General features: G+C 40.8%; 2 protein-coding genes across 2 annotated transcripts; both read right to left on the reverse strand.

Moving 5' to 3' along the window:
* Positions 1-34,992: 34,992 nt before the first annotated feature.
* LOC123257214 lies at positions 34,993-37,671 on the reverse strand. Its single transcript, XM_044715349.1, has 2 exons — positions 36,661-37,671; positions 34,993-35,079 (listed from the first exon to the last, which is right to left on the reverse strand). Exons 1-2 carry the CDS (start codon positions 37,669-37,671, stop codon positions 34,993-34,995), a joined length of 1,098 nt encoding a protein of 365 aa, XP_044571284.1.
* A 41-nt stretch (positions 37,672-37,712) lies between these two features.
* On the reverse strand, positions 37,713-42,091 carry LOC123257215. The gene is made up of 3 exons (XM_044715350.1): positions 40,165-42,091; positions 39,623-40,115; positions 37,713-39,540 (listed from the first exon to the last, which is right to left on the reverse strand). The coding sequence occupies exons 1-3, from the start codon at positions 42,089-42,091 to the stop codon at positions 37,713-37,715; spliced, it is 4,248 nt and encodes a 1,415-aa protein (XP_044571285.1).
* Between the last annotated feature and the right edge of the window lie 29,998 nt (positions 42,092-72,089).

Genomic DNA, 72,089 nt, shown 5'->3' on the forward strand with positions numbered 1-72,089 from the left:
TAGAAGGATGGGAGTTTCAATGGAGGTTCCTCTTTGGGCAAAACAATTTGATATGCCAAATTTCATAAGGATCGGTGAACTATATACGATCCGCTATATATCTAATAATATAAGATTCGTGGCGCCACCTAGCGGACTGCGTCTCAACTGCAAAGGTATATAACGTTAGCTTTCCTTTCTTGTTAAATATAAACTTTTATTGTATATCATTCTTAATATAATATAATGTTTTGTTTTTAATAAACTTTATCTAAAATGTTATTCGGAATCAGAGAGAGACATATCCAGGTGCTTTATTAGAAGCAAACTTAAACTGCCTCAAATAAATTTTGACAATGAAGTTATCAAAGGGTCGGAAGAAACTAATAAGGCATTTAACACATCCATGATATTTCTCCTCCAATTTTTTCTTGTCCTTGTCCTTGTCGGGCTTCCTCGGACATCATACCAATGGAAGGCAAAAATAGCTTATTATGTCTGCTCCATGAATTCTAAATTCTAAGAAAAGACGATGGCACAAAAAGACAGGGATATAATGTATTAAATCATAGCTTACTCCTTTTATACGAGCAGCCGAATTTGGTTGTTCGAAAATCCTCCTTGCAGTTTTTCTGTTGTTTGTACTACCATCAGTAGCAATTGGTATATCTACCAGCAAATGCATTTATTCACTCAACTTCTGCTGAATAATTCTTTTATTTTCTTCAGCAACATCATCTTTGTCAACACCACGAGCTTGCCACTTTTGTATCGGAATTCTATATGCAGCGTGCAAAACGCACTAAAAAACTTGTTCTAAGCGTGAAGACTTGATAAGTCATATGGATTCAAAGAGGTTTTCATTAATAAACAAGATCTTTACCAAATTCAGATCGTTGATATTCCTTTGAGATGCGTTACAGCTTTCGCATGTTTGCGAAGAAGATTTCGATATGAATCTGAACGTTTTGCCATCAAGCATGGTCATATTGGTGGCCAATTCTAAAGCCACTCACTAATGTTGGTAAAATATTTAATATTTGACTTTTAATATTTTGACTTTCTCTGCGAATTAAGTCTGCTAACATGTGTGGAAAGTCCCAACTATCTATCTTAAAAATCACCAAGGTCTTTTTAAACATTATGGGTCGGAGCGCATCCAGCTAATAGTACGCTAGAAGCAAATTAAACATTGCCAACGGGGAACGGTCAGGGTCAAATTCTGAGGTCCTCAGCAGAACCTTAAATAAATATTGTTTCCACCTATCGTAAGATTACCGTGACAAGCTAATGCAAGATACAAGTTGGTAAGCAGCACGTCATCCGTACCTACGGAAACTGAAGTAGCTATCATTGGTTCAGATTTTTTGTCTCAATTCTATCTCCTCGTCAACGACAAGGAGCCAAGGTGTACCCAAATACCAAAACTTGTTACAAGATATTTTAGATGTCACTGTACCAGAAAAAGGAACAAATCGATATGATGCACAACGCTACATTGAAACAACCCATATCTGATCGCCCACGATTTTTATCAGGTGATAAGCTTTTAACTGCAAAAGCAGAAATTAACTTCTACAAATACACGGAAAGAAGATATTTTGGTAATAGCTTATTATCAGATTCCTATTCCGGAATGCGACATTTCGAAAACCGCTGATTGCACACCATTTGGCTTTATTGGGTTCCTCTACATGCCATTTGGTTTGAACGACGCAACACAAATTTTTCAAAGATTCATCCACAACATTTTTCGAGGTATATTGGCAGGATTAAGGTTGGTTACTGGCAGACACTTGGTATTTTCCCAAAAAACTGACCGACACAAGTATTTTAAATTATATAAAGACATCAAATACTTCCAACATGGCTTGAAGGTCGACCATTTTACATTAAAACGGATCACAAGCCTCTCGCCTATGCTTTTAAGCAGCGGCTAGAAAAGGCGTCACGAGTGACATCGTTCATGTTCAAGGATCTGACCATGTAATAGCAGATGCATTTACAAGGATATGTGGAATCATTGTGCCCGTGTCCGTGAGTCTACAGCAAAACGAGGAAGCAAAGGCATCTGATTCTGAGGTTTCAAACCTACTGGAAGAAACCACTTCGCTTCAACTGCAACGAATCCGCTACAATGACAATATCATAATCGAGTGGTGCAGAACCTGCCTTTCTTTTCAAGGTGCCAAAATAAGCCGCCAAAATAAGCCAAAATAATCATTTAACTCCACTTAACTCCAAAGAAGATTACTTTTTCCAATGACAGATTCAGCCACGTTCACCTGGACATTATCATGCCATTCCATCACAATTCTTGGTACTGTTTTACCATTCACAGATGCAATTTGTCTCACAAATATGACAGAAAGCTAAAACAGAGGCTAAAGCCTTTTGGTCACAATGGGTGGCGCATTTTGGGACACGCAAAACTATAACCACAAATCAAGGTAGTCAGTTTGAATCTGCGCAGTTCAAAGAGCTGGCTCAACTTATGGGTAGTGAACACATCGACACCAGCTTCTCACCCACAATCAATCGAATTTTTCGAAGACATCGATAAAAACGTAGATTCTGCCGTTTTCGAAATTTAATATGGAAAATACGTCCGACTCTGTCGGCGCTCCGCAGCATCCAAAAAAACTTTATCGTCTAAAAGGAATAGTCAATTGCTCCCACGCATTTGTGTGGAGATTGCCAAACGAATTTTTCACAGACATCGATACAAACGTGGATCCTGCCGTTTTTCTAGGTCATTTTCGAAATCTAATGCGGAAAATACGTCCGACTCTTCCGGCGCACCATAGCAACCAAAGAATGTATCGTCTAAATGAAATACACAATTGCTTCTACGCAAATAGCCATTAGAGTTATAACATTACCAACATATTAGTCGCCGCCAGTTACTCGGGCCCGTTTTAAATCATTTATTGCAACAACGATAGAGTATTTACCTTAGTAGCAAGAAAAAAGCTATATCTGTCGATAGGATTAAATCTGCCTATGTGGTCCAAAATGATGAAGGAAGATTAACTGCGTTTTCAGTTCAACATAATAGTAACGGTCCAACAACTCTCGTTTATCTTCTACGACATCAAGCTGCCCATTAATCTTAGTATATCAAATAAAGTGTAATTCGTAAAACCTGACACTAAACAGACATATACGTTAGTAACTAAATAGTGTTTTTTCCGCCATCTAACAGTTTAGTTTTAATGTATTTGCAATGAAAATTTAAAATATTTTCATGAATTAGTTAATGAGTGGCACTTTTATAAAGCCCGCTTTTGGGTCAATCTAGTCAATATTAGGCAATACTAAGTAATAGACAATATTAGCTATCAATTAAAAAACCATGCACAAATGAACCCGCTCATTGAATCTGTAAGAGCTGCTGTTTCTGGCAGGTGCCAGTTTTTAAGCAAGAGTGCGATTGTTTTCTTTTAGGACTCGAAAGGGTTGAAGGCCTGGGTATTCGCCGCGAACTGGTTCTTTAGGTAATTAACACATATGTGGGTGTATAATATACACTGTATATGCCTTATGCACTTAATTTATTTTTATCTTTATAATTATCTTTTAAGCTGTCATTATAATGAATTTAAAAATATACTGATGGCTTATGTATATTTTATATTCTGTAGCAAAAAACAAAAAAGGATGCAAAAAAAGTTTCGAACTCCGATGAAGATCTTCCAGATGACATATATGATAGTCAAAGTGGTGTAATGTCTGTAACAAATGATTGGTGGCGACGATTTCTAACTAAAAAAGACCTTGATACCATAATTCCAAGTAATAAGCTCCGTGTTATGTTTTCTATTTTGCGAATGTGTGAAGAAAAAGGCGAAAAGTGGTAAGTTATCATATAATTAAATTAATTAAATAACATTTAAATCAAATTGAGGTTTTTAGATTCCTTTTTGCCCATAATATTTAAAAAAGAGTCCTACCAGAGAAGAGATGCTGCCGCATAATGTTTGATCACAGGGCAGGTCGAGTTGATAAAATATGTTATGAGAAAGATAAAGATATTATTGAAGAATAGTTGTTTTTAAATTTAAAGGAGATGAAGACGTTTAGCATATAATACAACAACTGCAATATAATGGCTAAGGAATAAAAGATTAACATTATTCATCCTATTAAAATCATTAAAATTTTCATTTCCCATTTCCTTTCCCGTATTTGCCGTATGTGTGAGGTATCGCTATAATTTTTTTTTGTATAAAAGATATATCCTCTAGCTTCCTCCTCCTTAATATCTCAACCACCTAAAAACGCACACGAACACGCAGACTTGTATATTGTGGTACTTCCAAAAACATTTTTTTTTATACCCTTGCAGAGGGTATTATAATTTTGGTCAAAAGAGTCAAACGCAGTGAAGGAGACATCTCCGACCCTATAAAGTATATATATTCTTGATCAGGATCACCTCCTGAGTCGATATAAGCATGTTCGTCTGTCCGTCTGACCGTCTGTACGTCTGTCTGTCTGTTCTACGCAAACTAATCTCTCAGTTTTAAAGCTATCGAGTTGAAACTTTGCACACACCCTTCCTTTGTTTGCAGGCAGTATATAAGTCGGAACGGCCGAAATCGATCGACTATATCCAATAGGTGCTGTCGTCGCTAGGGTGTGAGTTGCCTACAACATACGGCGGCGATACGGCAACCCGCCTTCAATACACAAGCCACTAGTGTATATTCCACGCAAACCGCATAAATGTATGAGCGTGCGTATGTATGGTATGTTTTATTCTAGTGGGGAATACAAGTTTAAAAGAAGTACTCCTAATACAAAAGATAGCGAGACCGCAGTATAACCTCCCACTCTCCATGGCTTTTGACGAAAACTCACCACGAGCGCGCCATAGTTATCTATCTAGAATGCCCGATCTCTTCATGAAGGTACAATACCGAAATTCCTATACTAAATACTAAACTACCCCTCACTCAAATCCAAAGCCGCCAACTTTGAAGCGGGGCGCATTAACCAGCGAGTCCGACCTCCATCCATGATTCTAACGTGGGCTCGTCTGACCTCACCATCCATTCCAGCAAAGGCCTCCTCCACGTCGCGCTTCCGCCGGTCTCGACCCAGCACGGATGGATCAGAAACGAAGACGATATCTCCTCGACGAATCTGCTTCTCTCTGCGGGACCACTTCTCCCTCCGTGTAAGCGTGTTCAGGTTCTCCAAGACCCACCACTTCCAGAAACGGTTCCGTAAGAGAGGCTTCCTAGTCCGCACTCACTGGCAGATGGGTGAGCGGACGCGTATTAACAATATTCTCCGCCTCTATTAGGAAACTCTCCAAGACGTGCTCCTTCGGCGCCACCTCTTTCACTGTGTAACCCAGCACCCTCTATACGCACTGCACCATTAACTCCCAGACTCCGCCCTCTGACGGGTTCGCTGGGCAATTAAAGATCCATTCAATGCCCTTACTTGACAGTTCCGACTGAGGATCCAGTTTGGGTTCGAAAATCTCTTGTCCTCTCTGTCCGCTCCAACGAAGTTCTAGCCGTTGTCGCTGCGCAGTCTATGTACTGTCCCTCGACGCCAGATGAAATTCCTGATCACAATTATGCTGGAATCCGTGGACAGGTCGTGCGCCAGTTCCAAATGAATCGCCCTGGTCGGCACGTAAACAGGGCCACCCACCGTTTCAAAGTAGTCGAGGCCCGTGTTCTTAAACGGCCAACCACTGGCCTCCAGACGATCCTCTGACAGGGATCCCATAATCGGCGGCATCGGCCGCGCTCTGTGCAGTTTACACTCGCTGCATCCCGAGATGCACACACACACTGCGAAGCACTCTCCACAGTCTCGTAATGCAGAACCTGGTGCGGATCTCCGTCATCGTAGCATCCATGTTTTGATGCTTCATCCTCACGTGGGCATCGAGCACAATCATCTCCGTGAGATTGTGCCGGTGCGAAAGGATCACTGGCCTCCTGGCGCTGAACGGTATACATAGCGCCGCATCAATCCTGCCGTACACTCGCACGACTCCATTGCCATCTAAGTATGGCGCCAGTCCACATATGTCGCTTCTTTTAGCAATGTCCAAGCCATTCTCTGCGTCCGGCATCTCGTCGGGGAACGCCTCCTGTTGTGCTTTAAGGACCTTTTCTTTTGTGGCAATTCTCTTCCCATCGGACACGATTGGGGCAACTTTATGGTACTTCACTCGGCACCTGAAGTCGTCCGTGGCTGGCTGCCACCCAAAATCTTCTGCTCGGTCTCACCCCATCCAATATTCTGGGCATGATCGCTGGGCCCGAGCATCATCTCTACTGTGAGCGAACTAGACGAGAACTTGCACAACTGTAAACCGCCTTCTGCATGTATCTCCTTCACTCATACTTCGATAGCATCGCTCTCTGGGGCGAAGTTATCCACATAGTCGTCCACGTAGTGGTAGTCCACGATGGCCTTGACTGCTCGGGGATCCGAATCCAGGAATCGCTGGGCATTCTCTGTCTTAACATGATGCGCCGTGCTCGGTGACGTCCAAACGTCATCACGCACATCTCATAAACCTCGGGGTCCCGGTGGTCATCCCTATTTCTCCACAGAAACCGTTGCGCACATCTATCTTCGGATCGGATCAGCACCTGGTGAAACATATCCTTGATGCAACTGCAGACTGCGATAGCACCTTCCCTGAAATGGAAGAGAATAGATGCCAAGGGCTTATAGTGTTGTGGCCCCTCGCTCAGCGCAGAATTCAACGACACTTCTCCAACTCGTGCCGCTGCATCGAATACCAATCGTAACTTCCCCGGCTTGTTGGGATTCTCCACTCCAAAATGTGGCAAGTACCATGTCTTATCGCTTCCCGTAGCGTTCTCCTGTCGTTCCAAGCGCTTAGTATACCTTGACGACATAATTCTTCATAATCCTTGAATATTCCTGGGCGAACTGCCCGTCTCGCTTTATTTTCTTCTCGATATTGACCTATTGTACGCCATATCATAACTACGTGGCAGCACAATGTTATCCTTCTTCCACAATAATCCCGTCTAGTATCGGCGGTTAACTCGCACCGTAGTGTCCTTCAAGATCTGCTGAGCCCTCACGACGTCGCTGGCTGCGAAGTAGTCCTCGACCATCCGTTTCACGTTGTCATCCAAAGACGTGGCTAGCAAGCAAGTCCTCGGTGATGGCGTATCTCTACGTCCTTCTACGGGTTCAAAAACAACCCATCCTAAGAGGGGCCGCGTGCAGTTGCTATCTGGCAAACCTTCATGTTCTCAATGACAATACTAAATGCCCATGGTCCAATCCGATAAACAGCTTCGATACTGCATTTTCGTAGGGCTTCACGGTAATCGAACGTCTTTGTTCACGCTCCTGACATCTCGTCTGTGCAGGCTCTGCATCGGCAAACTCAAATTCGAAACGGCATACACGTTTCTCAGGACATGTCGGGAGCATTTTCCTGCTCCACTAATCTGTAGACGTACCACGTTAGTAGGCTCTCTTGTGGCCCTACCTCTAAACCATTATATATTCAGCTGACGACGTACTCCTTGTACGCCTAGCTTTGCAACTAGCTCGTTTTTAACCGTCGTCACCGAAGAACATTCATTCACCTGCTTCCCACCTCCGCATACTGTCACTGGCAATACACGCAACAGTAGTCTTTCTCGGTCCTCGTCGACACAGCTCAAATTCCTTTGCGGCGTCGCCGGAGCATCCACGGATGACTATGCTTCTTTATTCACCCGGACGCCTTCCCTCGACTCAACTGCCTGTCGGATCCGGCTGCTGCTTTTCCAATTGCTGCATCGCTGTGGCGAGCCCACCTTGCCTACTCCACTCGTTTACTTATCGGGAGCTTGGCCACAAGGTCTTTCATGAGGGTAGGATTACCTAGATGCTGCTCTTTTGGCCAAAGAAATCGATTGCTAAAAATTTGGTATCGATATTTATTATGCCTTTCTTTTACAGACTTAAATAAGAAAATAGTGGAAAACTTAAGTTTTTCGACTGAATGATTCGATTAGAATGATTATACAGATGTAAATAGATGTAAATAATCAGTTAGAAATTAGAGCAAGTTTTTTACCACCTAACGCTCGTGTCGCCTGAAAAGCTCCTCATTCGGGGGGAAAAATAAGCTGCACATTTTTTTTGTATTTCTATTTGTTGGGACTTGTGCCAGCATCAAATATCATATTTATTACTAATGAACGCTCTCAGTGCAACTAGCCTAAACCTTGTAAAGGAAAACTTGTTGCTGTTGTTTCCATTACATTGCACCTTGCACGAAAACTTAAATAATGGAGTCTGGAGACGTAGCTAGTGCCTTGGTTCCTGCAAGCAGGGAAAGGCTTTTGCGTACACTCGTCTCGACGGCACCATGATCCCACTGCTCCGTCAATGACAAAACCAACCATTGCGGCTATAAAGGTGCAAAATGGTCTGTTGGAAAATCGTCGCTCATGCAGTCAGGCTTCCCCGCTGGACCGCGACATCCAATCGGGTTCTCGTGAGTTGAAATTAGAACGAAACGTGAACACTGATCACGGTAGCCAGGACGTAGCCAATTGAATCTCATCAATGCCCTTGCTATCCACCGCTCCCCCGGTCGCTATTTCCACGTCGCGTCTGGCAGTTGTCTGCGGTGGATTTTCGAAAGCTGCTGTTCTTAATCCCTCATCTGGCCCGGGATTTGGTTTATTGACTCCGCTGCCGATTAAACCAGTGCCCAGGATTGACTCTATTATGGACCCTAACCCGCACCCTTCCAATGGGGGGAGGTCGCCCGCTTCGTGCTGCCGCCGTCTGTAGCTGCCAAGATGGCTGCTGCTCCACCCGTTAAGGCTCCCGATCCTGCAATCAAAAGGTGCGCCTACGCGCAATCTCGGGAAGAAGTTTCCCTCCACTCTCCCCACTCTAGTGGCGCCTGGCTCGAGCGCTCTCTGGGTCTGGATGGAGACGACAGCCTGCAACCAAAAATTATAGACCTTGCGATCAGCAATATTATGTGATGAAGCTGTCCCATGCCCCAACTTCACCCGAGTGTTGCTTCCGTGAAACGGTCCACAGGTAGACCCCGCGTTACCCAACCTACTTTGCGTGTTGCTCCCGTGAAACGGACCACAAGGAGGCAAACCAGCGTGAAACGGACCACAAGGAGAACCCGCGGCATACCAGTCTACTTCGAGTGTTGCTCCCGTGTAACGGACCACAAGTAGACCCGGCGTTACCCAACCTACTTCGAGTGTTGCTCCCGTGAAACCGAACCACAGCCGAACCACCACAGGAGGCAAACCAGCGCAGGACTTCAAGTACCCCATATCCACTCCAGCCTGATCACAGCAAGCACCTGGTCAACCCGATCAGTCCCTTGCAGAATCCAGGTACCTTTATTCAGAACCTTTATAAGTTCTTTTGACTACGACTCCGGGATCTACGGGTTTGCCCGCGAGTACAAATTCGACGTAGTGGCCGCATAACGCTCTACGAACGAACAGGACATTTAATAAATACAGTTACGCTATAAGTATCTTTTAAAAAAATCCTAAAAATGGTTGTTTTTGAATCGTTCTAACCTGAAACAACTCCCTGTACATTAAGTATACTGGCAGTAAAGTTAAATATTGTATAGTTACTAATACCCTCATTAACTATTATTAATTAAAAGTGGTGCTGTAAAACGTGTACTAATTTGTATAGTTTTCTGTTTTTGTATGCATTCATTCAGATGTCTAGTGTGGAACATGCAAAAGAATATGCTTACATATTTCAAATTTAAATAAAAAAAATTATTTTTGTTTTGTGGATTCTTCTTTAATTGTGATGTATTTTCAGTTTAATATTTTCAGCATTTGTAGCTGTACTTAACGTGGTTGAATACTTTTTACAAAAAATTTCGGAATCTGACACTGAGCTAGTTCATCTGGGCCGTAAGTAAAAGTTTCTGCATTAACTAATCATTGTATTAATTTATTATTAGGTAAATCATTTTTATACCCTTGCAGAGGGTATTATAACTTTGGTCAAAAGTGTGAAACGCAGGGAAGGAGACATCTTCGACCCTATAAAGCATATATATTCTTAACCAGGATCACGTCCCAAGTCGATATTTTAAAACTGTGAGACTAGTTTTCGTAGAAACAGACAGAAGGACATGCTATTATCGACTCAGGAGGTGATCCTCATCAAGAATATATATACTTTATAGGTTCGGAGATGTCTCCTTCACTGCGTTTCACACTTTTGACCAAAATTAAAATACCCTCTGCAAGGGTAGAAAAACATCTGGTGAATTTAAGCTTTGAATTCAAAACAATTCCGGAAATACATATGCATTAATACCACAGGCCGACAATTTTCAATTTTTTTTCCTCCACGCTAAATTTCAAATGTTCCATAACCTTTAGGCTCTACTGAACCAAGGACCAGATCAAACATAGGTTCCATCACCTACAGTTTCCGCGGTACACCTTGAGAAGAAATTGATCAAATTTTACAATATAACATATTGAATTATGTAGGCCGTCTAATGATGTTGACCATCATTGTTTTTAGTACATTTAATTTTTGAAATTTATGTGTACCAACTCCAATAAAACAAGAAAGAAAAGCTAACTTCGGGCGGAGCCGAAGTTGATATACCCTTGCAGTTATGTAGCAGCCTTTATAATTATATATATATCGGATCGTATATAGTTGGCCGATCCTTATGAGAATTCCATATTCAAAAAAAATTTTCAAAAAAAAATGTTTAAAACCAGCCCAAGCATTGTTAAAAATAGCAAGGTTATGCCATTTCTGAACGTTTAATTATATGGAAGCTATAAGATATGGTCGGCCAATCTTTATGAAATTTGGCAGATCGGATTAAGTTGCTCAAAATGGAATTCGTACCAAGTCCCATCTTTCTAACTTATAAAACACCAAAGTTGTCCCAATTCCGATCTTCCTATGACAGCAATAGGATATAGTCGGCAGATCCTTATGAAATTAGACAGGCAGATCCTGTAGATAAGATATCTTGGCCAAATATAACATGTGTGGAAAGTCCCAAACTTCTAACTTGGAAAACACCAAAGTTATGGAATTTCCGATCAGTCAGTTATATGGCAGCTATAGGATATAGACAACCGATCCCGGCCGTTCCGACTTATGCTAAGAAAGGAAAGCTAACTTTGGGCGGAGCCGAAGTTGATATACCCTTGCAGTTCAGTCGCAGTCCGCTAGGTGGCGCCACGCATCTTATATTATTAGATATATAGCGGATCGTATATAGTCGGCCGATCCTTATTGGCAGATCAGATTGTTTTTCCCAAAGTAGAATCTGTACCAAATCCCATCTTTCTATCTTAAAAAACACCAAAGTTATGCCAATTTCGATCGTTCTATGACAGCTATAGGATATAGTCGGCCGATCCTTATGAAATTTTGTACATAAGATATTTTGGTCCAACATAACATGTGTGTAAAGTCCCAAACTTCTAACTTAAAAAACACCAAAGTTATGGCATTTCCGATCAATCAGTTATATGGCAGCTATAGGATATAGTCGACCGATCCCGGCCGTTCCGACTTATATACTGCCTGCAAAGAAAAGAAGGGTGTGTGCAAAGTTTCAACTCGATAGCTCGAAAACTGAGAGACTAGTTTGCGTAGAAACAGACAGACAGACAGGCGGACAGACGGACATGCTCATATCGACTCAAGAGGTGATCCTGATCAAGAATATATAAGTTAACAATAGTCAACCGGCTATTATTTACTGACTTCTTAAAGTAGTGTCATTTCGAGGTATGCGTAGATGCTTCTCTGGTGAATTAGAGCATCATCGCTACGAATCATACGATTGATAGTTTTTGCCTAGGCTAGCGGTCGTTCTTGCCGATAAGCTCCAACGGCACCCGAGCTGAAGTTCAAAAGAGAATTGGTTTTTTTTGTCTGAAGCGTGGACCAAGGGTACAGTAGGATAGTTTTAGGATAGAGATAAGCGGTCAATCGAGACGCACTAAAATAAAGAAGCATACGACTATATTCTTTGACTGACTTCTAATCCACGTGGGATAAGTTTCGAGTGGGAAACTTCCAGGCTATTGATCGAGACTCCGTCGAGTCTCCTCAAGCAACTATACGCATATTGCCGCTGGCCTTCGCCACAGCACGCGTAAAAGGAGTGCAACCGGGATCCCGGTTGTCTGCATCTTTGGAAGCCTCGTCCACTACGCTGGAACCCGCAGGAATCTTAATTGGCGCCCAACTAAATCTAGGACCCTTACTGGTTGCTGTAACAATATAAACCCGCAGTCTCAACATTGAACATAAAATTATCATCACACCAGAGTGGAACGCTCTGGGCAGCGAAGGAACGCATTTACCCTAGTACAAAAGACAGTAGCACCCGGGAGGGATTAAACATAAGTGAACTAAAAATAAAGCATGTAAGTGGAAGTTTTTTCAATATCGCCAAATTGAACTGAAAACTAAAAAGTGGGAATACGGCAATAACCCAAGTTAACAGCATAATAGATTGAGTTGACAGTTTCGCTTTTGATTAGTTAACTTTTGACCGACGACTTTATTGATATTCTAAGACTCTAATATCCGGAGTTTTTTACTCTAATGTCCGGAGCTGATTCGGACGATTTAATTGAGCGATTTAATAGACTAGTTCTAAAGAAGAAGAGGGCTGACCGTGAGCGACTAGGCGTCAGTACGATGGACCCACAACACTTACAAGCAATTATAAGTGCTGCGGTCACGGCTGCACTGCAAGCACAGAAGGAAGATTTCGAAGAGAAGCTGAAACAGGCCACAGACAAGTTTAAGGCGGCAACACTATCTATCCCTGAAGTATGTTAAAACCGCACGAGCCAGTAAAGATCGTAAGCGGGGTGGAGTGTAATGAGGGTCTAGATGCCGTAAAGTCTCTGCCAGATTTTCTTGGTTCGGAAGAAGAATATATCTCCTGGCGGCAAGCAGCACTGGCTGCGTATGAAACATTCAGACCCTACGACGGCAGCTCAAGGCACCACCAAGCCGTCTTAATAATTCGAAATCGTATTAAAGGAGCTGCAAACCGTGCCTTATCTTCCTTTAATTCTGTTCTAAATTTTGATGCGATCATTAGCCGCCTTGATTTTACATATTCAGATAAGCGTCCTTTGCACCTTCTTGAAAGGGAGTTATCCACATTAAGACAGGGCCCAATGTCAATTGTCCAGTTCTACGAGGAGGTGGAAAAAAAACTAACCCTTATTATCAATAAAACAACCATGACACATGAGCCTCAGCAGGCTTGCCTGCGCGTATTCATTTCCGGCTTAAAGAAAAACCTCACAGACATTCTATTTGCAACCCAACCCAGAGATTTGCCATCAGCACTTGCGCTGGCACAGGAACTCCAGTCCAACCATGAACGGTATGCATTCGCGTCGCAATATGCTAATTCCATTGAGGAAAGAAGCTTCAGGCAGCCCCATCAACAAGGACGTGTTGGCCAGGGGTGGTCTCAGGGCAATTCTGATCAGCCAGCTAGGCATGGTGGGAAAAGTCCATTTTTCGTCAGAGAGCGGGCACATCATCAAATCAACACAGGTGCACGTGACCCCGTTGAAAGTATGGATGTAGATCCATCGTCTTCAAGACTGAGACAGCCTACCAACTTTCGGCATCCGACAAGCCAAGAAACGCTTCCTCAGGATTCATCTATGCCTCAGGCGTTTGGAAGTAGTCGACATCAGGGGAACTATAAGAGGGTTGCGGTTTCCCAGAGGATGTCGGATCAGAGACGCCAGAGAGTGAATCTCCTTTCTCAGAAACACCAACAACAATCTCTGTCGGATAGGCAGTACAGTGAGGTAGCCGAGGACGCAGCAGAAGATATAGACGAGGGAAAGGAAACGGACTATGAAGATGATGACCTTAATTTTTTAGCGGAGCGTCCCTGCTCCCGTTCGTGTAACGAACTGTAGCAGGGAAAATAAGGAACTTTTTGATAGACACAGGGGCAGCAAAAAGCTATATTAAGGACAATATTGAAGTTCCAAAAACAGTTCCTGTGCAATCTCCCTTTAATGTAAACTCTATTCATGGCTATAACAAAATTGAGAAAAAATGCTACCTGAATATTTTTGGAGTAACTAGCCCATTTTTTCTTCTACCCGGACTTACTATTTTTGATGGAATAATAGGACTTGACCTACTCGCAAAGGTAGGCGCATATATTGACCTCGATAGAAAGCTTATAATCGTTAATGGGGGCTCTGAGAAACTTCAGTTTCACAGGTGCGCGCAAGTTAATTTCACGGACGTCAATGACATAATTGTCCCACCTGAGGTACAGGCGGAGTTTAGGCATATGATATCTTCAAATTTGAATGCCTTTGCTGACCCGAATAAACTTCTGCCGTTTAATACGGAAGTGGTGGCGTATATCCGGACAGAAGACAATCAACCAGTTTATACCAAAATCTATCCATTTCCCATGGGAGCTGCTGAGTTCGTAAATAGGGAGATCAGCGATATGCTCAAGAACGGTATTATTAGACCATCGAGTTCCCCCTATAATAATCCTATATGGGTTGTGGGAAAGAAGGGTACCGATATTTCAGGTTCGCCTAATAAAAGGTTAGTTATTGACTTTAGGAAATTAAATTCGAAAACCATACCCGACAAATACCCAATGCCGAGTATTTCCATGATACTTTCAAATCTAGGAAAGGCAAGTTGTTTCACAACTCTTGACCTAAAGTCTGGGTATCACCAGATTAATCTCGCAGAAGTCGATAGAGAGAAGACATCTTTTTCGGTAAATGGTGGAAAATATGAGTTTTGCCGTCTGCCATTTGGTCTGAAAAACGCATCCAGCATCTTCCAAAGGGCCATAGATGATGTACTTCGTGATAAAATTGGACGTTTCTGCTACGTATACGTAGACGATGTTATAGTATTCTCGATTTCGAACATTCTATTCGATGTTATAGTATATAGAAGTTTGCACGATGCTAACATGAGGGTGTCAAGGGAAAAGTCTCAATTTTTTATGGCAAGTGTCGATTATCTTGGTTTTGTAGTCTCCAAAGAGGGTATCAGAACTAGCTTGGAAAAGGTGAGGGCCATTAAAGAATTCAAAAAACCCGGTAACGTTTATGAGCTAAGGTCTTTCTTGGGGCTTGCGAGCTATTACCGATGTTTTATCAAGGATTTCGCAACGATAGCAAGGCCCTTGACTAATATCCTTAAAGGAGAAGCTGGCAAAGTTAGCAAGTTTCGGTCAAAGAATATGCCTGTTGATTTTGATGATGCCCAAGTCAATGCGTTTGACAGACTCAGGAGTATTCTTGCTTCTGAAGATGTAATTCTACACTACCCAGACTTTTCGCGGTCTTTCGACCTGACTACGGACGCTTCATCTACGGGTATAGGTGCGGTTTTGTCACAAAATAAACGACCGATAACCATGATTTCGAGAACGCTGAAGGACAGGGAAGTAAACTACGCCACAAATGAGAGGGAGCTTTTGGCGATTGTGTGGGCCTTGGACACCCTCCGCCATTACCTGTACGGAAAGAACGACATTACTATCTACACTGACCATCAGCCGCTTACATTTGCAGTCTCGGATAAAAACCCGAACTCTAAGATTAAGCGCTGGAAAGCGCGTATCGAAGAGAGCGGTGCTAAGGTTCTTTATAAGCCGGGAAAGGAGAATTACGTAGCGGACGCCTTGTCGCGCCAGAATGTTTATGCTTTGCAGAATGAGCCAGAGTCTGATGTCGCGACGGTACACAGCGAAGAGTCGTTAACTTATGTTATCGAAGCTAGTGACAAACCGGTCAACTGCTACCAGAACCAGATAATTCTGGAAGAAACAGTCACCCCGAATCGCAGGACATTTATACTGTTCGGATCGAAGACACGGCACCTTATTTCGTTTAGCAGTAAGGAGAGTCTGATAGATCAGATAAAGAATGTTGTAACTCCTAACGTGGTGAATGCAATACACTGCGAGCTGCCGACTCTGGCCTATATTCAGGATAAATTAGTGAGGCTATTTCCCGCTACCAAATTCTGGTACTGCAGATATTGGGTGACAGACATTGCTAGAAGGGACGAGCAAATGGAAATAATGGTCACACAGCATAACAGGGCTCATAGAGCTGCCCAAGAAAATGTTAAGCAAGTTTTACTCGACTATTATTTTCCAAAGATGGGTAAGATAGCATCCAAAGTGGTTCTGAATTGTAGGGTTTGCGAGAAGGGAAAGTACGCAAGGCATCCAAAAAAACAAGAGCTTGGAGTGACTCCAACACCCACGCGCGTGGGAGAAATTTTACATATTGGACAAGGACAACATAAGATAGAACTCTTGTTTAGATCGACGTGAAACTAGCCAACCTTTCTATGAATTTAAAAATTGCCCTAGCCTGATATAATAAGATAATAATAATAACTTTCTAGCATAACACTTTTGTTTGTTTTCTTAGAGGCGATATTGAAGAGGTTTCTGCAAAGTTTATATAATGACCGTAAAAGGTCAAATTAATGTCTTAAAATATGTAAACTTCTACACTTTGTAATTCATTTAAAATTTAAGAAGATCAATAGTTTGTTGGTCCATGCAGCTAGTTTAGTACAGGAGCTTCCTTTCGCAATGGCCCACCGATTGCATAATTTACCAAAGGGACGCTGGCGAAACCTACATACCATACACTTCAAACCATGGAAAAATGAGGATCGGCCTATCAGCAGGCCGGGATTGGCAGCCGATTAGGGAGCATCGGACGAACTTCGAATACACGAGGGTTCAATATTTTTGTTTGCGTCATTGATATTTCTCAGTGTAAAATGACACCACTCGTTATCCGGAATGCATCAAGCCCTTCAGCTGGAACGAAGAAACCTTGTTGGTCATAGATGACCTCCACACTTAAAAACGTCATTGAACCATTCTCTTGCTGGCGCAACAGAATCTAAGACGAGACTTAATTCCTGTCAAACAAGCCCTCGCGGATATGGAAGTAGCCGAGGACGTCCGTATTTTAAAAGGAGGGAGTAGTTAACAATAGTCAACCGGCTATTATTTACTGACTTCTTAAAGTAGTGCCATTTCGAGGTATGCGTAGATGCTGCTCTGGTGAATTAGAGCATCATCGCTACGAATCATACGATTGATAGTTTTTGCCTAGGCTAGCGGTCGTTCTTGCCGATAAGCTCCAACGGCACCCGAGCTGAAGTTCAAAAGAGAATTGGTTTTTTTTGTCTGAAGCGTGGACCAAGGGTACAGTAGGTTAGTTTTAGGATAGAGATAAGCGGTCAATCGAGACGCACTAAAATAAAGAAGCATACGACTATATTCTTTGACTGACTTCTAATCCTCGTGGGATAAGTTTCGAGTGGGAAACTTCCAGGCTATTGATCGAGACACCGTCGAGTCTCCTCAAGCAACTATAGGCATATTGCCGCTGGCCTTCGCCACAGCACGCGTAAAAGGAGTGCAACCGGGATCCCGGTTGTCTGCATTTTTGGAAGCCTCGTCCACTACGCTGGAACCCGCAGGAATCTTAATTTATATACTTTATAGGGTCGGAGATGTCTCCTTCACTGCGTTGCACACTTTTGACCAAAATTATAATACCCTCTGCAAGGGTATAAATATTCCATAGGAAAATGCTTGGGAAAAATTATAGAAGCACAAAAATAAATATAGGAAATCAGAGATTTTAACTTTGATAAGTATTCCAAAGATATGGTAACTGCTAGACGACATTTTAGGTTGGTTGGTTTCTACGCAAACTAGTCTCTCAGTTTTAGAGCTATCGAATTGAAACTTTGCACACATCCTTTTTTTCCTTGCAGGTAGTATATAAGTCGAAACGGCCGGGATCGGTTGACTATATCCTATAGCTGCCATATAACTGATTGATCGGAAATGCCATAACTTTGATGTTTTTTAAGTTAGAGGGTGGGACTTTCCACACATGTTATATTTGACCAAAATATCTTATGTACAAAATTTCATAAGGATCGGCCGACTATATCCTATAGCTGTCATAGATCGATCGGAATTGGCATAACTTTGATGTTTTTATACCCTTGCAGAGGGTATTATAATTTTGGTCAAAAGTGTGCAACGCAGTGAAGGAGACATCTCCGACCCTATAAAGTATATATATTCTTGATCAGGATCACCTCCTGAGTCGATATGAGCATGTCCGTCTGTCCGTCTGTCCGTCGGTCCGTCTGTCCGTCTGTCTGTTTCTACGCAAACTAGTCTCTCAGTTTTAAAGCTATCGAGTTGAAACTTTGCACACACCCTTCTTTCCTTTGCAGGCAGTATATAAGTCGGAACGGTCGGGATCGGTCGACTATATCCTATAGCTGCCATATAACTGATTGATCGGAAATGCCATAACTTTGGTGTTTTTTAAGTTAGAGGGTTGGGAGTTTCCACACATGTTATATTTAACCAAAATATCTTGTGTACAAAATTTCATAAGGATCGGCCGACTATATCCTATAGCTGTCATAGAACGATCAAAATTGTCATAACTTTGGTGTTTTTTAAGTTAGAAAGATGGGATTTGGTACAGATTCTATTTTGGGGAAAACAATCTGATCTGCCAATTTTCATAAGGATCGGCCGACTATAAACGATCCGCTATATATCTAATAAAATAAGATGGGTGGCGCCACCTAGCGGACTGCGACTGAACTGCAAGGGTATATCAACTTCGGCTCCGCCCGAAGTTAGCTTTCCTTTCTTGTTTAAGGTAGAAAGATGGGACTTGGTACGGATTCTATTTTGGACAAAATAATTTGATTTGTCTAATTTCATAAAGATCGGCCGAATATATCATATAGCTGCCATATAACTGAACGATCGGAATTGGCATAACTTTGCTGTTTTTTAAGTTAGAAAGATGGGACTTAGTACAGATTCCATTTTGGGCAAAATAATCTTATTTGACAATTTTCATAGGGATCGGCCAACTATATTCAATAGCCGCCATATAACTGAACGATCAAATATGGCACAACTGCAAGGGTAACTTGCAGCTTCGGCTCCGCCCGAAGTTAGCTTTCCTTTCTTGTTTTATTTTAGTTGGTATACATACATTTCAAAAATTATATGTACTAAAAACTATGATGGTCAACGCAATTAAACGGCCTACATAATTCTATATATATATAATATGTTATATGTTGTATGCTAAAATTTGGTAAATTACTCTTAGGTGTACCGCGGAAACTGCGGGTGGTGGAACCCATGTTTGATTTGCACTTTGTTTCAGGGGACCGTAAAGTATATGGAGCAGGTGAAATTATGCGTGGAGATTTTTTGCTGTTGGCCTGTGTAATTAATTAATTCCGGAAATATATTTTCTTATATTTATATTTTCTAATATATAATTCGTTTAAAACTTTGATGTGTGTTTTGTAGAAACCATGTTTTAGCAGAATACCCGGAATTGTGACTTAACTCCTATTTTGTAAAACATGTTATATATGAACACCAAATGTCAACAAAAAGTATTATTTTTTAAATGTTTAAAAGTGAAAATGTTAACAAATTTCACGTCAAAAGTTGAATTTCGAATTTAAACACTGCAAAAAATTATTAATTTTCAAACTTGGTTAAAAAAAATTTTTTTTGGTTTATATAAAGTGTAAAAGTGTACAAATTAGGAAAATGTAAATAATTTCTGTATCAAATAAGAATTACGAACGCTATCGTGTACAAAGTTGTGCACAAAGAATTACGAACTCTATCGTGTGCACAAAGGTGTCATCGGTGTCATGTTCCACTGCACAATGGATTACTCCGCCATTTTCCAATATTTTGATTTATTTTTATACCCTTGCAGAGGGTATTATAATTTTGGTCAAAAGTGTGCAACGCAGTGAAGGAGACATCTCCGACCCTATAAAGTATACATATTCTTGATCAGGATCACCTCCTGAGTCGATATGAGCATGTCCGTCTGTCCGTCTGTCTGTTTCTACGCAAACTAGTCTCTCAGTTTTAAAGCTATCGAGTTCAAACTTTGCACACATCCTTCTTTCCTTTGCAGGCAGTATATAAGTCGGAACGGCCGGGATCGGTCGACTATATCCCATAGCTGCCATATAACTGATTGATCGGAAATGTCATTACTTTGGTGTTTTTGAAGTTAGAAGGTTGGGACTTTCCACACATGTTATATTTGACCAAAATATCTTATGTACAAAATTTCATAAGGATCGGCCGTCTATATCCTATAGCTGTTATATAACTGATTGATCGGAAATGCTATAACTTCGTTGCTTTTCAAGTTAGTAGGATGGGAGTTTCAATGGATTTCTCTTTTGTCAAAGTAATTCGATATGCCAAATTTCATAAGGATCGGCCAACTATATACGATCCGCTATATACCTAATAATATAAGATGCGTGGCGCCACCTAGCGGACTGCGACTCAACTGCAAGGGTATATAAACTTCGGCTCCGCCCAAAGTTAGCTTTCCTTTCTTGTTTATGTTATAAGTTGTATGAAAACTACTAAAAATATACATAAACATGTATGCATAAACATGATTTTGAAAAAAAAAATTGTTGAAAAAGTATCTTTTCTTGGATCCTTTTAAGTATATATATTCTTGTTCAGAATCATTACCTGAGTCTTTATAAGCATGTCCGTCTGTCCGTCTGTTTCTACGCGAACTAGTTTATCGATTTTGAAGCCTTCAAGCTTTGCACACATCCTTCGTTGCTCGGCACGCAGTATATGGAAGTCTCACCCGCATTCACTTGAGCCGCTAGGGTTCCACTACCGGTAAGGCAAAGGATGTCCCTATCCATACAGGCATACATTCCTGATGAAGGCTACCAGTCTGCGTGGAAAAATATCTGTGAGGTCATGTGGCCCCAACTAGCGTTTAGCCCTATAGCCTTTCGACAAGTGTAAAGCGCAATTGCCGCATCGTTAGCTCTATCTGCGGTGTTAAGCTTCCAGTCCAGTTTCCTGTCTAGTGTAATGCCTTGATATTTTGCATTACCACTTAAAGTTGGAGTTTCCCCTACGAGTTTCGAAAGCCGCAAATTGGGTATTTTACAACTAAACAGAACGAATGCAGTCATGGATGGATTAACTCCAAGCCCGCTCCGTCATTAGCTCGCACAGAGTTTGTGGAAATTTCCCTACAAATTCAATTGCAACATCGTATGAAATAACATCCACGAAATTGCATCCACGTATGAAATAACTCTGCAGCCGCCACCCTCTAAGGACCGCAATAGGTTGTTTACCTCCACCGTTTCAAAGTAGGGGAGAGTACACCTCGTTGCGGAGTGCCCTCTTGACATATCTCTGAACAGATCGACCACATATATCCGACCCGATATATGTTTTATAAAAAAAGCTGTTAATTAACTGCTGTATACCCTTATCCGCACTGATATTTTATGTTTATTTATCGATTTTTTTTATGTTATTAACTTTCGTATTTTATCCTACACAACCCTGGACACTACAGCAATAATGGAGGAAGCACTACAGTAATAAACATAAATAACTGAGGCGGTAAAGTCTGCACATTTATCAAATGCAATTCACACAGCCAGCAAAAGATGCTAACCTGAATGAAATCGCCTTTTAACCGGTCTTTAATGAGAAAATGAGACGAAATTAAAGATCAAACCTCATAGAGCTTTAAAAGAGCAAAAGTTAATCAAAGCTAAGTGAAATTGAAAGCTAAATGCAGAATGTTTACCCACTGCAAAGACATAAAAAAAAAATAATACATTTTTCTTGCATAGTAAATAAATCCATTGCAAGCTCTCCCAAATATGACTCTGCAGAACTCCTAGCGATACGGCTTTCGCGTGGTTCCCACCTCTCGTCCAACCGACCGAGGGACGCTGCCGGAGGACGCTGTAACGCACGGCTCGAATCGCGGGAATAGATCCGAGATAGTTTAAGAGAAGAGTAGGAGTAAGATATCACGAGGCGAGTGTTGCACAGATAAAGCTTTTAGTATAAGGGATTTAAAATTGTTAGTGGAGAGAGTAACAAGGTAGAGACCATTGTAGTTCGAAGTACATACCGACTATACGAACTATAATACCCTGAACGGATCGGGTTGGGTATATGTCGAACTGCAATGGCTGAGGAGTAGAGGACGATAGTTTCTAGTCCTTCTACAAGCAACGTTAAAATTCTAACTAAAATTCTACTATGATAAGAGGGGAGGTGAAGATTTGCATCCCAATTAAGTACCCTAAGAGCGAAAGTCAGAAAGTTTTTTTGGATAGATTCTATGTGATCTCGATGTACTCCGTACACCCATAGCTTTATTAACCATGGTAGATATATGATCGGTAAATTTAAGTTTCAAATCTAATAGGACACCCAAATCGTTAACGTGAGTTAATCGTTCCAAGGTGTACTTATAGAGAAGTACATAGCCTGGTGAGGAGTAGATCGATAAAATGACATGAGTTTACATTTCGATCTATTAAGCTATAGGTTATTTGATAAACACCAATTTTGAAGTTTATCCAAATCGGATTGAAGTCTAGATTGGGCGGTAGTGAATTTGTACTGAAGACATAGTGTACATAAGTACAAGTGAATTAGGTAAGGCAAGGGGCAAGTCGGTAATAAACAGTGTAAAGAGTAAAGGTCCAAGATGGCTTCCTTGGGGAATCCCAGATGTGGCGCGGACTAACCGCGAGGTAACATCTTTAAAGAAGACTTATCTGGGAGAACGTAAGTAGCTCGAAATCCAGATAAGAAGATCAGTTGGGAATCCCAAAAGACTGAGTTTACTTATAAGAAGCGAATGGTTAACAGAGTCAAAAGCTTTACGGATATCAGTGTAAATGACATCTGTTTGTAAGCCATTCCGGAACCCAAGGGTGATAAAAGATGTTAGCTCCAATAAGTTGGTAGTGGTGGAGCGGTGCTTGACGAAGCCATGCTGGCACGGATATATTGTTCAACTACATAGGTATTGCAAATGTGGAGTAATACATTTTTCAAAAAGCTTTGCAATAACTGACAATATAGAGATGCCACTGTAGTGTTTACAAAGTTATAAGACTGCTTCGGATCATGAGTAAACTGAATCCGGTGGCGAATATAATTCCTTTAACATTCTGCGTTATGCACGTTGAAATTGGACAGAGCTAATAAGTATCTTGAATAACTTAAAGTCAGACAATCTATGTTTATTTAAAGGTCTATTCATAATGTTCTTTAAATTTATAAGGTACATTGTATACCAAGGTGGATTCGTTGAAGCGGACGGCACACAAGCGTGGAAAAATATGTTCAAGGTGTAATAAAAGCTTTGTAATGGGATGCTTATATCCTCGCATGCCAGAAAATCAGACCAATCAAATTTCTAAATTAACTTATTTTATTTCATAAATTCAGCCTTACGGAAGAAATGAACTTTATGAGATTTAAGTGTAGACTTAAGGTCAATTAAGGAATTGTTTTCGATTGAAACCTCAAGAGTGGGATGATATGGATCCTCAGGGTTAGAAAGGGGCAGAGTTGTATGAGTAATTTCATCAGGATCAGAAACGAAACGAAACAAACAGCCGACCTAAAGAATTTCTAACGTGGTTAATTTGCCCGAATGACATGTGGGATGATATGGATCCTCAGGGTTAGAAAGGGGCAGAGTTGTATGAGTAATTTCATCAGGATCAGAAACGAAACGAAACAAACAGCCGACCTAAAGAATTTCTAACGTGGTTAATTTTCCCGAATGACATGTCGAACATGCCCGCAGGGAAGTCGTGATGGGAGTTAAGCTGTAAAGATGGTGAATTTATAAAATTTGACCACATGAGTTCTGGGATATTAAAGTCACCCAGAGCTATCAGCTGGCCACCATCAGACAGACGATGAAAAACCAAACGAATAGCGGACAAATTTTGCCAGTAAGCTTTAACCAAGTTTCTGTAAAGACTATAATGTGATATGGAAAGGAAGAACTATCAGAATACAGTTTGGGAAGATTACTACGTAACCCTCTAGTATTCTGATAGGTCGAGTTAGTGAAGACTTTAGTTTTTGGAACTGAGGAAGATGAGGTGGAAGGTTGGTCATTGGCCGTAACATGTGGGAGTTTTACACCCACAGGTTGGGTTACTTTTTTCCTCACCGTACTTGGCTGATGTTCTTGGACGAAAATGTTCTCTGGCCAAAAGCTAGCCAAACAAATCATCTTGAACATCTGCAAGGGCACACGTATTTAAAAAGATGACGTGTGCCTGGTGTATGAATATTTAAATTTTGTAATATCCACCACCCTTATGTTTGCTTTTGTATGTCGGCTTGATGTAAGCCGAGATATCAATCTCAGAAGTATCAGGGGCAAGCCGGGAAACATAAATGTGTTTCGATGGTGGGATCACCTGCAAGGGTTTTGGTGCCGCCGTAACTAATACTGCTGCATCAGTTCGTACCGGGGGTCCGGACGGTTGATGACCCTGTTTGGTGACTGTTACGGGGTTTGAATTATTGGGTCCGGGATCACTTGAAGCGATGCCACAGAGGACAATTACTCATGTATTCTGAGATTCGGAAGCCGAATTTTTCTCAGGTCCGGCCCTGGGGGTGGCCAGAGATATGAACTTCTGCATAATTGTCGGCTGAGCAGGCTGTAGATTATTCGCCACAAGCACATCACTAAAAGAGGATTTCTTACGCTTTGGAGACTCATTTATTAGTTGAAGACTACTAAACTGTGTATCGAGCGCAGAGTTGGTCATTGATTTTACGAAAACTGCTAATCAACTCCTTAAATCCACTTTTAGTCTGTCTCATGAACGATCTCATTTCATGAGATCACTCAAGTTCATGAGACCGGAGCTACGTGAAATAGCATCCGAAACTGATGCCGTGAACCCGACACACTTGTAGCGTGTAAAACGTTTTCACAAAGCCTGCAAAGTGGGAAGAGGAGATTGTCTTATAACAAGACTGCGTTGAGCACAGACAAGTTTTAATTCCACAATTATTTAAAATTAATTAATTAATTTAATAAAAATTGTTTAAAATTATATAAATAATTTATTAATATTATTTGTTTTTATTATTGAGGAACCTTGGACCACTGTACCAGGGAAACGAAAAGGTGAGATAAAAGAAAGCATACATTTGCATACCAGAAAGCTCATGCCTTACAAAGAACCACAAAGCACGTGTGCAACTGAGAGTGAGGCGGACAAGAAACGTGCTGCCTATAACGAGCCCTACTGATGATCTTTATAGACTGTTATAATTTTAGTCTAAATTATAATTATATTGCATACGGGTTTATGCTGCTAGGCCAAAACATATACCCATACATTTATTTTTAAAAAATAATTGTGCGGGTGGTGACGCTAGCCATGTTCTTAAATACATCGGTAAATTTTGAAAATTTGCTGATATTTTATTCCGAGACAATATGGGATCTAGTTGCCTAATACTAATGCAGATTTCATTATCAAATCGATTTCAGAAATGGGCAGAGGATGGGCATAGCTAAGGAAATGGGAGTTAAGGGGGTCATTCAAGCAAAAGAGGTATAAGACTGGTCAGTACGGAGCAATGGGGGCCAAACGGAAGAAGTCCGGTTCGTGCTGAGAAGTGCCGTGAAACGTAGCGTTCCTTGGAGGGGCGGTGCGACCGGCGGAGGAGCAAGTAGTGGATAACGGGACCTCGCATAGCAACAGCAAAGGTCCTTTGCTGTACGGAGAAGGAGATCGAGGGCACGAAAGGAAACCCAACAACGGGTTTGTGGTGTGAAGCTGGAATATAGGATTAGAGGCTGGAGAAAAATCGGGGAGGATTAACCATGCTCAAGGCGCAATATTAGGAGGACCAATGGAGCGACCTAGGGGAGGATCTTTAGAAAGTTAGAAGCGTTAAGTTGGTGGACCGCCTTCGACTGTCCGACAACAAAGTGGAAACATTTTTTTTAAAAGAGCTAAAAGTGTCATAATTAATCAGAAATTCATTGTAAATTGTTAAGGCCTTTAAATAAAGGAGGCACTGTTGGTAATAAAGTTATCTGCATTGTTTCTGGAATCGGGCAGTTAACGGAAATCTATAAATTCGATGGAACGTTGTCACAAAGTCCGTGAGTTAGCCACGACATTTTTGCAAGCGAAGAAACAAAAAAACATTTTGTTACAGATGTAATCCACTTTGTGTTCCGAACTTATTATTACTTTGTAGAAACGTTTACCTTTGGGAGTTTCTAGACGCGAGTGGAAAAAGTCCATGAATTTCGCCTCTGTAATTGTAACGCGGGGCGGATAATAATTTTTACTAGAAAACGCGATTTTGATGTGGGGTTATAAGGGTTATCAATCAGGCTTGCAGGTAGAATCTGGTGCTATTTGAAAATGGTGCTTCATATGGTCTCTTATAAAAATGTTCCACTGAGCGCTTTGCCGTCCGGATAGTCTGTTGTGTAGATTAGGACGTTTTGAGTTGGCATACGGGTTTCCAAGGTGATTTTTTTTATAAAAGGCATAAAGTCCATCATGGTCTTCTGCAAGGTGATGGTCATCCTGGTGGATGGTGGTTTCAATTTTACTTTGTCAGCTTCCTGTAATTGGATCTCATTTTTTTAGGTTCCTCAAGACCTGTTTAATAAAATCAGAAGAGCACGTCAGAGCTTTCTCAAAATACCTAGATAGACTATACAAAAATTATTACTCATACCAGCTCAAAAACAGAAAAGTTGCAAGTGGTATTAAAAGGTATTGAACCTTATGACCTTGGACCTTGCTTCGGAGACATTGGACACTTGGTTTGAATCTGCTCTTTGCGTTACAAAAATATTTATCATATCTCACATTTTAACTAAACTATTAGTCATATTGATTGTTACCTAGATAGCCTAAAAAAACGCGTTAAGGAATTTTAAAACGCAAACAAGTTCCCAAAACCGGTTTTTTAACAATAAATGAAGATTTTTAGGGTGTTAAAAATTATTAGTGTTATAGTCGACCAGATAAACATTTTCTACTATGTCACTTTAAAAGTTCAGAATCACTGTTGCACTGTGTAGTTAGACGGCCCTAAAAAACTATTGCTGGGTTTTGGAGGTCGTTGCGTTGGAGATCTGTTGAAAAACCCAATCAAAACCCGAGTCTATTTTCTTTTTTGGCACAGTTTTTGTTTTCGATTTTTTTATATGCGACAATGTTCACAGGGTCGGATGTTTTCGCTGTGATATCATGGTGGTCCGTACCATGGACAGATCTGTGTGATGTCTATATTGCTGCTGCTCGCTTTGCCTTACAGCTGGGAGCCATACATCTAATTTGCCTTTAGAACTGAGTTGTACAGCAGAATTATCGAGCGAGTTGACTTGTTGCTCGAATTGAGCATCTGGAGCGACTTAGGATCAAGTGCACGTTGTCCGTAGTAGGAATATCCGTAGTATACATAGATAAAGTCCAAGCGCGCTTTAATGAACTCCAGCATTAATGATGTACTCGCCCGATATTGCAGCATTGAATCTCACTGAGAATATCCTATTGTAGAAGTACGGCTCAAGTATGTAGGTGTATTTTAATTTTGCGCATGAGACTATGAAGACAGACACGGTTGAAAGCTTGAAAAACGTCGAGGACATATTTATCCAAGCATTCTTCGCTGCTGGAAGCGTTTTTTATTGGCTGCTGCTTATCTGCATCTTCTGTGTACTCAATTCGCGCAATTCAAGTTGATGTCGCGAACCGTGATTAGATTCACGCTCGATTTATGGTGAATCCACATATAAACTAATTTATACATAAAGTTTTTTATACGGACTTATGCATAAGACCTTTGCTACAATTGTGCCGTGATTTAATTTATTGGCGCTTCATCCCTCGGCGCCCGACTATCTTCGCTGTCCCGCATACAGTTACGTACGTAAATCTTTGACCTTCTCTTGCGACCTGCTCTCTTCATCATCCGTTACCAGGGGCCCTCCCTGGATGTGTTTTCTTCAAGTCCATTGAAAAACCCGTCATCTGCCTTCTCCATCGTCCCACCTCCTCACCTGATTCCTGCTAACTCGTCTGCTGCCTCGTCTTCTTCTAACCGCTTTTAGGTGTTGCGCTGGAGTCCTGTATTGCTGAACTAACTTTAAGAGCTATTCCTCGGGAAGCGCTGTTTGTATCCCGCCTCATGTCGGATGGCATTCTGGAGGACGTTAGGTTACACCTAGCGCAACATCTTAAATTTCTCTTATTGATATATTTGTAACTTAATTAACCTTAAAGCATACGCGTGGAATGTATTCGTTTAAAGTAATTACTTGATTATTGCCTCTTGAGTTTTCTTGACCCTATAGCATGAGCACACGATTGTTTACAAATATGTAGAGGCAAACAGCCCTCAACAAAATCGATTAAAGCAATTATAATATGATCATGTCATAATTTAGTCTTGTCTGCGCTTTTCAAAGCTTTGGTACAGCTTTTGCGCGTAGCTTATTGGATTTGAGTTTGACCGGCCGCTGGGCTTATCTTAGGGCTTAATGAAGATTAAAATTGGACTTGAAATTTTATTTTTTACTGATGGCATAACAGACTTGGCCCTTTGTCCAATCAACCCCGTTGTGAAGCCTAGGGACTGGACCCTTGACCTTATCTTCTCAAATTACACTTCCTCCATCGTAAAACCTACTTTCTCGATATCACTCCCTGAGGATTCACACCATGCCATAAACAATGTTACATAAACAAATTAAACCACCTTATGTTTACTAAGGAACTTTCAAGACCAACAAAAAAAGGTTATACAAAAAGTTTGTAAGAAACAGATCCCCACCCCATTTTTCTGAATATATATTCGTCCGTAACCACTTTAAATCTGTGCTATAAATTCTATGTATCTTAATGCAAACCAGTCTCGATCATGCTTTCGTGGAGTGCAGACGCGTTTTTGCATCGCTGCGAATCTCACTGTGAAGAGTCTATGGACAAGTCCACCTCAGTGGCAAGAATTGTTACTTTTGTGAATCCCACCTCCGTTAGTTCTGCTTAACGCGATAACAAGTGATTCGAAAAGAAAAAACAAGTGAAGGTTTTGTGAAGACTTGAATAAAATTCAAGGTCAAACTGAGTTTGAGAATAATTACATCCCAATAAAAGAAAAAATAAATTTCAATTGCTCTGACACTTGGTGGGTTCGAGCCGGGTGCTGCCCGACTGCGGGGCTCGTGCCTTGCCCACTGAGCCACGGTCACCTCATCGGTAACCGTACAAGTGGCCCATACATACAAGAAGTCGGTAAAGCAGTGCACATCTGTGCCCTATACTTGAACCATGTCTAGCCTTTCGGACTCCGATGATGAATTTGACATAAGTAAGATTGTGGCGCGACCAGGCCTTAAAGCCAGCTAAGCCAAGCCGACCAATTGCCTCCCCCGTCAACATCTCACCTTCAAGCCATGATCCGGAACCGGAACTAGCAGTCATAAATGGAGACGAAGAGGTCTGGTGGTCCCCAAGACCGGAAAACAAACGCCGTCTTCACTCCAGATCCCCAAATTCAGTCACCAAAATCCTTAGAAACTCCAACAGCCCTAAAACCAATGTCTCTGCCAACCGATTCTCAGATCTGTCGGACATGGACACAGACACCGAACCCGTCGAAGTCCCACAAACGGTGGGCCCCAATGTCTCCGAAGAAGCCAGTACTTCTTCCAGCTTAAGACAAGTTAGCAACAACAACAATAGCACCCCAAATAACGCATCAACAATAAACAAGGACAACACAAAAGCTGTTAACAACACCGCAGGCAGCAACAAAAATGTCAGCCGACCGTCCGGTAGCCAGGAGCAACTACCCTCCCACAAACCACCCCCAATTGTGGTTGATCACTGTGAGAATCTAAACGGACTCATAAGGTCCACAGACAAGATTGTTGACCCGTCCAAATACTCCCTAAAATGCCATCCCAACAATTCTGTTTCCATTCTCGCAACAGATTCAGACACATACAGAGCCATAACCAAATCGCTGACCCTTAAAAAGGTACCATACCATTCCTGGCAGTTAAAAGAAGACAGATCCTATCGTGTTGTTATCCGTGGTGTCCATCATTCCGTCCCGGACGTAGACATTAAGGAAATCCTGACCTCGGCGGGTCACTTGGTTCGATTTGTCAATAGACCAAGAAGCCGCTTCGACAAAACTAAGCTGGTCAACTTAGTTTTTGTTGAACTTGAACCGGCTGCAAACAACAAAGAAATCCACGGGATCAAGACACTCTGTCGGCAACGGGTCCAAGTTGAACGCCCCTACAAAAAGAATGATGTTGTCCAGTGCCACCGTTGTCAAGCTTTCGGACACACCAAAAATCATTGCCAAAAGCTATCTAACTGCGTTAGATGTGGCCTACAACACGGCTTGGAGGCCTGCTTAAAGGATGTCAATCGAGTCAAATGTGCAAACTGTGGCGGTGGACATACAGCTAGCTATAAAGGCTGCGTCATATACCAGCAAGTTGCTCAACGAAAAAGTGCCACATCCCAACGCAGAACCGTCCCCCAGCAGTTTACTGATCCTTATGTTTGGTCAAACTCAGCGGTGCCCAACTCCTACGCTAATGCTGTCCGTGGTATTGCTAGTCATCCCCAGCAGCAACAAGTCCCTGTGACCTTCTCGCAGTGCCAACAATTTCCTCCACTAGGCAGTGAAAACAGGAAACAAAGTCAGCCACGTCACCAAAAAGTACCGCATCGACAGCAGCAGCAGCCATCACAGTAACAACAAAGGCCTCAACAACATCAACAACAGCAACAGCCAGATCTCCAGAGGACTCTCCCACAACAACAGCGACGCAACTCACAGCAATTGATCAACGACCAGCAATGGCAGCGCCAAGAGCAAATGTTCTTGCAATCAAACGAAAGCCTGTCAGTCCTTGTTGCCCAGATTGACAAGTTATTCCAAATGATGGTGTCGATGATGGGTCTTGTCTCTAGATTATTACCCCAAAATACTCCAGGAACAGCTCAAGCGTTCTCTGGATCTTTCCCAGTTAATGCGACACAACCATGAGCCAAATCGGCCTGAGCATTGGTGTGTGGAACGCCGACGGACTGGCTAACAAAGCCATTGAGCAGGATCTCTTTGTGCAAAGTCATAATATTGACATTATGCTGGTTAGTGAAACACACTTTTGCTCGAGGTCGTACTACAACTTGCATGGGTACGATATCCATCAAGCAACTTATCCTGCCGATCGTAAGCGCGGTGGGTCTGCAATAATAATAAAAAGTGGTATTAAATGCTACCAGTCCTACAGTTTACAAAGCACGAATGTACAATGTGTCTCTGTCAAAGTTAAAACCGACCTTGGGGAAATAGTATTGCATTAATATATTGTCCACCAAACTTTCAGTGTTCTGCTGACGACTTTGAAAAGCTCTTTGACGATCTTGGAACAAATTTCATAATCGCAGGCGATTGGAATGCTCACCACCGCCTCTGGGGATCCCGAAACTCAACCAGCCGAGGAAGAGCACTCGCAGATGTTATTCAAAGATCAAACGTCCAGGTCCTTGCTACTGGAGGACCTACGCATTATCCATACAGCCAAAGAACGCCAACAGCTATTGACTTTGCCGTCTATAGAGGGATACGGTCCGAGTGTCTCTCCATCACAGAAAGCCTTGTGCGCAAATAATTCGGAATAGGCCTCGTATCCTCCCTCGAAACGCGAGTATCCCGCGCTTCCAAGCAGCAGTCAACCGGCTTGTAAACCTCAATATGGTGTTAAACTCTCCCGAGGACATAAACGACGCTGTAGAGATATTTGTCCGGAGCATTCATATCGCTGCCGAGTCCTCAACCTGTGGACTAGTCTCAAGCCACCCCAATCCACCTCAGGCTCTTTTAAAACCTGAAGTTATGGACTTGGTAAGGCTGAAAAGATCCTTACGTCGCAGATATATGAGATCCCAAGACTTAGTCGACAAAAGGGCTTACCGTCGTGCCGAGGACGAGCTTAAAAAACTTCTGCATCAAACCAAGCGCGAATATTTTGATGAGATGCTCCTCAAGGCGGACCCCACCAAACCGTACGGCTTCAACCTCTGGAAATCGACACGAAACATCAAACGACAGCCTCTCCGAAAGATCCCCATAAAGAAAACTGACAATACATGGTGCAGGTCTGACTCAGAGATTTCTTTAGCTTTCGCGGACAAACTAGAGAAACGCTTTCAGCCATTCGACCTTGCGAGCCCAGAGGATCTTGAAGAAACAATGGCCTTCATAAATGCTCCTTCACCGAATGCTCTACCGATCCCACATGTCAGCCCAGAAGAAGTTTGTCTCCATATTCGAAAGCTACATGTCAATAAAGCGCCGGGATTCGATGGCATAGACAAAAGAATTGCCAAGGCTCTGCCTAAGAAGGGTATTCTGTTCCTCGTTCTCCTCTTTAATTCAATGCTACGTATCCACCACTTTCCCTCCCAATGGAAGTGTGCTGTGATAACGATGATACCAAAGCCAGGAAAACCGGAGAACCTTGTAGAGTCATACCGACCTATAAGCTTGCTTCCTACATTCTCTAAAATATTCGAGAGAATATTTTTAAGTAGAATTATGGGAGTAAGAAGCGTGCAGGTCGCCATTCCCGACCATCAGTTTGGTTTTAGGCATCGTCATGGGACCCCAGAGCAAGCACATCGAGTAGTGAATCACATTTTAAAGGCCTTTGAAAACAAGCAATACTGCTCTGCAATTTTCCTCGACATCAAGGAAGCTTTTGACCGCGTATGGCATCTCGAACTACTTCATAAGTTGAAGTCATTACTCCCAACTGGCCAATTTCTGCTGCTAAAATCATACCTGCTTGATCGAAAGTTTAATGGTCGAGGTGAGAGGGGAAAGGTCAAGCATTAGACTTGCTTGTGCTGGCGTTCCGCAGGGAAGCGTTCTGGGTCCCGTTCTCTACACTCTGTTCACATCGGACCCCCCATCGGATCCCAAGTTTAGTGGAACCGGGCACACTTTTGGCCACATACGCTGACGATACTGCCTTCCTTGTGAACTCTTCCTGCCGAGTCGAGGCATCAAGGATCACCCAGGAATTTCTGGACTCATATGGCAAGTGGGCTAACAGGTGGAATATTGCAATAAATAACAGGAAGTCGCAACATTGCAGTTTCACTTTGAGAGCAAAGACACTACCCAGAGTCGAACTCCACGACGTCTCCATCCCACAGTCACCCCAGGCCCAGTACCTGGGTCTGATCTTAGACAAGCGGCTCACCTGGAAGGAACAAACCAAGAAAATAACAGCTACATGTCGGAGTAAACTCAGGAAGCTAAACTGGTTACTTAAGCCAACAAGCAAGCTCAGCCTTGGCAAAAAAGTGTTGCTGTACAAATCTATCGTGGTGCCCTCGATCACATATTGCATTCAGATATGGGGCATGGCTTCTGACACAAATGTCATGAAAGTGCAGAGAACCCAAAACCGAGCGCTTCGCATGATGGCAAACGCGCCTTGGTATGTTCGAAACGACGCCCTAGCAAATGATCTCCACATTCCCTCCATTAGAGAGCAGCTCAACCGTCACTCGAGTCGCTACAGCGATCGCCTCTTAGCGCACCCCAACCACCTAGCAGCGTCTCTAGCTAATCAAAATAACCGAAGAAGACTGAAACGAAGACACCCCAGCGATCTCTGGACAAGAGGACGTAATGTTTCCCGAGTCCTGAAGCAGTAATTTTACTGTAATCTCCTGTTATTGTATTCATGTTATCTGTTCATTGTTATACTCTACGTATTATAGCCATTAAGTTGGCTGATCGACGTAAATAAAACTTATATGTTAAACCAAAAAAAAAAAAAATCTTAATGCAAACCGAATTTTCGAAGTGATCATAAATCATTTTATGACCAGACATTTTCCTCTTTCCCGAACGTTCAATATTATTTATTTACTTTACCAGTGGGTATTGTTAATCGCTTTGCCTCTTTTTTCCAATCTACAGTCGATGCTGATTAATAAAACCTATTTTCCAATTACCATACCACATATTTGTAAAATACTAGCTGACCCGGACACGCGTTGCTGTGGCTTTTTCACACAGATGGTATTTATAAAAAAACTCCTTGCCAAAATATCAATGGATATTGTAGTGCGTCATATGAGCGGTGTAAATCCGAAATCGTACTGACAGTGTTGTCTCGCCGTGTAATTTTTATAGATCTTTTGTCAACTGGATCACCAACCATGATAACAGCAACCTCATCAACAGTTGGAGCGTTGAATCTACCAGCATGTTCTGCCATGTGAATCTACCTAATGGTACTTTGTCGGCTTTTATGACGATTTGATAATTGTCATTTCGCAGTCGTGGCGAAACTCTTTTGATCAACTGAATTAGTTGATTGCGATCTTTTAAAAAATTTTCCAATAATATCACAATTTCTCTTTCCTCTGCTTGTTCAATAAAATTATGCAGGCACCGAGTCGTCACGCGCTCTTCACAATCGCCCATAAAATAAATTTGAAGAAATTTCGGATTGTTATCAGGCATTGGCATCAGTGAACCGATTTTATGGTACACCTGGCCTTGAATTTTGAATGTAGTTTCAAAATTACGTCCATCGGATGCACGATCGAAAATTTTAGTTGCCCCAAATGACGTCATTTGGAAGCAAGAATTAAATTTGCGTATCTTACGCAAAAATAATTTGGAATCATCTGAATTGCCAGTAAGAAGGGATAATAAAGGCTCCGGCGGAGCGGGTAGAGGTGACAGCACAACTTTGCCTGATGCGCAGCACATGCCGGCTGCTTCATTCCGAAATTTCAATGCCTGACAATATTGACATACTTTATCCATTCCACCGATAGCTCTTTTTGAATGCGTTGAGTAGTTAATATCTGGTGCATATTCAAAGGCAAGCCGAACGAATGATGCACGTGTTAATGAGCGGCTGATCCGTTGCCTTCGTAGATCTAGTACTCGTACTGTATCTATGTTTCGTTCTCGTGCCGCTCTTATTCTCGTAATATTCTGTTGCAGACGTTCATCACGGTGTTCTTGAGATTCTTGTGCACGACTTTCTGCAGTCCTGATTCTTTGAGCTGCATTCAAAGCTCAAATACCATATTCTCATTATTCGAAGGCTAAGCGTTTTACTGATGTTATTCTGTTTATTTACTCGATGGTTCCATGGTTTCCATAGGTTCCATGTGAGCTTCCAGGTACGGTATGATGAAGGCGAGTTGAAGGCAATTTTTTAACAATTTACATAAACAAAAAAAAGTAGGATTATTGGTCTGAATGATGACATTGTTTTGTGCTGTTTTCCAGGCTTTGGTTTCAACATAATAATAGACTTCCACTTCTTTGGGTAGTAGACTAAATTAATGATTCCATTAAATAGTTCCAATTCACATTGATAAGAATCTGCTTCCATTAGCTACGAGCAACCTTATCACCATATTCTGGTTTTAAACAAATTTTTGCAGGGTCGTTTTCATGATTGACAGTAATTCCAACATACATTGTTAGAGAGTAAATATCATTGCGTCGCTGTTGCTTGCTGCATACGACTCTTCTTATCCTTGTATACCAGACCTTATATTTCTCCGTATGGATTCTTCCGCAGTTTCGGGATTGTGAGTGTCCCTGAAGACTACACCGACCGAAGACTACACGGTCCGAAGAGTGCAGTAAGAAATAGTTAGTCCATACATTTGACGGCATAGTGCATTGCAATGGACCATTATTTTATACGGCTCTGTCCCATCTTTCTAACTTTAAAAACACCAAAGTTATGCCAATTCCGATCGTTCTATGACAGCTATAGGATACAGGTAAATATTTCATCATTTATTACACAGCCACACAAAAAAAAATATTTTTTCGGGTCTGGAGGTCAGACCATGTTTACTATATGTTTTCGGGGTCGCTGAATCCGAATCCGAGGTCCAAAAAACCCCAGCACGTCAGGGTTCTGACATAACCTCAAAAAACCTCATACAAAATTATATTCGTGTCCGTGGGTCAGACCATGTTTATTATATGTTTTCAGGGTCGCTGAATCCGAATCCGAGGTCTACAAAACTCCAGAATGTCAGGGTTACAACATAACCTCAAAAACTTGATAAAATGTTTATTTTCCGAGTTCTGGGCTCAGATCATGTTTACCATATGTTTTTGGAGTCACTGAATCCGAATCCGTCGTTCAAAAAACGGGATATTTTAAAGGTTACGTTAACAACCTGACATGTTGGAGTTTTTTAGACAACGGATTCGGATTCAGCGACCCCAAAAACATATGGCAATGGTAATGGACATATGGACCCCAAACGAAAAATTTTTTTTTTGTGTGTGGCTGTGTTATCGACACGACATCGACCTTTTTTAAAAATATTATTGTCGTCGCTCGTGTGGGAGATGCCTTAAACAAATGTACGGCGGCGATGGGGCAACCCGCTTCCAAAACACAAGCCAATGTGTATGCGTACAACGTATGTTTTATTCTATGGGGATACATGTTAGGGTAAGAAAGAATTATAAATTACAAAGCTTACCGCAGTTTAACCTCCCACACTTTATCACAACAACGACAAATTCACCACACGCGCCATTATTTTCTATCCTAGTGTGCCCAACCTCTTCACGAGTGCACAATAACAAAATTCTACTTAAATACTAACTATCGATAACCGATCCGCGACATCCCCACCTCCGTGAAGAACTTCTTCACTCAAATCCAAAGCCGCCAACTTTGAAGCGGGGCGCATTATCCAGCGGGTCCGATCTCCATCCATGATCCTAACGCGGGCTCGTCTGACCTCACCATCCGTTCCTGCAAAGGTCTCTTCCACGACGCCTTTCCGCCAGTCTCGACGCGGAATGGCTGGATCGCAAACGAAGACAATGTCTCCTCGTTGAATTGGCTTCTCTCTGCGGCACCACTTCTCTCTCCGTGTCAGCGTGGGTAGGTACTCCAAGACCCACCTCCTCCAGAATCGGTCTCTCAACATCCTTGCCATGCGCCACTGCTTCCGCGTAGCTCCTTCCTTGACGATGCCTCCATCCAGGCCGGGGGTATCCGGTGGGCAAGCTGCTCCTTTGAGGAGATCGTTGGGCGTGAGAGGGGCTTCCTGGTCCGCACTCACTGGCAAATGGGTGAGCGGAGGAGAATTAACGACATTCTCCGCCTCTATCAGGAAACTCTCCAGGACGTGCTCTTTCGGCGCCACTTCCTTCACTGTGTGGCGTAGCACCCTCTTCACGCACTTTACCATTCTCTCCCAAACTCCACCCTCTGACGGGTTTGCTGGGCAGTTGAAGATCCATTCAATTCCTTTGCTTGACAGCTCCGACTGGATCCTCTCGGGTTCGAAGATCTCCGCAAATCTCTTGGCCTCTCTGTCTGCTCCAATGAAGTTCCTGCCATTGTCGCTGCGCAGTCTATGTACAGGCCCTCGACGGCAGATGAAATTCCTGATTGCAAGTATGCAGGAATCAGTCGACAGGTCATGTGCCAGCTCCAGATAAATCGCCCTGGTCGTCAGGCACGTAAACAAGGCCACCCACCGTTTCTCCTGGTGCCGAGCAACGGTCACTAGCAGCGGCCCAAAGTAGTCGAGGCCTGTGCTCTTAAACGGCCAGCCATAGGCGTCCAAACGATCATCTGGCAGGGGTCCCATAATCGGCGGCATCGGCCGTGCTCTGTGCAGCTTACACTCGCTGCATCCCGAGATCACATTATGAAGCACTCTCCGCAGTCTCGTAATCCAGACCTGGTCCGGATCTCCGCCATCGTAGCATCCACGTTTTGATGCTTCATCCTCACATGGGCGTCGCGCACTATCATCTCCGTGAGACCATGCCGGTGGGAGAGGATCACTGGCCTCCTGGCGCTGTAAGGTATACATAGCGCCGCATCGATCCTGCCATACGCTCGCAGGATTCCATTGCCATCTAGGTATGGCGCCAGTCCACATATGTCGCTTCCTTTAGCGACGTCCAAGTCCTTCTCTGCGGCCTGCACCTCATCGGGGAACGCCTCACTTTGTGCTCTACGGAATAACAAGTCCTCAGCTGCTTCACACTCAGCTACATTGAGGCCGTAGTTATCCAGCTCATCTCGTTGTCCACGGCATCGACGTATGAACCTTAGGACCCAAGCCGTAGTCCTCAGCAATCGCCTGTAGCTTGAGAATCTCTCCAGCGATATGAATGGGTCACTCGCGCCAACAAGCACGAACTCACCCGGCATCTCCTCTTCGTCTTCTGCATCCGCTTCGTCGGTGGGTGCAGTTCCTGGCCAGCTGCCCGCTGGTCTCCTCAGGAATGCCGGTCCTCTTAACCAGCGTGACTCCTCGCTTAGGTCCACGCTGCGTTGCGCTCGAGTTGCATCATCTGCCACGTTGTCGGCGGATGGTAGCCATCTCCATTGGGCCACCTTCGTCGACTCCAGAATCTCGGCTACTCTGTTCCCTACGAACTGCTTGTAGCGCCTGTGTGTGCTGCCAATCCAACGCAGCACTGTCTTCGAATTCGTCCATAGCACAGTCTCTGCAATGGCCACGCTATGGTCCTGTCTGACTGTCTCCATCAACCTCGTTCCTAGAACTGCTGCCTGCAGCTCCAACCGTGGAATCGTCATCGTTCGCATCGGTGCACACTTCGTCTTTGCGCACACGAACCTCACTTGCACGTCGCCGTCCTCGTACGTGATCCTCCAGTAGACCACTGATGCGAATGCCGACTGACACGCATCCACAAATACGTGCATCTCGATAGTCTTCACCAGTCCGGATCCAAAGTAGTGACGTGGGCTCCGAAAACGTTCCACTTTCTCCATCTCTTTACGCCATTCCATAAAGGCGTTGTACATCTCAGCCGGTAGTGGTTCATCCCATGATATCTTCCTTCTCCAGACCTCTCGCAACAACAACTTCGCTGTTATCATTAGACAACACAGGAATCCCAAGGGGTCGAACGTTGACATGACCATACTCAAGAATTCCCTTTTTGTGGCAATTCTCTTCCCATCGGACACGACGGGGGCGACTTTGTGGTACTTCACTCGAAACCTGAAGTCGTCCGTGGCTGGCTGCCACCGCATTCCCAAAATCTTTTGCTCGGCCTCACCCCATCCAATACTCTGGGCGTGATCACTGGGTCCAAGCATCCTCTCCACTGTAGGCGAGCTGGACGAAAACTTGCAAAGCTCAAAACCGCCTTCTGCATGTATCTTCTTCACTCTGCTAGATACTTCGATAGCTTCGCTCTCTGTGGCAAAGCTGTCCACATAGTCATCCACGTAGTGGTAGTCGACGATGGCTTTGACTGCTCTGGGATCCGAATCCAGGAATCGCTTGGCATTCACTGTCTTCACATGATGCGCCGCACTCGGTGAGCATGCTGCTCCAAAGGTCATCACGCACATCTCGTAGACGTCGGGGTCCCGTTGGTCATTCCCATCTCTCCACAGAAATCGTTGCGCACATCTATCCTCGGGTCGGATCAGCACCTGGTGAAACATCTCCTTAATGTCGCTGCTGACTCCGACGGCACCTTCCCTAAAATGGAAGAGGATAGATGCCAAGGCCTTATAGTGTTGCGGCCCCTTGCTCAGCGCAGAATTCAGCGATACTGAAGTACCATGTTCTATCGCTTTCCGAATCGATCTCCTGCCGTTCCAGACGCCGAGCGTATCCCTTGTCGACATAATCATTGACAATCCGTGAATACTCTTGGGCGAACTGCCCATCTCGCTTTATTTTCTTCTCGATGTTGACCAATCTGTTGTACGCCATATCATAACTACGTGGCAGCACAACGTTATCCGTCTTCCACAATAATCCCGTCTGGTATCGGCGGCCAACTCGCACCGTAGTATCCTCCAAGATCTTCTGAGCCCTCACGTCGTCGCTGGCTGCGGCCGCTGGCGCCGCCTTCACACCGAAGTTCTCGATCTCGAAGTAGTCCTCGACGATCCGTTCCACGTTATCATCCAACGACGTGGCTAGCAGACAAGACCTCGGTGATGGCGTGTCTCGTCGTCCTTCTACAGGCCCAAAAACAACCCATCCTAATTCGGTTGCGGCCGCGTACGGTCCCTCGCTGGCAAACCGTCTCGTTTTCAACGGCAGTCCTAGATGCCCATGGTCCAAACCAATAAGCAGCTTCGGCACTGCATTTACGTAGGGCTTCATAGGTCCTTGTTACGCTCCTAACATCCCTTCTGTGCAGGCTCTGCATCGGCAGACTCAAGTTCGAAATGGCATAGACGTTCCTCAGCACATGTCGGGAGGACTTGCCTGCTCCACTGATCTCCAGACGTACCACGTTAGTAGGCTCTCTTGTGGCCCTGCCTCCGAACCATTGAACGCTCAGCTGACGACGTACTCCTTGTACGCCTAGCTCTGCAACCAGCTCGTTGTCGACCATCGTCACCGAAGAACTTTCATCCAGAAGAGCGTACGTATCCACCTGCTTCCCACCTCCGTATAGCGTCACCGGCAATACACGGAACAGAAGTCGTTCTCGGTCCTCGTCGACACAGCTCAAATTTCTCTCCGGGGTCGCAGAGGCATCCACGGATGAGGGTGCTCCCTCATTCACTTGGACGCCTTCCCTCGGTCCGGCTGCCTGCAGGTTGTAGCCTCTCCAATTGCCGCCTCGCTGTGGCGGTCTCCTGAAGCCTTCGCTGTTTGCCTCATGAAGAAGACGGTGATGCTTCCTCCTGCATCCATTCACGGGGCACTCTTTTGACGCGGCGCAGGATCCAGTCATATGCCCGGTTTGCAAGCACATGAAGCATAGGCGATGTCTTCTTGCGAGTCTCCACCTCTCTGTAGGTGTGGCTCCAATAAATCGTTGGCAGTCCCGAACTGCATGTTGTCCAAGGCCTTCACAAATTGGACAATTCCTGCGGCAGCTCTCCGGTTGCTCGTCCTGCTCTCGGTCGACGCTGGCATGAAGCAATCGACGCCTTGGCTCCCTTCCATCAATGTCCGCCACCACGCAGACCACGTTGGCTAGTTCCATCAACCACGAACTAAAGTCCACAATCGTCGGATAGGGCTGAATAGTTGCAGCGTGCCTTGCCCAGTCCACTCGTTTGCTTATTGGGAGCTTGGCCATAAGCTCTTCCATCAGCATAGGGTTACCCAGGTGCTGCTCCGACTTCGCTGACTGTAGGAAAGCCCTGAGGTTGCTGACATGGGTGGCGAATGCGACGAGCTTTCCCAGGTTGTGCTCCGTAATTGCAGGCACATCTCGAATGCTGTTGAGTTGGCTGCGTATTAGTTGCTCCGGTCGGCCGTATCTGTATCGCAGCTGCTCCACCGCTGCATTCGCATTGCTGGGGTGAATCAACAATGACTTCACCGTCTCACGCGCGTCGTCCTTTAACGCCTTCAGTAGCCTTTGGTTGTTCTCCAAGTCCGTACAACCATACGCTTGCGTCGTCTCCGTAAACGCGCAGTAGAAAATGGGCCAGTCCTCTGGCTTCCCTCCGAACGTAGGCAGTTCAGGAAGCTTTCGTGGCGTCCAGCGTGCAGTTCCTCCAATGCTCGTCGCCCAAGCACCGTCTCCAGGAGAAGGCGCACGTATCGATGTTCCGCCGGCCACTTCATTCTGCAGCCCGAAACCATGCGCTGGAACAGTAGTGCCGGTAGCGCAAAATGGCGATGCTTGATTAATCCTTGTGGTACAGTTCTGCGAACACGGTACCGTTTGAGATCCGCTCCAGGGTGGCGGTCTCTCTGACGCCGCATAATAAACACTTGTTGCGTTGGGTACGGTCAGGCCGGTTGCAAATGACGGCTGACCTACCCCAACCTCACTCGAAATAACGGGGCCAGTGCGCTCCATATTAGCGCTGCGAGCGCGTTCCAACTCCTTCTCCAGCTCGGCAATCCTATCCATCAGGTCGGCCACCTTCGGTTTCCTGGTGGCTCCAGATGCTGCCAGCTGCGCTGATGACGCCGGGGCTTCACTGCCTCGGCCGCCGGCTTGCGACGCCCCTACACTAGGTTGCGGGGCCGAAGCGCTGCCATCTACTTGCGTTGCGATATTCTGTCCCTCGTTTAGTCGGGGACTCCTTCTGGGCGAATGGTGCATCATGTCGTCCAGGCAATATCGATCCTCTCACCAGGGTGTTGTTCCAAAACAATGTCGCCAGTCGCCTGACTGCGAATAAAAGCTTCTGTCGTCGCTCGTGTGGGAGATGCCTTAAACAAATGTACGGCGGCGATGGGGCAACCCGCTTCCAAAACACAAGCCAATGTGTATGCGTACAACGTATGTTTTATTCTATGGGGATACATGTTAGGGTAAGAAAGAATTATAAATTACAAAGCTTACCGCAGTTTAACCTCCCACACTTTATCACAACAACGACAAATTCTCCACACGCGCCATTATTTTCTATCCTAGTGTGCCCAACCTCTTCACGAGTGCACAATAACAAAATTCTACTTAAATACTAACTATCGATAATCGATCCGCGACAATTATGTATAGCACATCTCTGTTTAATTTAATGTTCAAATTTAGTGTTCTTAAGAATTTGAAAACTGAAAATCGACTGAATACAGATACTGTTGTATCATTTATGACTGCAAGAGAAGGAATTAAAAAACTAGGCGGCAGCGTTAACCCGTCAAACATTGTGCTATCCACAAAAATTTGGAAAAAATATGAATGTTAACTGTTTGAGTTTTTATTTTAATTAATTAGGAATACTAATATGAGTTATACTCAGCTAGTAGAATATTGTTTCATTTAAAAAAAACCTATGTGGGGAATTTGTGGGAAATCAGCGGATTCTTGTCCCCAAATTTGGGGAATTTGATCCCGATTTTTAGGGAAATGTATAAATTTGCATTGGCAACCCTGGTGAAAAGTCCCAAACCTCCAACTTAAAAAACACCAAAGTTATGGCACTTCTGATAAATCAGTTATATGGCAGCTATAGGATATAGTCTGCCTGAAAACAAAAGAGGCATGTGTGTAAGTTTTAACCCGAAAGCTTTAAAACTGAGAGACTAGTTTGCGTAGAAACAAACAGACTGACGGACATACTCATATCGACCAAGAGGTGATCCTGACTGATCCTGAAATGGGACTTGGTACAGATTCCATTTTGGGCAATCTAATCCGATTTGCCAAATTTCACAAGGATCGGCCGACTATATCCTATAGCTGCCATATAACTGAACGATCAGAAATGGCACAACTTTGCTATTTTTAAAGACGTTTTGGGTGATTTTAAACAATTTTATTCAAAAATTGATTCGATGGTGAATTTTTCACAACGATCGGCCAACTATATACGATGCGATATATATATATAATAATATAAGCTGCTACCTAACTGCAAGGGTATATCCACTTATTTTCCGCCCGAAGTTAGCTTTCCTTTCTTGCTTTATTGATTAAAATTAAATGTTCTAAAAACAATGATGGTCAACGCAATAATTGTAATTGGTAATCGTAATTGGTAAAATTTGATCAATTTCTTCTCTTAGGTGTTCCTCGGAAAATATGGGTGGTAAAACCCATGTTTGTTCTGGACTTTGGTTTAGAGGAACCTAAAGATTATGGATCAGGTGCGTGGAGATTTTTTTCTGTTGGCCTGTGTATTCAATGTTGCGTTCAAGAAATTTCCATCAAAGGCCATCAAAGGCCATCAAAGGCCCTCATTCTAGAATATACTGAACATCCGATTAAGCTACATAAACATGTTTTAGTTTGTTGGAAAGATTTTTTTACCCTTGCAGAGGGTATTATAATTTTAGTCAAAAGTGTCAAAACTGCCAAAATTTATAAGGATCGGACCACTATATCCTTTAGCTGTAATTGATCGATAAGAAATCGAACAACCTTGGTATTTGTAAAAATGCTTGAGACTATTTCCAACAGTTTTATTAGCAAATGGATTTGATGGTGAAATTCTCATAAGGATTGGCCAACTATATACGATCCGATCCGGTCAAATCTAAAAAGTAAGAAAAAAGAAATAAACTAAATAAATTTAAAAAAATTTTAGTTTTTAAAATTGAAACTAACTATTTTTCTTATATGTGTCGTTTGGAGAAAGTCCTTGAGATAACTCCACTTTTTTCTTCGAAATATTGCCCGTGCCGGTGCAATGCAAAATTAAAAAAATTCCTTTTTTACATTTTTTTGCATTCCAAACATTTGATATGTTTTTTTAGTCTTTATATCAAATCTCTTTATTATATGTCAAAATAAAGGGTTCTTATTTAGAAAACAAAAAAAAAAACGGATTCAAAACGGTGACCAACCCGCATGCCAGATTCAAAATATCTGATATTAATTATGGTGATGAAAAAGTGGTCTCGCTTGTTATCTTTTATTTCATATAAATTTTTCCTTTTTTTTCAGATATACCATCGAATCAAAAGAAATCAAATAAATGGATTAATGGCCAAGATTACTACAGATTAGATGGAAAAACACCTAAAAACATTCGTCATGAAATGATAAAGAGATTCAACAGTAACGTCAATAAGCGCGCACGAGTTTTTTTAATTTCGTCTAGGGCTGGAGGTCAAGGCATAAATTTAATTGGCGCTAACAGAGTCATTATCCTAGATACATCTTGGAATCCATCAAATGACCAACAAAATATTTTTAGGATATTTCGTCTGGGTCAAAAAAAAAATTGTTATATATATCGGCTTATAGCAATGGTATTTTTATTACTGATTTCACTACCTAAAAAAGTATATTTTCTCAATATATTTTTTTAGGGCACAATGGAGGAAAAAGTTTATTCTCGCTCCGTTACTAAGCAAGCTATGAGTTTTCGTGTAGTGGATGAACAACAAATAGATAGACATTACAATATGGCGGAACTAGCGGAACTCTACACGTAATTAAAATGCGCTAATAAAAATTTTTATATTTTTATACCCTAGCAGAGGGTATTATAATTTTGGTCAAAAGTGTGCAACGCAGTGAAGGAAACATCTCCGACCCTATAAATATATTCTTGATAAGGATCACCTCCTGAGTCGATATAAGCATGTCCGTCTGTCCGTCTGTCTGTCTGTCCGTCTGTCCGTCTGTCTGTCGGTTTCTACGCAAACTAGTCTCTCAGTTTTAGAGCTATCGAGTTGAAACTTTGCACACAGCCTTCTTTTCCTTGCAGGTATTACATAAGTCGGAACGGCCGGGATCGGTCGACTATATCCTCTAGCTGCCATATAACTGATTGATCGGAAATGCCATAACTTTGGTGTTTTTTAAGTTAGAGGGTTGAGACTTTCCAGACATGTTATAATTGACCAAAATATCTTATGCACAAATTTCATAAGGATCGGCCGACTATATCCTATAGTTGTCATAGAACGATCGAAATTGGCATAACTTTGGTGTTTTTTAAGTTAGAAAGACTTGGAACAGATTCTATTTTGGACAAAATAATCAGAATTGCCAAATTTCATAAGGATCGGCCGACAATATACGATCCGCTATATATCTAATTATATAAGATGCGTGTCGCCACCTAGCGGACTGCGACTCAACTGCAAGGGTATATAAACTTCGGCTCCGCCCGAAGTTAGCTTTCCTTTCTTGTTTTTAATGAACATGTATAATTGCAAAGATTAATACGGCCAAAACGGAATTTAGTGCTGTTAACCACATACCTAAGTTATATATTTATTTATATATATCTAATACTGTCATTAAGTCATAAAACAATCTTACCTAAGACATTTTTCCATTGGAATTCGATGGCTAATTACATTCATATGAAAAACTGAATATTCGAGTATATAACTATATATTTCGAGTAGTCCAATCCACTAGAAATCTTGAAATCATAAAAAAACCGAAGAATTTTGCCTACATAAAAATACTTTAATCGGGATCTGACCAAATATACAGTAATATTCTTCCCAAAGTCATGGAAAGTTCATGGAAAATCCTGATATCGTATTAGTCTACCTTCCATCCTATCCAAACTATTTTAATAAATAGTTGTGAGGAGATTAAATCTGCCTGTTGTCTGATTCTTTTCTATTATTATGTGTGGTTTAGCGCATTTCTAGGACTGCTACTTTCTCTGGTGCCTCCCATACTCTTCTCCTAACTTGGGGCGGAGCCTAATAGGATATGCCCTTGCAGATCCTGATCAAGAACATATAAACTTTATGTCTTTAGATGTCTTAAATGTCAAAATATGAGTATTGGTTCGATAAATGGAAATATTTGAACAAAAATCAGGAAATGAAAGCTAAAGTCGGGCGGAGGAAAAGTTGATGTACCCTTGTAGTTATAAAATATTATATTAAAAGATTGGAGATTTACATCAGAGCAGATATATATTGACCCATCCTTATGGGAATTTTATTATTAACAGGATTTATATTATTAACTTTAAAAAACCTTTTGACTTTAAAAACATCAAAGTTGTGGTATTTCCAATTTGTTTGTTATTTGTTATTATACCCTTGCCGAGGGTATTATAATTTTGGTCAAAAGTGTGCAACGCAGTGAAGGAGACATCTCCGACCCTATAAAGTATATATATTCCTGATCAGGATCACCTCTCGAGTCGATATGAGCATGTCCGTCTGTCTGTCTGTCCGTCTGTCTGTCGGTTTCTACGCAAACTAGTCTCTCAGTTTTAAAGCTATCGAGTTGAAACATTGCACACATCCTTCTTTTCCTTGCAGGCAGTATATAAGTCGGAACAGCCTATAGCTGCCATATAACTGATTGATCGGAAATGCCATAACTTCGATGTTTTTCGATGTTCAAGTTAGAAGGATGGGACTTTCTATGCATTCTAATTTGGGCAAAGTTATCCGATCTTCCAAATTTCATAAGGATCGGACGTCTGTATCCTATAGCTACCATATAAATGATTGATTGGAAATGCCATAACTTGGTTGTTTTTGAAGTTAGAAGGATGGGATGAGAAGAAAGGATTCCTCTTTGGGCAAAATAATTCGATACCCCAAATTTCATAAGGATCGGCCGACTATATACGATCCGCTATATATCTAATAATATAAGATGCGTGTCGCCACCTAGCGGACTGCAACTCAACTGCAGGGGTATATAAACTTCGGCTCCGCCCGAAGTTAGCTTTCCTTTCTTGTTTTTTCCCATTTTCTGCAACTTTTTTTATCTTCCCTTCTTCAGGGAAGAGAGTTTTTATCTTCCCTTCACCCACATGTGAACAAAATTAAAAAAAAACAACAAAGGAAAGCTAACTGAGTGCGGAGCCGAAGTTGATATATCCTTGCAGTTAGGTAGCAGCTTATATTATTATATACATATCGGATCGTATATAGTTGGCCGATCCTTATCAGAATGTTACCATCAAATAAATTTTCTAATAAAAATGATGGAAACAGCCCCAAGCATCTTTAAAAATAGCAAGATTGTTGTAATTCGGATCGTTCAGTTATATGGCAGCTATAGGATATAGTCGGCCGATCCTTATGAAATTTTGTACATACGATATTTTGGCCAAATATAACATGTGTAGAAAGTGTCCCAACATGTGTCTCAACTCTCTAACTTAAAAATCACCAAATTTATGGCATTTCCGATCAATCAGTTATATGGCAGCTATAGGATATAGTCGACCGATCTCGGCCGATCTCGTTCCGACCGATCTCGGCAGATCTCGTTCCGACCGATCTCGGCCGATCTCGTTCCGACTTATATACTGCCTGCAAAAAAAGAAGAATGTGTGCAAAGTTTCAACACGATAGCTCTAAAACTGAGAGACTAGTTTGCATAGAAACAGACATATCGACTCAGGAGGTGATCCTGATCAAAAATATATATATTTTATAGATGTCTCCTTCACTGCGTTGCACACTTTTGACCAAAATTACAATACTTTCTGCAAGCAAAGGCATAAAAATGTAATAATAAAAATATTGGAAACAGTCCCTATAATAGTAAAAAATAGCAAGGTCTGATATTTCCGATCGTTTAGTTACATGGTACCTATAGATGTAGTCGGCAGTTCCTTATGGCAGAAATTTGACACATCGGAAAAGGTTGCTCAAAATAAATAACGTAAAAAGCCCCAGCCCTCAAATTTAAAAACCACCAAAGTTATGGCAATTCCGATCAATCAGTTATATGGCCGCTTTTATAGATTTATGTATATACTCTCAATATACTTCAAGATTTATATACTGCCTGCAAATTAAAGAAGGATATGTGGAAGGTTTCAAGTCGGTAGTTTTAAAACTGAGAGACCAGTTTGCGTAGAAACAGACAGACAGACAGACGGGCGGACAGACGTTCATGCATATAAGCGACTCAGGCGGCGATCCTGATCAAGAATATATATACATTATAGGGTCGGAGATGTCTCTTTCACTGCGTTGCACACTTTTGACCAAAATTATAATACCCTCTGCAAAGGTATAAAAATACTGTGTTGACCCTATTAACATTAACCACTGATATATGTCTAACCAACCAAAAATAAATCAAAGTTGGCAATAAATAATCAGGAATCCCACCCTATTCAGCCGCCAAGGAATCCCACTCCAGTTGAGCTTAGACGATCCAGAATTTATGGAGCCCCAAAAGACAGCCCTTTTATTTGGACCCATTTTTGACCAATTTTGCAGGTCTCACACACACATGTCTAAGATATATGATTTAAATATTTCAGTATTAACATTAGTAGCAGGAGCAAACCCAGTTGATTAAAATTGACCTTCTAACCATAGTTAAGCCATAACATATATATTAAATGTAATTATGCAAATTATAATCACGACGGGTTTTAACTTTAAAAAAATATATATTTAAACTTTATTAGGTTTCATTTGGATCCCGATCTTAAGTCTAACAAGGCATTGTATCTTAACCTATGCTAGATTCCGACTGACCAGGCTTGAGCTGATTCTTTTCCTTCTTGGTTCGGGATCTTCCCGAAGTATATTACGAATTGAATTCCGAAGAGAATTTCCCGAATGGGATTGCTGTGATCAGCATGGAAAATTTGGGTATCAATACGGATGCTTAAAAAGGGGAGCCGCAGTGGCGTGATTCTAGCGGATGTTTAGTCTAATGTTGTTTTTGCCGTGGCCGGCTCAATAGGGGGAATTTGTTTATTTCATTTCTCAAGCTTGGTCTGCCGTTAGGGTGCTAGATGCGAGTGTGGGAATGTTTACATTATAAAGACTCAAAAGAGCTTGGTGGCAAGTGCCCAAATAATTGTTTATAATATTAATATAAAATATGGCTTAAACTTCTAGTAAAATTTCTCCCCCTCCTAAGATGAATCGTCCCGATTCATTACAATTGTGCGGTGAGGGAGGTGATTTTATTATTAAGTTCGGCAAATGTTATTTCAATATTTCTTTCAGTTTCAATCTCTGCAATTTCTGCAAAATATTTCTTGTTCAATATTGGTTCGTTTTAATTAAATTTGTTTTAGTGATTGTTTTTGTGAGTTCAAGGGATATTTTTGTATTTCCTATTTTTACAAACGGGTTTATAATGCTTATGTTGTCTAAACTTAGTTCGGAATCATTGGAAAATACGTAATCTGTTATTATATAATTATTGTATTTATATTGTGATATGTAATCTAATATTTTCTGTTTTTCGTTGATGTATTTTATATTATTGATAATTATGCTTTCATTAAATAAAATCAAAAATGCGTCATTTAGTTTTGTTTCGTTTACAATATTTTCTCCAGTGAGGAGAATAGCGCCTTCGTCTAAATTTTCAAATTGTTTATTTTTTTCTCGTATTTTTGAACAGTTTGCTTTTTTTCCATTCAAGAGATTTACAAAACACGAGCTCTCGTTTGAGAGTTTACAATAGTTATTGAATATTTCTTTTTTAAAGTTTGTTATTTTATAAAATTTTCCATTACAGTATGCTGTCTTATCGTCTATTATTAGTTTTCCATTATTTTGGGCAATTGCCCTTGATGTGTACTAGCTACAAATATTGTTTATAATTGGATATTTTATATATATTATAAGTAGGTCTTGGTTTTTTATTATTTTAAAAGTGGAGATGTCTAACAGATCTCACAGTGCAACTGGTTTATTTTCGTGTCTAAATATTTCTTTAATGTCTTGTTCGTTTAGTATTTTGTATTAAAAATGTCTATTTTTGCTAAAGTGATTGTATCGAGTAAATTTTGGATATAAAGTGTAAATAATTGTAGTCGGTGTTGTCTTACTTTTGTTTCTTTGTTAACAACAATTGTGTTAAGAATTTTGGTCATAAGTTGGACTTCTTGAAATATACGTGAATTTATTGTAAATTGTTTGTTATTGTTTTCTGTCAGTTCGTTAATTTTGTTTTCGATTCTTATTAAGTCGTCATGGTCTGGTGTACCTGCTAGCCATTTCCATGCTGTGCCCAATTTGTTAATGCCCCTTTTATTACTTGATGGTATTAATTGAGACATAAGAATTTGAATAATATTTAGATTTTGGAAAATGTCCCAGTCTGAGTCTGAGTTGCTGTTGTTAGTATTTTTATCTTCTATTCTAATTATTTCTTTGTAAAAACTTAGGTTTGTGATATGAAAGAGGTCCTCAAATGAGTCATACGTCAATACGTCGTTTTCATTCTTCAGTATTCGTTGTTGATGTAGTCGATTATTTCGGAGTGGCAAGTGATTATCAAAATGGTGATGATAAATGGTATTTCCATTTTCTGTAAAATATGGGTTATTTAATGTTGTCTTTATGAATAACTCGTTTCCTATTATTAACGATTACTTTGTTTGGTAGGTTTTCTTTAATGACTTGTTTTTTTAAATCTTGGGCCTAGTTTATTTCGTTCTCCGTGTATTTTTTCGTATACTACTTCTCCTACATGATAATTTTTATCTAATTTATTTTTATTATGATAATCTAACATTTTAGTTTGTGCTGTTTGTAGTTTTTATGGTAAGTCACTGTGATCTATTTTGTTAAATAAGATGTCGTATGGTTTTTGATTTATTACTGAATGAATTGTCATATTGTAGCTTTTTGCTGCTCTTATAATAACTTCGGGGTATTCTAGGAGACAGTACTCATCTTTAACACAACGAGCTATCTCGGTTAGGGTTGAATGGGCTCTTTCAACTTGTCCATTCGATAGGCTATGTCTGGGGTATGCGTAATGGATTGAAATACCAGATCGCTGTAGGAAGGAAGTAAATTGTGCTGATGTAAAGCTAGGTTCGTTATGTGTCATAATCGTTTTAACTTGGGGAAATGTTTGAAGTATTTCATAGACTTTTAAATCGATATTTTTTTTGTTAGTAATTTCTTTTACAACAAGGTCTTTGGAATAGGAATCAATGCAAGTTAAGAAGGTTAGGTTTTGCGCGTAAATAATGTCAATATGTAAGTGTTGGCCTTCTATTTTTGGAATGGGGGCTTCTCCAATAGGTATTTGAGTCGGGTTTCTGTTATATTTGTTTGTATTAAAAATTTCACAATTTGTTATATATTCTTTTAATTTTTTGTACAGATTCGGCCAATAGTATAATCTGGTTATTTGTTTATAATTCTCATCTACTCCTCGGTGCGCTGGACAGTGTGTTTCCTCTATAATTATTGCTTTATCGTCGTTACTTGTTATGTCTACAACAAAACTTTTTGTATATACGAATTTATTAATGAAGTTATTTTTTAATTGAACTTGAATTTCATACAAAACTTCAGGAGTACAATGAATCCCTGTATTAATATTGGGTTGTAGATATTCTTTAAGGACTGTAACTAATTTCTCTGGTTGATCATATTCAATAATATGACGTTTATTTTCAAATACATTTATCTGTTCATGAATTGTGAATTTTCCCTTTTTTTAAAAGTTGTTGTTTAAATTGATTAAGGGGTTTTTTTGTTTCGCCTATAATGTTACTAAAGCTACTTTCGGCTAAGTGTTGGGTGCCGTAATCCGTGGACTCTACATCTTCTTCTTCTGTAATATTATTTTTTTCAACAGTGCGTCTGCTACTACATTGGTAGTACCAGGCTTATACAAAATTTTTGGGCTGAAGCTTTCTATGTAATTGAACCATCGTTTTAATTCCACATTTGGGTTTTTATCCGAAATTGCGTATCAGAGCGGTTGATGGCCCGAATGTATTTCTATTTCTGATACTCCGTACAAATAGTTTCTTAGGTTTTTTAATGCCCAAACTATTGCTAAAAGTTTTGTTAAGGGTTTTTTATATAAAAGTGATTGGGTACTGCTCCTATAGCTAAGTCAGATGCGTCAGTTGTTAATGTAAATTGTTTTGAATAGTCTGGTTGGACCAGTTCTATTTGGCAAATTAGGTGTTCTTTGAGTTCATTAAATGCCTGTATTGCAGTCTCGTCAAGAGTAATTGAAACATTTTTTGACATCCTCTTGGAAATTTTTCCATTGGAGCCTTCTAACAATCTAGTCAGGGGTTTGGCAATGGTTGCATAGTTTTTAACAAATTTTCTATAATATCCAGTGAGGCCCAGAAAGCTACGCAGCTCTCTGATATTTTTGGGAATTGGTTAATTCGATATGGTGTCTATTTTTTGAGGGTCGGTTTTAATAATGTTTTGCACTACTACATATCCTAAAAATGAAGTTTCTAATTTAAAAAATTGATATTCTTCTAATGATATTTTCATATTGGCTTTATGTAAAATATTAATGATTGAATTTAGGTCTTTGAAATGTTGTTCGAGGGAGTGAGAGAAAATAATTATGTCATCCATGTAGACATGGCAGAATTTACCAACATGTTCTCGAAGTATATCATCCATTGCCCTCTGGAAGATTCGAGGTGCGTTTGTTAACCCGAATGACATTCTAATGAATTCGTACTTTCCGTTGTTAATTGAAAATAAAGTTTTTTCTACGTCTGATTCTTTCATCAAAATTTGGTGGAAACCTGATTCTAAGTCTATAGTACTAAAGTATTTAGTCTATGTTTAGGGGTGCCATCTTCATTAGTACCTTTTTTTGATACTGCAGTTACGGGTGAGTTTTAAAGACTTTTGCTGGGTCTAATGATTTCATCATTAATCAGTATCTTGTGAGTATAGGTACTGTCTTGAGTAAATCGGTTTATCGTTAATTGTGTCTATTTCACAGCGAACGTCCGTCCGGAATGGTAAATTTGTATTTATTTCTGAATGTACTTTTTTTATTGTGCTTATTACATAGGCCGACAATTTCCAACTTTTTTTTTTCCTCCACGCACAGCGTTGGATTTACACTATGTGTGGTCGGTGCTCGCGCACAGGGCGGCAAATTTCGGGGGGGTGGCAAAATTTGAGGCATAAATAGAAAATTTATACTTGGATAATTTTTGGACAATTTTTGCGTATGGCCGTCGGTAATTCAGAGCGGCTACTGACCGATTTTAAGAGGTTGGGTTGTCTTTCGAGCAGAAATGTTTTCAAAACAATTTGATTCGATGTTTATCTATTCATTTGAGTTGATTATGTAAATTCTGTGAGTCATGAGTGACAGGCGAAAAAAATTAAGCGGCGCTGCTTTTAGAAAGCGCGCTTTAGATAAAGCCAAAAAGGAGGAGGAAATTTTGTGCAAAACTCCAAAATTGCACAATTTTTTCATCAAAAAGAAAGACGAAAAACATATTGATGAGAGTTGCCTCGTCTCAGAGCAAAGTGGTATATCATAACAATTATTGAAAAATCGGAGCATTGTTGAAAATAAAGTATCAACAATAAATGAATTCAACCAACGATATACATTTATTTAATCTGTTAATAATTATGTATATAGTTCACGGTTTCCCCGACATTTGATTTAGGAAGTTTTTAATTTCAATTAATAATAAGGGCGGCATTTTCTATAATGCACAGGGCGGCACTTTACATAAATCCGGCCCTGTCCACGCATAATTTTACCTGCTCCATAACCTTTAGGCTGCCCTGAACCAAAGTCCAGAACAAACATAGGTTCTATCACCCACAGTTTCCTCGGTACACCTAAGAGAAGAAATTGATCAAATTTTACCATATATTGAATTATGTAGGCCGTGTAAAGGCGATGACCATCATTATTTCCAGTACATATCATTTTTGAAATGTATGTGTACCAAGTAAAATTAAAAAATGGTATCTAGCAGTTACCATATCTTTGGAATACTCATCCATAGTTGAAATCTCAGATTTTCTACATTAATTTTTGGTCTTCTATGATTTTTTCCCAAACATTTTTCTATGGAAGAAACCTTTATTTTTCAAGTCTATGATTTTTTTTGAGGCACTCGCGAATATATTTTTTAATCGATATTTTTAATTAATGCGGGCCCCACGTTGGGCGCCAATTATAATCACGACGGGTTTTAACTTTAAAAAAATATATATTTAAACTTTATTAGGTTTCATTTGGATCCCGATCTTAAGTCTAACAAGGCATTGTATCTTAACCTATGCTGGATTCCGACTGATCAGGCTTGAGCTGATTCTTTTCCTTCTTGGTTCGGGATCTTCCCGAAGTATATTACGAATTGAATTCCGAAGAGAATTTCCCGAATGGGATTGCTGTGATCAGCATGGAAAATTTGGGTATCAATACGGATGCTTAAAAAGGGGAGCCGCAGTGGCGTGATTCTAGCGGATGTTTAGCCTAATGTTGTTTTTGCCGTGGCCGGCTCAATAGGGGGAATTTGTTTATTTCATTTCTCAAGCTTGGTCTGCCGTTAGGGTGCTAGATGCGAGTGTGGGAATGTTTACATTATAAAGACTCAAAAGAGCTTGGTGGCAAGTGCCCAAAATAATTGTTTATAATATTAATATAAAATATGGCTTAAACTTCCAGTTAATTTGCATCTTATAAACATCACTAAGTTAATTGTTACGAGGAGCCCCTTATAATAATGGTGTTACTCCAATGAGTTTTGTTTTAAAATTGTTTTCAATTCATACAATTCTCATACAAGAAAGATACATGAAAATCTTAAATCTATTTAAAACTACTTATCAACGGACTGCACGCTGCCATGCACCACATAAGTATTTGTGTACACTGCAGGAGATCGTTTTTAAACCATGCTGTTTATCACGTATTCCCATGGGTCCGATATCTTCACATTCTATCTTGGAATTTTTATCGTGTTCAATGCTTGAAAATTCTGCAAAGGGCCACAAAAAAGGTGTACATTTTATAAATATTTTTTTAGATTCATTATATTGTCCTTTGATAACACTAGATAGCGGACTGCATATGTATATGTGTACATTTGCTTTTATAAATTTGTTTTCTTCAATATTAGAAAATTATTATTATTATAATTCCTCTATAACAATATTTAGTTCACTGTGTAATTCTATTTCAGATTTTTAAATATTTTAACATTGTTTAAGTTATTTTATTAGCTCCCATGTTCAACTTAATGTGTGAACATCCTGCATCCGGCCACAAAAGTGCTTTACTGGTGTTTACATGTTTAAATTAATTATTTTTTTATGCGATTTTTTAGTGGACTGTAATTTTTACTTTATTTTTTTTTATTTAATATTTTGTTTATTATATTTTTTTTTGTTTAGTGGACATTATGCAAATTGTTTTTTTTGTTTTAATTAAAATTAAATTGAAGTTACAAAACCAAAATGGTAGGAGGGACTTAGAGTCGTAGGAGTTGTTGCTTTGCAGATTAGACACCTGCTGCCCATGTGCCGCGAAGTGGCGACTCGCTCCGACGAAGTTCGTCGCTTTGTCGCAGTGAACGATTTGCGGAATCAATAAAAAGAAATCAGTTCACAAATAAGACACTACTTCTAAATGAACTGCCTTGGACGCAAAACAATTAAAAAGAGCAATGTAGGACTTGTAGGGTGACCTACCACGAATTTTCAATGTGATCTCAATAGGGCCACAGAAATCCACGCCACGCCACATATGGAGAATGGGCGGAGTGCACGGATTCGATCTAAGGGTAAATCTCCCATGATTTGAGTCATAAGATGAGACTTGAATTTAAAACAGCGTATTGACGACCGCACTATCTGACTGCAGACTTCGCAAGAGTCGCCACTCACCAGTGTTCGTGGACCCATATGAAAATTTGACTCGTGTAAGTATCGGGCATGGCTCTAAACAAATTGAGAGCGCTTCGTCAACAATACTGGAAACTTGGCATTGTACGATATAGGAGCATTAGCTAGCACTTCTTTATAAAGCGAAGAATAAAGAAGAGAATAATGATTTTTTGTGATTTTTATTATTTTGATCAGATAATAATGATTTTTTTTTATTTTTTATATTTTTGCTTAGAAAATAATGATTGTTTTGTGATTTTTATAATAAAATCTTTCTCAAAGCGGACGGACGTGTTTTTTTTTGTGCGCACTGCGTTGTCATAAAATTTGCTTATTAGCTTTCCATAAACAATCGGTGTTTATTTCTATTCACATAAAAAAAAAAAAAAATAATAAAGAAATTGCCATTCATAGATCCGTATCTCTTCGCGGGTGCAGTGATATATTTGGAGGTAAAATAATAATTTTATAAATTTTTCTTCCAAACATAGCCCTGCTCTTCTTCTTCATCTCTTACGGTGTTGCTTCTATTCCATTGCTCCTATTTCTCGCTCAATAGAGATTCTTATGTCTATTCTTTGCATTTTACTAACTCGCAATAACTGCTCTCTTCAATCTCTCCCTTTCGTTTCCCTGGTACAGTGGTACAAGGTTCATCAATATTTAATTAAATTAATTATTGAAATTTTAATACTTTTTAATAAATAAATTATTTAAAATCTTAATAATTATGGAATTTAAATTGGTCTGTGCATTGAAGTCTTGCAATAAGACAATCTCGTCTTCCCAGCCTACCATCCATTGCTGGCTCTGTGAAAACATTTTACACGCTAAGTGTGCCGGGTTCACGGCCTCAGTTTCGGATTCAATCTCGCGTAGGTCTGGTCTCCACTTTTGCTGTGACGGTTGTCGTGCTGTTCAGGACGAAATGAGATCGTTCATGAGGCAGACTAAAAGCGATTTCAAGGAGTTGATTAGTGGTTTCCGAAAAATCAATGACCAACTCTGTGCGCTCGATACACAGTTTAGTAGTCTTCAACTACTAAATGAGTCTCCAAAGCGTAAGAAATCCTCTTTTAGTGATGTGCTTGTGGCGAATAATCTTCAGCCTGCTCAGCCGACAACTATGCAGCCGCTTATATCTCTGGCCACCCCAAGGGCCGGACCTGAGGAAAATTCGGCTTCCGAACATCTAATGATTAATGAGCAATTGTCCGATATGTCCTCTGTGGCATCGCTTCAAGTAATCCCAGACCCAATAATTCAAACCCCTGTAACAGTCACCAAAACGGGGTAATCAACCGTCCGGACCCCATGTACGTACTGATGCCGCTGTACTAGTTGCGGCGGCACCGAAACCCTTGCAGGTGATCCCACCATCGAAAAATATTTTTGTTTCCCGGCTTGCCCCTGATACTTTTGAGATTGATATCTCGGCTTACATCAAAGCCAAAACAAAAGTCGACACAAAGGTGGTGGACATTACAAAATTTAAATATTCATACACCAGGCACACGTCATCTTTCAAAATACGTGTGCCCTTGCAGATGTTCAAGATGATTTGTTTGGCTTGTTTGGCTAGCTTTTGGCCAGAGAACATTTTCGTCCAAGAACATCAGCCAAGTACGGTGAGGAAAAAAGTAACCCAACCTGTGGGTGTAAAACTCCCACATGTTACGGCCAATGACCAACCTTCCACCTCATCTTCCTCAGTTCCAAAAACTAAAGTCTTCACTAACTCGACCTATCAGAATACTAGAGGGTTACGTATTAAAGTTCCCAAACTGTATTCTGATAGCCCTTTCTTTGCATCTCACATTATTGTATTTACAGAAACTTGGTTAAAGCCGGAGATCTTAAGCTCCGAAGTTTTTCCTAGTAGGTACACCACTTTTAGATGTGATAGAACTCTGCGAAGAGGAGGAGGAGTGTTAATCTCTGTAGACTCCAATCTCGCTTCTGAAGAGGTAAAATCACAAGAGTTTGGTGACATTGAATTCCTTTCAAAATCACTTTGACCGATCAATCGTTGTATGTTACCTGTTCTTACATACCACCTTCGTCCGAACCGCCAACATACTGGCAACATTTGTCCGCTATTCGTTTGGTTTTCGATCGTCTGTCTGATGGTGACCAGCTGATAGCTCTGGGTGACTTTAATATCCCAGAACTTATATGGTCAAATGTTGAAAATTCACCGTCTTTACAGCTTAACTCCCACCATGACTTCCCTGCGGGCATGTTTGACATGTCACTCGGGCAAATTAACCACGTTAGAATGGATGAAATTACTCTTTTTGCAGAACCTTGCCACTTTCTGACCCTGAGGATCCATATCATCCCACTCTTGAGCTTTCAATTGAAAACAACTCCTTAATTGACCTTAAGTCTACACTTAAATCTCATAAAGTTCGTTTCTTTCGTAAGGCTGACTTTATGAAATTAAGTTAATTTTGGAATTTGATTGGTCTGATTTACTGGCATGCGATGATATAAACTTATTACAAAATTACAAAAATTTTATTTCACTGTAAACTGTGCCGTGGAAATATTCGTCCGTTTCAACAAATCGGCCTTGGTATACAAGGCATCTTAACATCTTAAAGAATAGTATGTTTTATGTGTTAGTTTTAAATAAACATAGATTATCTGGCTGTACAGTTAGTTATTCTAGATAGTTAGTAGCCCGGTCCAATTTCACCGTGCATAACGCAGAATGTTATAGGAGTTATATTCGCCGCTGCAGGATTCAGTTTACTCAGGATCCGAAGCAGTTTTATAACTTTGTAAACACTAAGCGTAAACGTGTGCCTTTTCCCCCACTGCTTACGTTTGAGAACTCTTATGCGAACATTGATCAGGCAATGGCCGATCTCTTTGCGCAGTTTTTTCAAACTACATATTCACCTAGCAGCAGTTCAGCTCAGCCTTACACTTATAATATCCAATCAGCCAACCTTATATTTTGCCCATCTTTCGATCAACGTGGTGTGTTATCGGAGGCTGTGTTCTGAAGAACTGCGCCGAGGCTCTGTGCAAACCGCTCGTTAAACTCTTTAATCTATCGCTGGAAACTTCAATCTTTCCCCTTATGTGGAAGAAATCCTTCATTATACCGCTGCATTAAAAAGGGAAAAAATCGCTGCAAATTACAGACGCTGCCAGGAATTTGGACACACAAAGTCATATTGTTCCAAAACTGCAAATTATAGAGGCATTTCTAAATTGTCAGCAATTCCAAAGCTTTTTGAAAAACTTATCACTCCACATTTGCAACACCTATGTAATTCAAAAATAACACCGTGCCAGCATGGCTTCATGAAGCGCCGCTCCACCACTACCAACTTATTGGAGCTAACATCTTTTATCACGGATGGTTTCCGAAATGGCTTACAAACAGACGTCATTTACACTGACTTCAGTAAAGCATTTGACTCTGTTAACCATTCCCTTCTTATAAGTTAACTCAGTCTTTTGGGATTCCCAACTGATCTTCTTATCTGGATCGCGAGCTACTTATCTGGGAGAACCCAACGTATTCTCTTTAAAGATGTTACCTCGCGTTTAGTCCGCGCCACATCTGGGGTGCCTAAAGGAAGCCATCTTGGACCCCTACTTTTTACACTGTTTATTAACGACGTGCCCCTAGCCTTAACTAATTCACTTGTACTTATGTACGCTGATGACGTTAAGCTATGCCTTCAGTATAAATTCACTAGCGCCCAGTCTAGACTTCAATCCGATTTGGATAAACTTCAAAATTGGTGTTTAGCAAATAACCTAAAGTTTAATGGATCGAAATGTAAACTTATGTCTTTTTACAGATCTAGTCCTCACCAGGCTATGTACTTTCTCTATGGGAACGCCTTAGAACGATTCATTAAAAGATGTTCAAAAGAAATTAATGACTCCTATGTAACTAAAAGCTTATATACATACATTTATATCCTTGGTCTGGCCAATACTGGAGAACGGGTTATCGTTTAGAGTTTCCAATATGGAGTTCATCAATACCGCATTGATTCAGTACAAAAGAATTTCTTATTATTTGCTATAAGGGGAATCAACTGGGAAGAAAATCGCTACCATCCTTCTTATCATAGTAGACTCCTACTTCCCATATTATGACTCTTGCCTCTTTATTTTGTCTATCTGCGGTATTGAGCTTCTAGTCCAGTTTCCTGTGTAACGTGATGCCTAGGTTCTTTGCGCAAACACTTAGAGTTACAGTTTCCCCTAGGAGCTTCGGAAGCTTAAGATTAGGCATTTTATACTTCCTTGTAAACAGAACGAGCTCTGCCTTGGACCAATTCACTCTTATGTGCCCAAGGTGAGAGCATTCCCAGCTTCTCTGTCATTGGGTCGCACAGGGTTTGCGGGAATTTCCCTACAAAGGCAATACCGTCCGCGTTCGCAACAACTTTGAAGCCGCCACCCTCTAAGGACCGCAGTAGGTTGTTAACCGCCAAGTTCCAGAGTAGGGGGGAAAGTACACCTCCTTACGGGGTGCCCCTCTTAACGTATCCTTGAATAGACGATCCTCCAAGAGTTGCCTCGTCACTCCTGTTGACCAGGATCTTTCGTATTAGGTGAACAGATCGACCGTCTATTTCAAGTCTCCTCAGTGCATCAATGATTGAGCATAGTAGAATGTTCAAACTTTCAATGTCTAACAAAGCAATGAGTGCATATTACTTGCTACTTGTTGTGATCTCGTGTAGGGCTCTCTCTGTGGGTCGACCCTTCCTATAGGCATGCTGTGAGCCTAAGATATCATTTGGGTCAGGTGAAAAAGAAGAATTAAGAGCATCTCCATTGTCTAAAGAAGGAAGGACGAGAGACTTATAGGTCTATTATTCATGGGGGTGCAGTGAAAGGGTTTCCCTGCCTTGGGTATAAAAACAACCTTCGTACGCAGCCACGCCTCTGCCACAATGCCAGTAGTGACGACTGTGCTGAAGATTTCTTGATCCATTTCCTGAGGTTATCTCCGGCCATTGTTAGTTGAGCCGGTAAGTGTGCGTTGATAAGAGCTCCTAGGATCTTGCTTAGGCGAGAAGCCTCTGGCGAGAAGTCCCCTGGATGTTGGAGCAGAAACTGGCCCAGGCAACCCTCTTTTTCTTTCGTAGTTCCTTGTTATGCCTTATATCACATATTTATAATAAAAACTAACACTTAAAAATGTGCCCGTCGAAAAAATCTAAAAATTGACAAATCTGTAAATCGCTGTCTGCACAGATACCAGCCAAAGCCCAGTTTATACAATAACTGATGTTTTTTACATGAATCACGTTTGCCATGTTTAATTGAATCAGAAGCCAAAAAGACAACAAGTTTAAATAAAGAAAAGAAAAAGAGCACCAAAACTTAAAGAAGAACCCATCGAAGTTATTTCTGTAATATTCCCCAAAGAAGCTTCACTGTTGCCTAAGGAAAAGAGCTTAGAAGTTTAAATAATGAAGACTAAGTGAATTAAGTAGAGCACTCTAAAATTGGGTAATAAAACAGTTCTATTAAAATAACTAAAATTCATCAATTTGTTTCCCTTGTATCAATACAATAATAAAACAAAATTTTTGAATAGCTCATATTAAAGTAAAATTTTTAAAAATGAACTTTTTATACCCTTGCAGAGGGTATTATAATTTTGGCCAAAAGTGTGCAATGCAGTGAAGAAGACATCTCCGACACTATAAAGTATATATATTCTTGATCAGGATCACCTCCTGAGTCGATATGAGCATGTCCGTCTGTCCGTCTGCCTGTCTGTCTGTCTGTCTGTCGGTTTCTACGCAAACTAGTCTCTCAGTTTTGGAGCTATCGAAATGAAACTTTGCACACATCATTTTTTTCCTTGCGGGTAGTATATAAGTCGGAACGGCCGGGATCGGTTGACTATATCCTATAGCTGCCATATAACTGATTGATTGGAAATGCCATAACTTTGGTGTTTTTTAAGTTAGAGGGTTGGGACTTTCCACCATGTTATATTTGACCAAAATATCTTATGTACAAAATTTCATAAGGATCGGCCGACTATATCCTATAGCTGTCATAGAACGATCGGAATTGGCATAACTTTGGTGTTTTTTAAGTTAGAAAGATGGGACTTGGTACAGATTACTCTTTGGGCAAAATAATTCAATATGCCAAATTTAAAAAGGATCGGCCGACTATATACGATCCGTTATATATCTAATAATAGCTTTCCTTTCTTGTTTTTAGATGAAAAAACTTTTATACAAAACTGTGTATGGCTACTAGACATCTGCATGAGTGACAAAAAACCCTCATTCAAATGCACAATGCTAAAAATGAGTTGAGTGAATTTGAGAGCAAAGCCAACATGATGTGAGAGGGTTGGATCACTTACGCCTACTCATTTGCACAATCATTTGGTAGAAGGAAACGAATTGAGTGAATTGAGAACGTTGAAAACAGAGACGTTTCATTCAAATGATTCGAGTTGTAAATGTAAATAAAAGGAAATAAAAACAAATTAAATGCAGCAAATTTATATCTAGTTTAAATTGGAATGCAAAAACATTATTTTGTTAATATTTTCAAAGTTAGTGGCTATTTGACAACGCTTCTCTGTTATCAAATTTCTTACGTTTGAAAAGGTCCGTTTCGAAGCCGCGCTGCTCGCTGGAATACAAAATATTTTGCAGCTTGTTTTGTGCATTAGCGGAAAAAATTGCTTATTTAAATGCCACCAAGCTAAAGCATTAAAATCAGGAGTGTATGCAACCTTAATATTGGAATATCCAGAAATTTCTTGTTCCACCTTGTATTTTCTCAAATTTGAGCACATCGAAATAATCGGCAAATTCATCATCTATTAACTGGGCTTCATTATTGTTGAGGTCAGAATTGTCTTGAAGAAATTGACTAATAATAATTTTGCAATCATTAATAATGGTCTCTTTCTCAGTTTGTGAGAATTGAATTAGTTTGTTAGTTGGGGGAAAAAGGAACAAAGCTATGTTATGGTATTTTGACAAATTTGGAGTGCCCGAATGATAAGAAACAACTCGAAGGATTCGGGTATACATGACATTGACATATTTCTCATTTCACTTATCGTTTCGTTCATTCCCTGTCATTTCGTATGACGTCTCAAATTATGAGAGGAACCTAAGCTTACATTCATACAATTTCATTTCATTTCTAACATTCCACTCACTCCATTCTATTCGATTCGAATGTACTCTATTAGACGTATGTTATGAATGTAATCATGCAGATGTCTAATGGCTACACAGAACAGGTAAAACAGTATATAGACGAATTTGAAAATAGAATTTGTCTTCGTGGAATAATTCAATAGCCCATAAAAATTATTCCACGAGTATCCTTAAATACGGAATCCATAACCTTGCCAGACGACTGTGGCTTTTTTCCACGCTTTGAAGCCGGTTCATTACGCCAAGTTCACTCAGATGACAGCCGATTTGGCTCTGGGATGTAGTGATGATAAATGTTTCATCCATTATCACACACTGATTGAAAAATTAGTTTTTATTTCGTTTGAATAGATCCAAACACGGTTCGGAATCATCAACACGGTTCTGTTTTCGGTCGATTTTGAGCTCGCGCGGCACCCACTTTGCATAGATCTTACGCATGTTTAAATATTTGTGCACAATATGCCAAACACGCTCTTTTGATACTTTACGGTCACTCAAAATAATTTGTTGGATTTTTTTGGAATTTTCGGGAATATAAAGCTGTTTTGAGCGAGAACTGCGTTCAAAATCATTTGTGCCCACCCGAGCACGCTTAAAATCGGCAAACCATCAATAAATTGTTGTTTTAGATGAAGCAGAGTCTGGATAATATTTGTCAAGCCAAGTTTTCGTTTCGACGGTATTCTTACCCATCAAACTAACGTGGTATTCGTCTTTTTGAATTTTTCTCAGAATTGTTAAGCTATTTCACTTAAACGCATATAACCTTGGAATTGATCGTCCAATTTGTTTCAAATTTGTGTATGTTTCGTTTAAAGGTAATATTAGTGCCCCCACCTATATATCTGTCTCGGGACTTATCAGCCGACCTTGTAGTCATTAAGTTTTAAATCTATCTATTTGAAGCTTTGCACATATACTCCATTGCAGGCAGTATATAAGTCGGAACGGCCAGGATCGGTGGACGGTATAGCTGCCATATAGAATATACCTTGCTTTTTTTGTAACGACGCTTGGACAGTTTCCAACATTTCCATTAGAAAATTGATTTGCAATTCTCGTAAGGATTGGCCAACAATATACGATCCAATATATAGCTAATAATATAAGCTGCTACATAAGTGCAAGGGTATATCAACTTCGGCTCCGCCCGAAATCAGCTTTATATAATGAAGAAAAAAATAATAAATTCCATCTATCGAATAAAAACCCGAATAAAATAAGTTTTCATATCAGTTTCCATAAATGGTAAGCATACGCTTCGAATATGTACAAATTAATGCTTATGTCTTCTGATAGTAAAGTTCAGCACAGAGATAACCGCTTTTCTTTAAACTGTAATTTTTTGATTTAAGTAAAAAAAAAAATAATAATAATAAAAATAACAAGAAAGGAAAGCTAACTTCGGGCGGAGCCGAAGTTTAAATACCCTTGCAGTTAAGTCGCAGTCCGCTAGGTGGCGCCACCCATCTTATATTATTAGATATATAGCGGATCGCATATAGTCGGCCGATCCTCATGAAATTTGGCAAATCAAATTCTTTTGCCCAAAATAGAATCTGTACCAAATCCCATCTTTCTAACTTAAAAAACACCAAAGTTATGCCAATTCCGATCGTTCTATGACAGCTATAGGATATAGTCGGCCGATCCTTATAAAATTTTGTACACAAGATATTTTGGTCAAATATAACATGTGTGGAAAGTCTCAACTTAAAAAAAAACAAAGTTATAGCATTTCCGATCAATCAGTTATATGGCAGCTATAGGATATAGTCGGCCGATCCCGGCCGTTCCGACTTATATACTACCTGCAAGGAAAAAACGGATGTGTGCAAAGTTTCAACTCGATAGCTCCAAAACTGAGAGACTAGTTTGCGTAGAAACCGACAGACAGACAGACAGACGGACAGTCAGACAGACGGACATGCTTATATCGACTCAGGAGGTGATCCTGATCAAGAATATATATACTTTATAGGGTCGGAGATGACTCCTTCACTGCGTTGCACACTTTTGACCAAAATTATAATACCCTCTGCAAGGGTATAAAAATAATAATTCCCTGCTTCTATTCCGAGTTATAATTACTATATTTTTTATAGATTGTCAATTCCACGAAGTCATGAAAGAACTATGCCCTTGCTTCCAAAGGATGCGGTATTAGCTGACTTGTTACGACAATCCGATTTAGTATATAAATATCATGAGCATGACAGTCTGTTGGAAAATAAAGTCGAGCAAGAATTAAGTGAACAAGAAAAGGCAGATGCATGGGATACTTATGAAAAAGAACTCCAGCTAAATTACGGTAATTAATGTATATTCGACAATATAATATGGTAATAAGGGATTATTTTTTTTACTTTGTTAATTTTAGTCCAAAAGGAAAATATGGAAGCTGAAAAGTAAGTTTCTCAATATTGCCAAAAAAAAAATTTCAATGTTACATGTTTTCTTGTTTAGAATTAATTTCGGGCAATCACCACCTCAGCTCCAATCATATTTGGGAACACTACAAAATCTGGATGTAAGTAATATAAAAATATATAAATATTTATATATGTCGGGAAATGGTGGTCGTTTTCCTCTGCCATTTTGTATTTCACCATGCACAGCGAGTCGCAATGATCTTCTTTCATGTCGGTTCACTTGTGAAGGCGGTTCTTGATTGTCCTTCCTCTCGTCTTCCTCCTTTCCACCATTGCGCCACGCTCAGCAGGGCCTTACTCTTCTTCCGCACCGCGCTCTTATTCAAAAAGCTTTCTTCTCTTCATTATCTCTTCATTTGAAATGCCCATTTATTTCCTCTTAGACTATACACTTAACTTGTAATTAATCAGTAAATGGTATTTGAAATTAAATCTAACTTATCTCCGACACGGCCTTCCTGACTATAACACGTCCTCGTGTTACTCTGCATAGTACAAGACTTATCATAACACATCATTACCAATATCCTATTGCATTCAATTGCACTTCTTGTGCCTTCAAGCGTTAGTTTGACGGGATAACACTTCTCAAATTCTCTAGAGTACAAGCTCTCTTCTGTACAAACCCAACCACTTGGATATCCATCACATATTAGCGTAGCAGGATAACTTTCTCCTCTTTTACATATTTTAGAGTACACGCTCTTTTCCGCTCAAGCTCAATCATCTGGATATCATATTGAGCTTTTACATATTTTGGAGTGCACGCTCTCTTCCGCTCAACCTCAATCAACTGGTTACCAATTCACTCACCATCAAATCATCATTTTAGCAGGCTTCTCTTATACAAATCAGAGTACTACGCTCTCTTCTGCATAAAATCTTTCCTCTGCACTCCTCTTAGGCCAGAGATCTCTTGCTTGCACGGTCTACTTTTTTTGCGTCGTCAAGCTCTTCCGCTAATTCCAAAACCTCTCGATCTTTAGGCACACTATCAAGTGGATATTTGTATACTCGTCTAATTGTCAATGATTTTAACAAATATCGGTCACCATCTAGCAATTGCACAATTTCTAATAGTCCCTTAAATTTTTGATCCATCTTCGTTTGGTGCCGCTCTTCGTTCTTCAGTAATACATGATCGCCAATTTTATGCCTTACTACCTGAGCATGCTTTTCATTCACTCTTGCCTTATCACACTGAGCATTCTTACTTATACTTTTCTTAGCTATTTTCCTAGCCTTATTCAGGTCTATTCGCTCTTCCTTATTTACAGTGGCCTCGCTTCTTTGCCAATCATAAACTCTAATGGACTATGGTTAGTTACCCGGTTCATGGTACAGTTTATTTCCAATTGTACTTCGCCCAATGCCTCTTGCCATGTTCATTCATTCGTCTCTACAGCCGTTAGCATGCCCTTTAGCACACTCATGACACGATCCACCTGACCATTTGCTCTACTGGCACCCGATGCTACTACATGGAGGTCAATTTTGTTATTGGAACAGAATTTTCGAAACTCGTTACTTGTGAGGCATCTTGGTCTGCTATAATTCTGTTAGGAACACCAAATATTGATATCGCAGACTTTACTGACTGTATACAGTTCACCGTGTCCAAGTTCCAAGGTGTGGTACAGGTAAACAAACTTGGTGAAGGCATCTATTAGAACAATGACATATTCCTTCTCGTCATTTTTTCCGCTTTATTTTCCACTAATATCTATGTTTACCGTATGCCATGGTATCTCTACCTTGGGAACGGGATGTAACTCCGATTGTATTTAACCTGACACCGATTTTGACAATTTACATGTCACACAATTTTCTACAAATCTTCGCACGTATTTTGACATTCCATCAAACCGATATTGCTCGTAAATCCACAGGGCATGGCTAAAAATTTATATTGACCCTTTGGGGTCACGAATGCAGTTTGCTTAATCGAATCGGGGTGAATTAGCACCTAATAGATGCCACTGGCCATGTCTAGGCTAGGGAAATATTTACCGCCTCGCAAGCGATCTATTTGGTCTGATATTAATGGCAAGTATTTGCGTTGAGTTCTCGACTGCTTGACTGCCGTCCTTCTTTTTTACTAGTAACATTGGACTAGAGAAAGGGGAGCTACTTGGTCGAATTACGTTGGAATCTAGCATTTGCCTAATCTTTTCTGTCACTATTTCTTTCTCACCCTCACTAAGACGATATGGTCGTCTCTGTACCGTTTTGTTTACGTCCACTAAACGGACTTCTAAAGAACCTGTAGTAACACGTCTATTTAGAACGCCATCAATGAGAAATTTGGAGCAACACTGCTGCCGGCGTCTCGTTGCCTTTGTAGCGTTCCATGAACAATTGCGACCAGCTCATTCCAGGAAAACAAATTTGCGACAGCCACTGCGATGCACTACCGAGCAGCGATTTTCTAAGCGTCATCCCCAAGGATGGACCTTCTTGTGGATGTTGACTTAGAATCATATCTGCCGTTTTGCACCATGCTGCCGCGTCGGCTTCTGAAGCTTCGGGGTTGAATGTCGGTAATATCGCAAACGCGGCGCGCGTGTCAGGCTGCTGCGTTGCTTTAAGTAGTTCGGTTAACACCCGATTTTGCGATTTTGCGATTCTAATAGTCTGCGCCAGCTATTTTCCGAGTTATCTCGTAGGGACGGTGATCCCACTTCTGATGTCGGGAAATGGTGGTCGTTTTCCTCTGCCATTTTGTATTTCACCACGCGCAGCGCGTCGCAATGATCTTCTTTCACATCCGTTTACTTCTCAGGGCTGTTCTTGATTGCCTTCCCTCTCCTGTTCCTCCTTTCCATCATTGCGCCACGCTCAGCAGGGCCTTACTCTCGTTCCGCACCGCGCTCTTATTCAAAAAGCTTCTCTCTCTTCATTTGCAATGCCCATTTATTTCCTCTTAGACTATACACCTAACTTTTAATTAATCAGTAAATGGTATTTGAAATTAAATCTAACTTATCTCCGACATATATAATATATAAAAATAATAATTTATGAAATATATCGGATCGGATCCATGCCTCACATGCCTATTGCAGCAACAAAGTTTTAACAATTCAGAAAGTTACCTCATTTTTATTTGCATAATCATTAAAGTTATCATCAGTAGCCTTAAGCATTTTCATAAACACCAAGGTTGTGTCATTTCCAATTGTTAAGTTATAACTTATAAGGCAGCTATTAAATATAATCGGCCGATCTTGTAAAATTTGGATCAAATTGGTCTAAAATAGATTCCCACGAAAATTCCATTCTTTTAACTGAGAAACACCAAAGTTATAGCATTTCCCAAGGTAAGGAATATGGCATTATAGAATATAATTCGCGCTGCGGAAAAAAGGATGTGTGCAAAGATTGACATCGATAGCTTAAAACTGACGGACACACATTATTTTGACGCATTAGGTTATACTTGTTAAGAATACTTTACAGGCTTGCAAAAGGCAATAGTCGAATGTGCGTCTCTTTTCCACCCACCCACAATTATTTGTATATGTGCGTATTTCCAGTTAAGAACTTGGATGTTCATCATTTTTTCCTTATCATTGCAGTGATTTCGTTGTAGCGGGGCGTCAGTGGCGCGTTGCCTGTACGTGGCTTCAAAAGTGGCTTCAAAACACATACGTGAGTCGCGCAACGTCGAGTTTGGTTTGAGTGAAGTGTGCAGGCAGCTAAGATAATCAGTAAACGTCTTTGATCGCTTGCCTCGAAAAGCACTCCAACGGAGTCTTTGATGCGACGTATACTTTAGTAGGTAGCCAAAATAAAAAGCCTATTAGGGGTGCCACAAAAATCGAGTTCACTGGAATTCTTCTTAATTCCATATAGCCCTGTAACACATCCTTAAAGGGCTGCAGACATAGCTTAGCCACAGCGCTCTTTATAGTTCTAGTCGCTATTTTCAAGAATGCTACACGACAAACTTCATCCCTTCCAGGAATATGCTCCATGACCCTAGCGAGTGGCCACTTCATAGAGGGGAGGTTCTTATAAAATCTCATCCTTGACCATTACGGTGGAAACGAAATTTTTGATAGGACCAGAAACACGCCACTTGGCGCTCTGCTGAAGCAGAGTCAGATATTCTTCTTTAGAACAGGACTATAAGACCTGCTACATGAAAGATACCCGCTGTCAAACATCAAGATGGAATAAAATTAAGGCCGTGAGGTCTAGCTTAATGAAAATTGACTAACGGCCACCCTGCAAAAATTGGGCATGAGCAAACACGTAAAGGTCAGCAGAATTTTCTGAAAGAGAAACAGCCCTAAGTTGATTTTCGCAGCAATCTGGCATAGTAACGTCCTGAGTTCATCATATCCAAGAATCATGGGCTCCTCGGCTCGGTAAAGCTGCTTGGCTGGACCTTGGAGACAGCCTTTTTCCCCTCAATGGGCCAGTACTGGGCTCTGAATGCAGAGTTAAAAAATTTGATACCAATCCAAACCTGCGAAAGATGAAAAAGCCACAACATCTTGTGTGTTCTTCTCTAAAGTGAAGTCTTAATGGTGAAGTCGATAGCTGAACCGGTAGACATACGCAAAGACCCTCTGCAATAACGGGCTAATAAATTGGCTACTGGGAAGACACAATGTCGTGTTATAGTTATGTATGTTAGTTGTAGTTGAAAGAATTAATGCATTTAATAAATCTCGGTTTTGGGCCATTGGGTCGTTTAACTTTTTATTCTTTGAATGTATAATCGAGAGTGTCTTGATATTGAATTGCTCGCGGCTGCGCTGCCTACAAAAGCTTGGCAGCGATCCGTAGCAGCTATGTTCATATATATGTTTATCTATGCTCGTATATAAGGCTGGTAGCAGCGTGAGCACAAGGGTGTAGTATGCATTGCTCGCTTGTGTGCGTTGTCAAGTGATGAGAATTTGCTGACCATTGCACTTCCCATAAGTGGGACTTTAGGGCATATATGTGTACTTAATTGTCCACTGACTATTTGGCCGGGGCACAATATTTTTATTGCAACAGTGGATGCTTGCTATAATGACCCATGCATACTATGGAGGGCCATGGCCTATAGACTGGATTAAGAAAGCTCAGTGGGAAGATCTCCTTTGGACAAGAGGTCTACTGGATTAGCTGCGGTGGGAACGATTCGGCGATGCGGTTGGCGACGAATATGTTTACGCAAGCGGGCTCATCTCGTATCCAAAAGTGTGCAACAGAAGAATCACTCCAACAATAATATACTTTATCTTAAACTCATGAATTTGCAGAGGTAACAGCTCAGCCGAAATGGTCAATGTATTTATGAGGCGACGATAGAGTTTGAACACAATTGTCGGTTTTGTTCCTTTGAAACTATGCATTAATTAAGATTTTTAGTCACTACTAGCGTAGTGGGTATCCAAAGATGCAGAGAACCGATATTGCACCCTTTTCACATGAGCGATGGCGAAGGCCAAATTTTCTTTGGAAGTTTCCCACTCGAGACTTATACCACGTCGGCTAAAAGTCGAAGAATAAATGCAGGCTTATGATTGTTTATTTTAATGTGTCTCGATCGACCGCTTATCTAGCTAAAAAACTATCCTTCTATACCTTTGGTTCACGCTTCCGAAATGCTCTAAATAATTAATTAAACGAATTACAAAGTATAGAAGTTTACAAATTTTGTGATACTCAATTTATCCACATCAATTTTGTGGCTAAGTTATAGTGACCTTGCAGAAATCTCTTCAATATCACACCTAAGTTGTAGCGAACTGTTTTTGATATTTTATGCTCGCAGAAATTCCCGCGGCTAATCAAAAAGTTTGTTGGAACGTTCCACCGAATTTATTTATTCGACATGATTGCTCGAGCCCAGAAATAGCACCAATTGCTGTTTTTCCACTTATGCATCCTTTATTCTATGCCTTGATTTGTTACAAATGTACAGATTACAATTAGGGTTCTTATCCAATAGTATGGTAATCATCTAATAGTAGGGGAAAGGTGGCTGTCCGACTGGCGCATTAAAATAAATGAACAAAAGTGTAAACATGTAACATTTACTCTTAATAGGCAAATATGCCCTTCGCTCCCAGCTTGATAGACGGCTAAGCTGACGTAAGCACATCGAATGCAAGAAGATGCACCTAAAACTTAAATCCAGCAGCCTTCACTGGATCATAAACTCACGATCGCCACTTCGACTACAAGCTACTACTCTAAAATTCAGTCCTACAGCCAATCTGGACGTATGGCTCCCAACTGTGGGGAAACGCAAGCAGCACCAACATAGACATCATACAGCACGCACAATCAAAAATCTTGAGAACTATCACTGGGGCGCCTTGGTATGTTCGCATTAAAAACATCCACCGGGATCTGGGCATCCTCGCAGTGAAAGACGAAATTCAGAAGCAAAAAGAGTCCTACAAAGAAAAACTGTCTTCTCACCCAAATCCCCTCGTTCAGGGATTGACTCGGGTTTTTA

The sequence above is a fragment of the Drosophila ananassae genome, chromosome 3L, assembly GCF_017639315.1.
Source record: "Drosophila ananassae strain 14024-0371.13 chromosome 3L, ASM1763931v2, whole genome shotgun sequence".
Taxonomy (NCBI): Eukaryota; Metazoa; Arthropoda; class Insecta; order Diptera; family Drosophilidae; genus Drosophila; species Drosophila ananassae.

Coding starts and splice junctions, on each gene's coding strand:
- LOC123257214 (XM_044715349.1), bottom strand. CDS start 37,671: ATGCCGCCGATTATGGGACCCCTGCCAGATGATCGTTTGGACGCCTAT. Junction 35,080..36,660: donor TCGCGGATCGGTTATCGATA/GTTAGTATTTAA, acceptor CTTTGAATGCAG/CTCAAAGAATCAGGACTGCA.
- LOC123257215 (XM_044715350.1), bottom strand. CDS start 42,091: ATGATGCACCATTCGCCCAGAAGGAGTCCCCGACTAAACGAGGGACAG. Junction 40,116..40,164: donor AAGGACCTATGAAGCCCTAC/GTAAATGCAGTG, acceptor ATGGGCATCTAG/GACTGCCGTTGAAAACGAGA. Junction 39,541..39,622: donor TCGGAAAGCGATAGAACATG/GTACTTCAGTAT, acceptor CTTCCATTTTAG/GGAAGGTGCCGTCGGAGTCA.